This window comes from Triturus cristatus, chromosome 5_1 (genome assembly GCF_964204655.1).
Source record: "Triturus cristatus chromosome 5_1, aTriCri1.1, whole genome shotgun sequence".
Lineage (NCBI taxonomy): Eukaryota > Metazoa > Chordata > Amphibia > Caudata > Salamandridae > Triturus > Triturus cristatus.
This window is the reverse complement of record NC_140587.1, coordinates 862,052,655-862,124,743: the sequence shown is the minus strand read 5'-3', so window position 1 is coordinate 862,124,743 and position 72,089 is coordinate 862,052,655.

Here is a 72,089-nt window from a genome sequence, read left to right as displayed (position 1 = left end):
CGGTGCTGACATACGGGGGTACGGTGCTGACATGTGCGGGGTGAGGGGGGCTGTACGACTCGTATCCGGGCACAAGTTTACCCGTGTACATGTAGGCTACAGCGTTCACTCCGTACGGGACCTGTTACATGCGGTTGTGTATTCGGACGGGCGGTACGGATCGTACTTGCGCGCTCGGACTTCTGTTTCACGATTTGCACGTAAAAATGTCCGGCTCCCTATCGGACCCTTTTCCCGACGCTATTCGGACGTAAATATTTACGGCTCCGTCTCGGACCATTTTCCCGACGCAATTCGTATGTATTTTTCACGTACCAATCATACTTCACAGTTTGTACGGTACTTGTTCGATTCGGACGTGAAAATATACGGATACGATTCGTACGCAATTTTTTTTTCCCGGGTCGGAATCGGCACCAAAATATTGAAATTGCCTGCTGCTATATTCTGCTACGGTCTGACATGTGCATTACTAAAGGCAAGTATAAAGTGGGGCTATTGTCACACTAATAGTTGTTATATTAGCTATTATAAACTTTTTACTTGGTATGCGTTTTACACCAGAGATAGAAATACTTAGGTCTACATCTGCATTTACAACGCCTGCACAAACAATAGATGACATGAAATTTAAGGCTTCATTTTTAGATTACTCAAAAGAAGATTTTTCAGCTAATGTTTATTTAAAGTTAGTTAAGGAATACACTCAAGCGTTATACACTAAGGACTGCAGGATCACTGCCGAAATATCGAGGAGGAGAATATCGAATTGCCAAAATATCTATGTAAAAATATAGAATGCCAAAATATCGAAGCCCTATCTCCAAACAGATAAGTACAAAAATATAGAATCCAAAATATCGTTGTAAAAAATATAGTTAGTCAAAATATCGAATTTTTTAAATGTCTTAAAATTAATGTAAAATTAATGAAATAAAACATATAATTAACTGAAACATACTTAAAAATACTTAAATAACTTTAAAATTAATAAATAATTAATGTAAGTAAAAAAAAAATACATATATATTAATTTAAAATATGCAATATTTTTTGCGTAGGATAGCGGGCGGATAAAATTTACTATTACCACTCCAGTAAGTGCAATAGTAGGGAAAGCGTTGGATAGCGGGAGGGTAAAAATTACTATTCCCACTCCAGAGAGTGCAACAGTAGGGAAAGCGTTGGATAGCGGGAGGGTAAAAATTAGTATTCCCACTCCAGACAGTGCAATAATAGGGAAAGCATTGGATAGCGTAGGGGTAAAAATTAATATTCACTCTCCAGAGAGTGCAACAGTAGGGAAAGCGTTGGATAGCAGGAGGGTAAAATTTACTATTCCCACTCCAGTGAGTGCAACAGTAGGGACAGCGTTGGATAGCGTAGGGGTAAAAATCACTATTCCCACTCCAAAGAGTGCAACAGTAGGGAAAGCATTGGATAGAGTAGGGCTAAAAATTACTATTTCCACTCCAGAGAGTGCAACAGTAGGGAAAGCGTTGGAGAGCGTAGGGGTAAAAATTACTATTCCCACTCCAGAGAGTGCAACAGTAGGGAAAGCGTTGGATAGCGTAGGGGTAAAAATTACTATTCCCACTCCAGAGAGTGCAACAGTAGGGAAAGCGTTGGATAGCGGGAGGGTAAAATTTACCATTCCCACTCCAGTGAGTGCAACTGTAGGGTAAGCGTTGGATACCGTAACGGTAAAAATTATTATTCCCACTCCAGTGAGTGCAATAGTAGGGAAAATAATGATTTAATATTTTATTAAAAATAAATAAATTATTAATACCCAAAAAAGTATTACAATTAATTACCAAACACAGAATATTTAATAATTAATTAATTATAAATACTAATATTTGTTTAATGTATTACCTATTAATAATCAATTAACAACCAATTAATTTTCAATACCAAAAATGTATAAATAAAATTAATACCAATTAATAATTAGTAAAGAATAAATTAATTAGCAATATACAAAAATTATTTCAATAATTAATTATTTACAATTAAATTAATTCCCACCATATTCCCCTATAAACCCACAACCCGCTACAAATAATAAATTAATACAATTAACATAATTATCAATTAAACAATTAATACAAATTGATTACCAATTAATACAAATTATTTACAAATTAATAATTAATCAACAACCAATTAATTTCCAAAACCAATTAATAATTACCTAATAACAATTAAATTACTTCCCACCCTATTCCCCTATAAACCCACAACCCGCTACAGAAGTAAAACGCAAAATTAAATTAAAAATAATTAATAATTCCTAAAAATTATTATTTAAAGTACTATAATTAAATTACTTCACACCCTTATCCCCTATAAACTCACAACCCACTACAGAATTAAATTACACAAAAATAAATAATATAAAATTCAATACTTTAAAAATATTCAAACATACATTCCAAAATTAATACATACTTTTAACACATATACTAACACTTAAAACACTATAAAAAATTCAAAATTTTTAACAACTATATTATGACTGTCGATATTACTTACTTCTATATTATTTAAATCGATATTTCTTACCTGATTTTCGATATTCTTCACCACTATATTTTGGCAATTCGATATTCTGTCCATTCTATATTAAAAACTCGATATTCTGTCATGGCGATATTTTTTATTCGATATTATGTCTGTTTACCAGGACTGCTATGTCTGTACACACTTATCTTCTTTACCTGCAGCAGAAGTGACATATCATCATACCCCTTTGTTTCATGCAATCAAATGTAGTATGTTACTTAGTTTATTCTATAGTAAGGAATATTTTGCATATTATTTTTCCAATTACGACATGATTCTTTCCAAAGTTCCCCTTCAGAAAATAAGTATTCCTCACCCACAAGCAAAAGACATGAAAAACGCATGGTAATTCTTAGATCACCCACAGTAATACACACTGTTAAAGCATATGAGAAGAAGCTAACCTGTTTAATGAGACCATTGGAAAAGACTTTCATGTTAGCATTAACAGAAAGAAGAGCCCACATTTTTCATAGTGCAAATAAAGGGGAAGATGTTTTGAGAAATGTTTGGAAGAAGGAGGACGATAAATACAAAAAGAAAATGGTTTATCCAAAATTAAAGTTAGATAGATGAAAAAAAGGGGAAATGATATGTCTACAAAAGGAGAAACCAATTTAGAAAGAGGCACATTGGGATTAGTAATTGTGAACACACATTCAAAGTTTTGGGAGGACCAGTTCAGGGGGAGAGGCCATTATTTCTGGGGTTTGTTTTGTGTTTCAACACAATGCCTATTTCCAGTTACCAGCTGATTGGGAGGGTGTTTGCTATTTAGCTTTATTGTTTCCTAAAGTGTATCATGTGAATAGCATAGATGCTTTACACTGGCACCACCCCATAGACAACCACGTAGTACCAATGATGGGAGACAATTAATGGAAGATGTTTTTGGCACAATCCCACCACCTGTAGGAGTAGTCTTAAACAATGAGAAAATTAGATGCTTTCAACAGTAGGAGATAAACTGACAACTAGCACATCTGGTACCTTGTTGGCGGTTAAAATTGAATTAGTGGCTATTAGCTCTTGCAAGATTGATTAACTTTAGATATTTTGTTGGCAGAGAAAGGCAGAGTCTGCAAAATGCTGTAAACTCATCATTGCTGCTCCTACATCCCCAATGAAAGTTGAAAGATAGAAGAATTTGCAAAGAACATTTCTGACCTGAAACCTGAATTAGAACTTTTGGAATCCACTAGCGTATTAGGGAGACCTACACTAATAATTGCTATTAGCTTGATATGCATATACAGTTTATGTAAAGTATTTGGATTTTTTTTAACAAAGAAGAAGAATAAAGAAGGAAAAATAAATCAGAGAAGAATTAGAAATATGGAGAAAGAAAGATTAGAGAATATAGGAAGCTGAAGGAAATAGAAACTTTAAAAAATTAAAAGAATGACAACAGAAAATGAGAGTGCACTCTAAAGATCCATTTATGATGAAATTGTGAAGGTTTGCAAACCATTAGATGGGAGAAAGTGTTGGGGAAAATGTTATTAGGTGACAAAATGCTTTTATTAATAATGTGCAAAAGCTTACGTTTAAGTAAAACCTATGCCTAATGCAACATTAGCATTAGGTAGTCAAATATAAATGATTTATGCCTGTTAATAAGTTAGCCTAATTGTTGTTGCCATGTTAGCTGAAAAATAATGCATGAACACTGAAAGACCTGTTTTTCACATTGAATAGTTGTTTGAGAACAGTGTTGTTTCATTCATAATAAAAAAAATTCCAGAAGCCTTCTGTTAGCTAGTTAAAAACACATGTTTTGTATTATACAACTGATAGTGAGTTCTCACCAGGAGGAGAGGAAGCGACTGGAGTCATGACGCATGAAATGAAATGTCTGGACCACAGATTATCAATGCTATAACTTTTCAAGGTTTAATGTCTGAAAGCTTATTGTGCTCCTATGATAACATGGTAAGTTTGCTTATTATTCCCAGGAGTTTGCTGATATTCTACTAAAGGACTCAGAAGAAAGAAAAATAATGTTGCAACATAGAATTTGTGTGCTTATATTAGTGTGTGTTCTAAGAGTGGTGCGGATTCCTCCCTCAACATTCTGGCCAGAGATTCATCTCTGAGTTCCTTAGATTTCTCTACATGAGAAGTTATTTAGCCGATACTTTATGTCTGCTAATTTATGACTGTGAATATTTCCCATCCTGATATGCAAAGGCTTTATGCATGTGCATTGATTCTCTCATCAGGACTCTTTATTTGGTATCTGAACTGACACCTTTTTTCTCTCTGATCCCAAATTAATTTAGATTCAGTAGTTTCCTTTATGGATCATGCTTGCTCTATTATTACAGTATTAAAAGTTGATGGATGATATTAACTTTTAATACATTTATCTAATGATTAATATCTAAGAATAAAATGGTGAAAGACTAAGGGGTATATTCACAACAACGTGTGCTAAACCTCACCAAAAAATGCTAACTCAACTTTACACATCGCAGCCTATCACAGGAAAATAACCCAGTGTCAATGTGGAATTTACAACACGGCGGTACCATGCGGTACAATGCGATAGTCCACCAAAAACGCGGCTAATGTCCGCGATACAACCACCTCGGCGGAGACAACAACACAAACCTCACCGCGAAAAAACATGCGATGGGCCAAAGCGCGATGAAGAAATCCTCGATAAGCAGCGCCAGGCCTGCTATACACACATGGCTGGTGGGAAAAATCACTATAAAAGTAGAAAAACACTCAAACACAAACTGACCAACACCCAAGCACCATGGAGACAGCTGGAGCATGCGCAGAGGAAGAGCGCAACCCGACGAGCACTCCGGACGACCAGCCTGGGACCTCAGGGACAGCGAAGGGCAAGGACAAGGAGAAGGGGAAGACGAAGTTCAGTCCACAGGAAAACAGGATCCTAGTAACGGAGGTGATGGAACACCATCAACAACTGTTCGTCACCTCCAAAGTGTCATTGGGCACCAAAAATGGAATATGGCGGGACATTGTGGACAAGGTGAATGCCGTCAGAGAGCACAAGAGGTCAATGGACGAGATCAAGAGGTGATGGACTGACATTAAGCTGAAGACCAAGGAGAAACTCGTAGCCAACCAGAAGGCAGCAATGCAGACTGGAGCTGGGAGCCCAGCGCCACAGCTTGTGCTGGATAACATGGAGGAGCTGGTTTCGGAGTCGGGGGACCGTATACTGCTCGACAGGACACAACACAACTGCAAACAGGGTGAGTGACCACCAGGTACTGGGGGGACGGGTGGAGATTACCACAATGGCACACATGCACAATCAAGCAGAGCATAGTGCACACCCACAATGACTCTGGGTCATGCCTCTGATCTACAGACTGTCACAATGTACAATGCCATACTGTTTGAATGTCAACATGTACCATGCGGCTACATACATGTGGACACATTGTAATACACCATTTCCCCTTCACATTGCAGGGACACCATCAACACGTCCTGCAGAGCAGTCCCAGCCACTCTTCACTGATGACGAGGAGGACACCCCCAGCATCGACACCCAAGCCCTCCAAGACATCATTGACATCATCCGCAACTCACCTCCAGGATCAGGGCAGCCCAGCTGCATCGAGGAGACCCCAACCAGTGCCCAAACCACCCAGCAGGAGGCACCCACAGCCCTGGCAGTCTCCCAAGACCCACAGGAACAACACATGGCCTTAAAAAAGCCGTTTGCTGGAGGGCCAGAGGGAGACAGCTGAGCAGGTGCAGGTGGGGTTTGACATCATGGCTACCAAACTGGACGCCATCCATAGGTGTATAGACCCGCTCCATGGTCTCCAATGAGCCCTGACTGACATCGCTGGAGTCATGACGCAGAGAGAAGAACACCTGTTCGCTCAGAGTGGCTCCAGGGATGCCAGTCGTGAGCTGGCACACATGTGGAGGCTCATGGAGGACATGGTGCGGATGGAGGCGGAAAGGATGGCAGCCACCACTGCATATCAGTGAAATGTAGCTGGGATCAACCATGCCCTGCAGATTCTCATCATTGCATTGCTGCCACAAGGCATAGCGCTGATGAATGCTGCTGCCCCCACACCTTCCACTTCTCCGCCCCCTGGTGTGTCAGTGCCTCACAGTGCAGCAGGCTTATCCACTCCGACACCTGATGTGTCACTGCCACACAGTGCAGCCGACAATCCTCTTCCGGCCCCTGATGTGTCAGTGGCGCACAGTGCAGCAGCCGGTACTGCAACACCCACAGGTGGGGCACAGCACACGTCCGAGGACGTGGATGGGTTTGAGTTCAGAAGGAGGCACTAGCATTCATTTCCACCACCTGGCCTGTTTCTGCTTGGTGCCGCGCATGGCCCCATGACCTTCCATTGACCCCCAATACACTCTGCTGCATTCACCTTGGACCGCAACATTGGACTGCCATTTCCTGTTCAATGACCAATGACACGGCCACCAGACTGCGGACTGTACCCTTCCTCTTCCGCAGTACATGTCATCCCCGGATGAACTCTGGCTGGCCCTCCATGGGCCCATATTGTGTGGTGTGCTTGGCATGGCCCTGTACTGCTCCAGCTGCAAAACTCCACTGGATGTGCAATAAACATCCAGTAACACACTGCTGTGTCATGTCTTTCATCATTCATGTATGAATGCGTGGATGGATTTTGGGACAGTGATTTCCCTTACGTCAATGATGCTCATCTAGTGGGATGCCAGCCACAGTGTGCTACATTGCCTATTGTGTTCCAGGTGCTGTGGTCACTACACACGCATTAGTCCCTTCCTTGTCTGGACCAGGACTGAACCACGCCCAGAGCCCCCGAGTCATTGTTGCAAGCCCTGCGCTGGTCCGGCGTATGCCAGGCCAGCCCAGCCCACTCCGCTTACGCTCCGAGGGGGGGCCCACATAGCCACCTGTCGCAGGCAAACTCGCTGGTGGTGTGCAGGTCACTGGTCTAGTTGTCAGTATGTCACGACCACTCCCTGAGGGCAGGTTTGCACACACACTACACCCATCTGGCACAGCCATCACAGGCCATGTGACCCCACAAATATAAGGGGCCGACAACGTCACATTCCCCTCTACCAGTGGCGACTGGATGACAGACGATCCACGGTTCTCAATCATAATGGGCCAATGAGTTGTTGCGCACAGGGTCAGTGGCACCCAAAGCCTTGGGCTATCACGGGCCTACCACCACGTGGCACTGACTGGGGTTGCACAGGGTTAGTGGCACAAAAATAGCGGGCATGCAGCCTGCGATGATGACGTGTGCTCTGATGTGGTCTCTGCCATTGATGACTCAGGACTCAGCGTCATGTGTGCAACCTGCTGGGCCGCGGGGCAGGTCCGCATGATGTGGACCATGCCTTGGTGGCCGGACCGGGGCCTGGAGCTTGCACGGGCACGTGGTGTGCCCACTGATGGACACACCGGTGGCAGCAGGTGAGCAGTGGGGCCTAGCTGCGCAGGGGCGGCGGTGTCTCTCTCTCTCTCTCTCTCTCTCTCTCTCTCTCTCCCTTCCTTTCCTTCCCTCTCTTTCTCTCTCTGGCTTTCTTTCCTTCTCTGTTTCTCTGTGTCTCTCTCCTTTGATGTGTGCATGACACACGTCCTGATTTTGTGCTTTATTTTCCAGGCTGTGACGTCGAGTTGTCCCTTATGTACCCATCAGGAGTCTTCCACATTGGTGTTTTGTGTTGTATTTCAATAAAGTTTTTGGTTGTTACTTCAGTGCTGTGTGACTGTTTCTCATTCTTCCGGCCACACATGTGTGTTTATTTTTGGCAATGTGCGTCATCATGCGATTTTTGTGGCTCTTGTGTCGTGCACGGTATGTGTATGTCTGGGGGGGTAGGGGGGTGTGGGGGTGGTTGCGGTGGGTGTTTTGGCCCTCATGGGTTTCCGGGTTGCAAGACCATTGTCTCCATGGCATCTGTGGGTCTTCTGGTGTGGCTCTTGGCTGGGCTCCCTTTTATGCTGCATGTAGTTGTCCTGCTTAACACCAGCAAAAGGCAGGTGTTAATTCCCTGCTGCTACCGCGGCTTATCTTCTGCTTTTGATGCGCATTGCAGATCTGGCAGGTCGTTGTGAAAGTGGTGTTGTGATTTTTTTGTGTGTTTTTGCACGGGAACACCTACTCTGCATCTCATTAGGTTTAATTGGTGGTGTCCACCGTGGAGATACATTTTGGGGCAGTCATCGTGGGAATAGTGGCAATGTCTGCAGTTTGCACCGGCTTGTGAATGGGGTGTTAAATCTATCTCCACTTTTGATGTGTTAAGGTGGAGATAAATCGGAGATAAGTCCTTGTGAATATACCCCTAAAAGAATTGAGAATAAAACCCTTCTAACTCACACTAAATTTTCATTCTTGAATAAATTGAAAGTCAATAAGGATTTATTGTTATATAGATGAACGTTCCTTATTTCTGCTTGTTGATGAACAAAGGTTCATACGACCAGTGGCAGGAGTTATTTAATGATTTCACCCGGAGATTGAGGTACAGAAAACCCTGCTCCCTCAGACTGAATTTCATTACTTCATATTTTTACATGTTTTGTAGTACAAACTATGAAATAACTGCTAGAACATTTGACAAGAAGCTATGCAATACAATTTAGCAATAACAATAAAGACAATTTTTACATTTTCTTTACATACACAAAGTGAACAAGTACTGGCAAAGTCAGTAGATCTCTGCATTTAAATTCCAAACTAATGACTTTGTCAGTGCTTTTTGGCAGTTCCATGTCAACGCATGTGTCCAGGCTCAGGCAAATACATGTCTGCCAATGGTGGAATGGTTTTCTATTAAAGAAAGCCCATTTCAAGATGGCTGCTAATGTACATACATGCTTTGTAAAGCATGCACATGAATGCATCATGACACAAGTACATATGTGCGTCATGCCACAGGTGCATATGGGCATGTGTTATGACAAATGGTGGTCAGCTTTAACTTACTGCTGGATGGGCTTGATAGAACAGTAAATTCGAATGTGACAAATAGAAAACTATAGAAGTTTAGTCTTTCTGTGCAACTGTGTTCTAATGCTTTACTTCTCTCATGAAATGTTCTACATTCCAGAACCTTTTGATGTGTAACCTATGTAGCGTGGAATGATGGGTTTTGAACTGAAGTTTGGCTGTTGATCTGTGAAGCTGGTCAAGCAACTGCTTGACCATGTAGCCTATATGCATTAAAGCCCGCAAAGCAAACCTGAAGCATCTCCATCACTTACTTCACAATTGTGGGGACGGCTGGCAACACGGTGGAACTGGTGTGCCTCATCCTCCGAGATGATTTGTTGAGTATGTTCTCCATCCTTAACGGAGCCTGCTCTTGATCCTGTTCGCTTCTGTGCTGTTGAGCATGCAGTAGCCATTTCAAGTCTTTCCTTGTTACGGACGGAGCTGGGCTGTCCAGGCTGGATACGTCTGCAGTAAGTAATCGGTGCAGCTGCTATGCGACCCACATGCTCTAATTGTTCTTTAACGTACAGCACCACCATCTTGGGTGTAATCGTACCTATGCTCAGCCTCACCTCCAATGTCACAGCAGACCGTTTGGATGTCTATGCTCATTTCTCTCACACAATATTACACAGATCTGTCTTCCTCTATGTGTTCTGCTTAAACCCGCTTAAAAGATTTTATCTATTTAGCAATTTGACTGCAAGGAGTCTCAACAGTTTTAACTCTGCCGGTTCATGCATTTCAAGTACTTTGTGCAATCAGTGATTTGCACACCTACGGTAAAATTTCATCGCACATCATGTGTTTTAAACGTTGTGTTTGTGCACTCATGGTGATGCGCACACCTTAGATGGGTTATTATTGTTGACGTTCTGCACATAATTCATCTGGTACTTTTCTTTGCACACCTCAGTTTGGTTTATTTCTTCATTTTGTCCCTTACTTTTTCTTCTTTCCCCATTTCTCTACCTGGAAGATCTGTTGAGATAGTAGTTCTCCTAACTCTGATCAGCAATAATAGAGTGTTTTATCCGGTTCTCTCTTGCCATTTGTATTTAAACTCAGATTTGTGATACCTTTGTTCTATGCAATGTGTACCACCATGCAAGGGGCAAATCCTCCACCAGTTTTTTTAACATCCAGGAGAACCGCCAGTAAGGTGGGAATTTTTGGCCTAACGCTTTTGAGACCTACTTAGGAGCTATTGGATCCCTCAGATTTGGGGCTGAAAGGAAAAAGTGTCACTTCTTCATTCCCTTGGGTTCGAAGGTTGCTGCATCTTTAAACATCTACCAGACCTACCACCACAAGAAGTTGGCAATATTGATGAATATAAGTTTTTTAAAGAGAAACAAACTGACAGTGAAGAAGTAGATGCTTACATATCCGCTCTATGTAGATTAGTGGCTGATTGTGGTTTTGAGGCATTTATGGAACAGTTGATCGGCGACCAGTTTGTCTGTCACTGCAAGGACATAGAAATCATTAAAAAAATATTGAGTTTGTGCAATCCCACTCTGGATGAGACTATCAAGGTTGCAAATAGCATTGAGACTTTGTTAGTTTCCCTAAAAGACCTAGATGATAAACCCATACAAAATGTGAATGTGGTCAATGGGGGCAAGACTAAACAGAGAACAGTACGCAACTTCATTGCTTATGGTTATAAACCTGGCAAATTTGCTAAAACGGGTCATGTGATTGGAAACATGTCTCTGCACATCAAGGGTGGAAGATGTCCTGCAGTTAACGTTACTTGCAACTACTGTAAAAAAAGGATGCTTTGCCAAAGTTTGTATGAAAAATAAATCTGACAAAAGGAATGTCGCAGTTGTATGTGAGTCTGCTGAAGAGTTCGACTCTTTAGTGGTTTCTGTGGTGTTGGATGAGAATGGGTGTTCAGGGAACACACCTGCTCAGGGTGATCCATCCTGTTGTGTGGATCCTATTGGAAGTCATTGTTGGGAGCAAAACATTGAACCTATTGTTAGACTCAGGAGCCAGGATCAGCATGATAACCCTAAAGCTTTTTGGGGAAATGTGGGATGCAGGACAGCTGTTTTCCCCTGATCGCTCTCCTGTGTCATATGAAGGTCGCAGGATCGAATTGTTGGGATACCTTGAATATGAATTGGAGTTTGAGGGCAGGAAAATCAGAGAGAAAGTCTATGTAGCTGTGAAGGACCTAAACATTCGAGGGTGGTTTCACCAGGGTCTTTTTGGAATGATTCTTCGGCCAGGGGCTAGAGAAAAAGTCCTTGTAGTTGACTGTGATGTGGATGATGGTCAGAGATAGAGAAGTCAATTTCCCACTCAATTTGGCAAAGAACAAGGCAAAATTCTCAGTTTCAAGCACAAAATCGTCACTAAAGAGGGTGCTGTTCCCATCAAACACAAATTAGAGGAGTGCCCTATGGTGTGAGAGAGGATTTAGACAACGAGTTGAAGAGTTTGTGTACTAAAGGCATCATTGAGCCTGCAGAGTCTTCATTGTGGCTTTCCCCACTGGTAGTCTCATGCAAGAGGAGTGGGGAATTGTGTGTCTGTGTGAATTTAAGATCCCTCAAAAAAGAGATCTGAGAGGATGCACATCCGTTGCCTAAAATAGCTGATTTACTTGAAGGCATCAAAGGGGCTAAGTTTTTCAGTAAGTTGGAGTTAGCCAGTTCATACCACCAGGTGGGGTTTTATGTTGGAACAACGAGTTTCACAACCACGACTTCCCTAACAACGAGGTCGCAACAATGACCTCGTCTAAACCACAACTTTTTTTCCCACTCATTACTTTACCATGTTTTTCCGTGGTAAAGGAATGCGTGTTTAAAAAAATGCTTTACATCTAATACCCCGATCCGCCCACTCCTTAAAACCTAATTACACCCACCCTATAACTACCCACACACACCGTGGGCTAATCTTGAAGCTAAATTTTATTTTGACCTCCTCGAAAGGGCGCCTCGTGCTTCGAGCGCTATCTGGAGTCCTTCCCGTGAGGTGCAGTTCACGCAGGCTCCCTCCGAGGGCAAACCGCAGAATCACGTCTCTGCTCCTTTTTTTTGTGGGAGTGGGTCACTACTGTGGGATACACCAAACCCACCTAAATTGCATAGTCTCTCCTTTAAGAAACTGTGCTCCTCGAATATTCATACCGGGGGTCCCTGCTGGAGCCCGGACGCTGCTGCAGGGTTATCCGTTCCCTTGGTGGGCAGGGTGTGTGCTTCTGGGAGTGTGCGATAGCACCTCCTTCCTCCCCCGCCAGAGGACCATGACTGCTCGATATTCCGCCCTCGCCTTCCGACACCGCCCCCTGAACGAATGCTGGCGCATTTCTAATCCAGGACAACAGAGGGTGACACCAGCAGGCACGGCGCTGCCACGCTCACCCTCTCGGGCGAACCACGGCAGATGCTTTGAGTTCAAATTTCATATAATTAAAAGAAATAATAATAAACTGCACCTGTGTACAAACGCTGACTGCGGAGAAGCCAAGGAACGAATGGGCATTGAATTCCACTAAAGATGCCACAACAATGTGAGGCCTTTTCAGTTCTTGTCAGTCTGCCGTTTCCAAGTTTCGTAAAGGGGTGGGGGCGGAGAAGAGTGACGTTCCTTAACAGCAGTCCGCGGAGCAGAGATTAATGTCAAACCTTAGCAGCAGTGGGGGAGGGGGCGGAGAGGAGTGGCATTTCCAAGTTTGAAGAGTGACGTGCAGTCTGAATCATTGTTAAGAAAAGTCGTGTTTCAGGACTTCATTGTTAGGAACTTCGTTGTTCAGGTTTTTTCGTTGTTTGGACTTCATTGTTCAGGTAAGCCGTAACTAAACCTCCGTTGTTTAGGATGTTTCCCCCAGGTTGAGCTTCATCCCAAGTCACACCATCTGCGTTCACCTCTCCCCTAGGTACATTTCAGTACCGACGCATGCACATCGGGTTAGTGTCAGTAGCTTCGGTTTTCCAAAGAATAACGTTGAATCTGCTCAAGGATGTGGATGGGGTCCTGGTTTTCAAGGATGACGTCCTGGTCTTTGCTAAAGAGAGGACGTCACATGATCCAGTTTTGCAGAAAGTACTCACCATCTTCGAGAAGAAAGGAGTTTTTCTCAAATCTGAAAAGTGCAAGTTTTGCAGTCGTGAGGTGGAATATTTGGGTCACTTGTTGTCTCAAGATGGCATCAGCCCCACATAAGGATTGGTAGATGCTATTGTGAAAGCCCCACCTCCGACAGACAAAACTGGTGTGAAGTCTCTGTTAGGAAACTGCGAGTACTACTCTAGATTTATCCCTGACTTTGCCACCAAAGTACATCCCATTAGCAATCTGCTCAAGAAGGGGGTCAAATTTGAGTGGTGCATGGAGTGTTAGGAGGCATTGGAGGAAGTTAAGTCTACATTGGCAAGCAAGAAGGCTCTCAAACATTTTGATCCCAAATGTCCTTGTTGTATTACTGTTGATGCCAGTCAAGTGGGGTTAGGTGCAACTTTGACACAGAAGATTGATAACGTGGAGCATACTATTGTGTTTGCCTCAAGAGTGTTGAGAGATGCTGAACTGCAAAATTCTGTGATCGAGAAATACATTTTGGTGTGTTTGTGGGCCATTGGAAAATTTCTCCCATATATTTGGGCTAGTCATTTATTGTTGCAGACTGACCACAAGCCTCTCGTCAATATTCTGGGCAGGGGTGTGATTAAGTGCTACACTTTCAGGATACTAAGAGTGGTTAGTAGGCTCTCACAGTGCCAATTTGATGTGACTCACATTTTAGGGGGAAGGAATGGAAGGGCAGGTTTTCTGTCACATTTCCCACGTGAAATTGATGAGCATGATTATATTCACTTGTGTGATTTTCTGGATGAGGACAGCCAAAATTGTTTGGTTGCGACCTTAGAGATACCAGAACTCAAGTTAAGTTCAGAGAAGGATTGGGTTACTGCATTTAAGAACAACCAGGTTCTACAGGATGTGTGCAATTTAGTTAAGCCTGGTTGGCCCCGGGAAAAGATTTTGTCTACTTGAATGCAGCCGTATTGTAAAGTTAACAGTGAAATTTCTCTGGAAGATGGATTGCTATTACGTTCTGACAAACTTATACCACCTCATTGTTTCAGGAATGTAATTGTAAAAAAGGGACTTGGGGGCCACTTTAATTAGGCATTAGTGATGCTTTCTGGTGGCCTTGCATGGATTCTGAGTTTGATGAGGTGGTGACTAATTGTGGTGTATGTTATTATGCTGACAAAAGCCTCAAGGTCAACTCCACCTCTTATGCCAATCCGGTCCTGACAGACCTTGGGTTAAACTAGATTTGGATGTCATAGGGCCACATGACTCTCTGCCTGGTGGGTGCAGGTATATTCTTGTTCTCATGGATTACACCTCCAGATGGCCTGAGGTCATGATGGTGAAGGAACCCAATGCCAATGTAGTAATTAATGAGGTCTTCACGAGGGAAGAGTTTCCTGAGGTGATCATAACTGATAATAGGACACAGTTTGTAAGCAGTGAGATGTGTATGTTCCTAGAGTCATGTGGCATCACCCATCTAAAGAGCTCTTTTTACAATCCCCAAATAAATTGTTGGATTGAAGGGATGAGCAGAGTGGTGGGTGAGTGTTAAGTGGGCAAAGGTGTGCAATCAGGATGTGGGAAGTGCATTGAGAAGCATGGTTTGGTTCTACAGAACTATATCCCATTCCTCTACCAAGGACTCTTTTGAGTTGCTGAGGGGACGTGTAGCAAACACATCTTTTCGACCTGGGTGGATGTCGAAGTGGCTCAAAACGGAGTCTGATGTCAAACAGTTGATGTCCATTGTGAAGGAGAATATGACTCAGTCACAGGGAAAACAAAAAATGAGGTAAAACAAGAAAGTGGGTTCCAAGGTTGTTCCTTTGGTTCCTGGAGACATGGTCAGAATTAAGTCTTCTGTCCATGTCAAAAAGGGTGAATCCAAGTTTGGTAAACCGTCAGGACTTTGTACGTCAAAGGCAATGCTGTACAAGTGGAGGGAGGTTATTGGTGAAATCTTTCTAAGATTGTCAACGTTAAATCCAGTTCTGACCATATGCTGGATCAGAATTTGGTGGCACACGGTCATGTGTTTCCAAGCAGGAGTTCCAGGGCTACATTTATTCGAAGCAGTTTCAGAGATTAATTGGTTCCTTTATTTAGTGTTTGTTTAATCCTTTTTTATTTTTTGCTTTGAAGAAGAAGAGATATGAAGTAGTATAGCCTTTTCTGTTGAAGTCTGTGCTAATGCTTGCCTTCTCTAATGAAATGTTCTACATTCCAGAACATTTTGATGTGTAACCTAGGTAGCTTGAAATGGTGGATTTTAAACAGAGATTTGGCTGTTGATCTGTGAGGCTGGTCAAGCGGCTGCTTGACCGTGTAACCTATATGCATTAAACCTTGTGAAGTAAACCTGAAGCGTCTCCGCCACTTCCTTCAAAAACAAATTGCAGAAGAAAGAAACTGAGCAGCCTGGCACCACTTTGTAGCTGCTGGGTCCTAAAAAAAACACATAAAATCACATAGGCAGTGGGATGGGAATCAGACAAGATGCACCAGAGAGTGGGAAGAGATTCCCTGCTTAGATAAATTGGAAAAGGGGTTAAGAGGAAGGAATCACATGAGCTCCTAAAGACTACCAAAGAATAAAAGAGTCTGTTCAAGTATGCTGTGGAAGAATACTTTGAGATCAAAATACTCCTTGGTTGGACAAGCAAACATAATTGGGAGGAAAGCCATTGAATCAAGAGCTGACAGCAGAGTTTGACAAGAAACTCATTCATTCAGGAGTTAGAGGCTGACCCAAGGCCCACTCCAAGTATTCGGTAAGAACTGAAACAATAGGTATGCCTTTAGATAACTATAGTTGTCTGTAACCAAGAACTACAAATTAGTTTCTAGGGAGCAGATTTACAACTTCTGGCGCATCTCTGCAAATCAGCAGGGATGCACCAGAACAGATGCATCACGCAATCCCCCCTTGTGCCACCACGGTGCAAGGAGGGGCAGATGCGTGACGCATCTTGTGGCGTACGGGCGGCGCATTGCTGGAGTCGCATCGCAAACACGACACAACTCCTGCAATGCACAGGGGCTGCCCATACTTAATGTGGTGTGTCACTCCTTACGCCTGCTTCAAGCAGGCGTAAGGATTTGACGCAGCAGCATCGTTAAACTGACTCAGTGAAATCTTGTAGATTTCACTGCGTCAGTTTTAAGGGGCTTTCCTGCGAGGGAACGCCCACCCTGCGACAGAACGCACACATGAAACCTGATGCAGGTTTCATGTGGCGCAGGGCTTTACAACGTGACGCATCTGCCTAGCTGCGTCACATTGTATATAAGTCGCAACGTGGCGCATGGTTTATGCCACCGCTGTGTCACAAAAGTGATGCAACGGCGGGGTAAAAGTGTCGCAAGGGACTTGTAAATTTGCCCCTTGGTCTTTAACAAATGTACTAATTCAGTTCGAAGCAGCTATGCTTGAGAAAAACAATTTATAAAATGTGGCTGAATTACTATAAATGCAGGTTGATCTTTGGTGTTTGAAAGGAGAGTAGCTTCAGTGGAGAATAGACTTGTGAGGAGAAAATCCATAGCCACCATTAATCATAAGTCTCTGGGCCAATGAGGAATGTTTCCCTAGATGAAATGATTGCCAAAACGGGAATGTAGCCTGTTTAACCAAGAACTGACCTTAACATGCATCTTGTGGAGCAAGAGTGTAGCATAACATTTATTAGAGACTTAAAGTTTTTTACATTTCCACACCCAAGATATGAGAGCATAAGTAGTTTGCTGAGATATAATATCTCAGCACCTCAGCAAGTTGAGGTACTTGTGAGTTTATACACACTACAAGGATTACTCCGGAAATGTTTAGTTTTAAGAAGTATTATTGACTGGGAATTTTAAACTCATTAATTATATCTCAAAGTAGTACTTGCTACACCTGTCAGCATAAACATTTTTAAAGCACACCTAAATTGTAAAGAAATGGACAAAACCCTCCACAAAAAAATAATAATTGCAAAATGTTTCATCTATGCTAATACAATCAGAGTAAGACATACACAAATTAGCTAAAACAAAACATATGTAACAAGCTATAGACATACATTAAGAGACTGTTACACAGAAATAAATAAATAACTCCTCTTATACAGTACAAATGGTTCACCAAAACACATTTCAAAATAAATGGCCCAAGCAGTCTATAAGTGTTGACATGATGGCCATTCAAATCACTTAAATCATCAGCAGGAAAAGTGCTCATTCCATTTAATTATTATCTCATTGATCTAAAAATATAATATATATATGAACATAATTACAGAACCAATGACTACAACCACATATTCTTAACAGTATGTACAATACATTTCTATATATGTAAAAAACGTTAGCAATATTTTTCTACTTTTTAATCATTTAATGGAGAAGATTTATCACAAACATTGATATAATTAGAAATAAACAATGCATTTTAGGCCTAGCCTTATTCTACAGATAAATACTGTGATTGAGAAATATTCATTTGGCTACATCTGATCCAACACATTCTACTTACATCATGTAAACAGAACTGCAATTCTACCCTAATGCATCAGAAAATATTCATATTAGTAAACATAAAAATCACAATAATGTAATTAGACATAACTCAACAGGATCTATTTTGCACAATGTCCTATTATTACAGATTGCAATAGGCTGGTTCACAAAATATCGAATCACAATCATCCGCAATTCAACCAACCTTATGAATAGTAATGAGGTACATTGCAAAATGTGACCAACTATGATAAGTGGCCCTCACACCTACTGGGGTCATCCGACCACAATCTATGTGATTGCTTTTAAATAAAGCATTTTTCAATGCAGCCTGTTTTGGTTAAAGTAAATTGGAATAAAACATTTTTTAAAGTGTATAAAACGTTCGGACCACTGCCTACTCTTAAAAAACAGTTTTTAGGTGTGAACAAACAGGAAAGAGGTGTCTTGGGGACCCCTTCTTATTTCACATATGTTACCACTTACTCAACTCCACAACCATGCAACTCACAAGTCTGGCAATACACATGTTACAAAATCCCAAACAACATGCAAAACAACATGCCCACCCACCAGACACGACAGAACAACTTACAATGTTAACCTGGGCAAGCTGTGAACATGAGCCATCAATGGATGGCACCTCAGCCACACAATAGCGGAATGTGGGGAGAGGTGGGAACCAGGCATGTGTGAAGGAGGCAGGAGAACCATGAATGAGAAAAGTACACAATGCCAAGAGTGGTGGCGATGTGCTGGACAGATCGCAGTATGCAGAACACACCCATATCCATGGCGACATACACCGCTGGTGTATGGAGTGTAGTGGACAGTGGACGCAACCATGTCACCCCAGCCAGTAGGGGAGTACGTGGAAATGTTGCCTGTTACGTCCCCCCCCCGTAAGCATGAGCGGAGTGGGATGGCCCGGCGTATTCCAGGCTAGCGTAGGGGTGTGAATAAAAAGCACATAGCCCTGGGCGTGTTCCTCTTCCAGAATGCCCAACGTCTCTGCCAGGGCGGCACCTCTCACCCCGCCACAAGGCCGATGTCGTCTTTGTGAGCAGAGTTGCCTGCGATCCTGTGCGCCTGCTGTACCCCGGCCCGCTGGACCCCAAACCCGTCAGGCCTGCTCCTGCACAGCCAGCCACACTGATCACCTGCCAACACCGGCGTGTGTCACGGAGGGCCCACCACGTACAGGTGCAAACTCCAAGCCCGAGGTCCGCGACCCTGGCAGCCTCTCAGACCATCATGTCCTCCACGACACAGGCCCACATTACTCCTTTCTCGTTGACATACTCTACTGCTGCACCCGGCCTACACTACAGTCAAGTAGGTCACACATTTGGAATTGAGTGTTGATCACACGATGGCAGTGAACATTATTTAAGGCAGAGTTTATATCACTATACTCCCTTCGATGTGGTGCCACCAAGTCTGTGCATAGCATTACAACCACACGTGTCTGTGGGCCTACGTGGACTACTGCCCTCGGCCTACGCTGCGCAGGTGTAGGTCACAGAATTGGAACTGAACATCGATTATTCAAAGGCAGAATACATATCATTGCACGCAAGGAGAGGCATAAGGGGATGACCCGTTGCAGTCCAGAGGGAATAGGATCATCGTTACAAAGGTGTTCGAACATTACCGACAACTGCCCTGGTGTCACTAACTCTGTGAATCGCAAGCCAACGACATGTGGCTGTGGGCCACTGTTGACCACTGGCTCCGGCCTACACTGCGGTCCAGTAGGTCACAGAGTCTTGATTTAGTGATGGCGGAGTTCATATCAGTGCACCGGCATCATCACAGACTGCATCCCCTCTCAGCCCCGGTGCCACTAAGTCTGTTTCCCGACATTCATGGACACTCCCCGGTTGTACATTGGTGGCGTCTGAGCCTATGGACTAGGGGGTAGTTTTCATTCTCATGTAGCTGTTACAGAATTGGGGGGTGAAAACGAGGCTGTCGCTTTCCACTCCACCATTTGCTACTTCCGGATAACATCAGACCTTCTGCATCATGCCCTGGAGGACACCTTCCTCTGTCCCCCCAAGCCTTCACCACATTCACCTTCGACATCGATGAGGACCCGCTCACTGCACCAGGCCCTACCTCAGTGCACCGTAAGTCACCCTCCCGTGGCAGGGTGACTGTCCCGGCCACTGTGCATCGGGGGCCACTAACTCTGTGCTGGTCAGGTCTGGGACCCCTTCTTCTGAGATATTTAATGGCCTCTGAGGCGATAGCCCTGTGCTGTCCGTCGCCTCAGGAATCAACTGCGGCCACCAGGGCTCGAACATCTGCCAGAGTCGAAACAGTGTTCCTGACAGACTTACGGAGTTGCTCACACCTGTCGTGGATGCCATCATCGGCCTGATACCCTGCTCAGCACTCCAGGTGCCACTAACTCAGTGCACCGCAAGCCATCGTTTGGTACTGATTGAGTTTTGTGCTGTGGAGAGGTTGGGCAGCGATGTCGTCTCAAGCAGTGTGGGAGACCTGGGACAATGATGAGGAAGATGATGCAGGTCTAACACACCCCACTGCATCTGCATCAGGAATATCTCTAAGGGACACAATCCCATGCTTTTTCTTCACATGAGCTCAATCATATCTAGTGCCCCAACCACAGTGCACTGCAACTCATGAACACTTCTGTTTGCATGTTGGGTGTCCTCTGGACTGTCTCCGGCTCCCTCCATGTTGCTCAGCAGTTGACTCTGTGATGCAGGTGTTTTCAGTTTCCGTTGCACAGGTGTCCACTGTTCAAGAGGTTGCCAGCACCAAGCATTCCGTGCATGCTGGCTTACACTCACCCCACACCCATCCAGCACAGGCATTACTGTACATGTGGCCCTGCCAATAAAGGGGCCAGGCGTACGTGCCCGTAGCCAGTTCAACATGATATATGCGTGTGTCCCTGTGGTCTTGTTGTATGCATGAGGGCCCTACAGCATTGCATTGCGCTGTGTACAGCGGACGCAGACATATCACCGCAGGCAGAGGGTTACAGCTTGGACATGTAGCTTTGTTGTCACCCACTCAATAAGTAAGGGGAGTGGCGAGGGCCGTCGTACGCAGAGCCAACGTGGGTGTGTGACTGCTATTTGCGTGACCCTGGGCGTGGTTTCGTACTGTGAATGTGCATCTGCATGTGTCTGTGGCAGTGTGGGTCTCCTTTGTGAGGTGTAGGTGGTCCCTGAAGGGTAATAGACACCAGCGTATGTGATCTAGTTTGCCTTCCATGGGTTTGGACCCCACCCACACCTGTTTGGCCACCTCTTTTTGGCATGCTGACACATGGCTTTGGGGTGCCATGAGTGGGTGGGTGAAGTGTCGTGATCCAGCTGTGCTTGCGAATGCTCCCTGCTGTGTGGTTCGTTGCAGGCTCTGTGTTCTCCTCTAAGTTACTTGGCTGCCCGGGTGCTGATGGTGGGTTGCGTGGGATGTCCATGGGCTATTGTAGGGCATCGGTGTTGAAGGTGTGGTGGTCCTCTCCAGGATCACAGAAGTGTTGTCTTCTGTGCTCTACTGGAAGTGTTTTGTGCCCCTCTGCAATGTGATGGGGAGATGCATGTTGACATTGTGTTGACATGTATGTTGGCGCATTGCTCTGGTTTACATGCAGACTGTTTGACAATGTACATTGTGACTGTTTGGGTGGTACTGAGTACTGCTGCGGGACAGTGTACATTTGGACTACATGATGAAAGTGAGGTCGTACGCGTACTTTTTCATTGCACAGTTTCCTGCTCTGTCAGATGTAGTAGGCATGTTTCTGTGCTTGTGCGGAGCCAGTTGTGTCCTCTGCTCTGCAGTGTCGGCTTTGCACATTGTACCATGTTGACGTCAATGTGGGTGTGCTGTTCTTGCTATGTGTGTGTGCTGCAGTGTGCCAAGGAGATCAGGAACATGATCCAGAGTAATTGTGGGTGTGCAGTGTGCTACACCTCGTTGGGCATGTGTGCCATTGTGCCCATCTCTCCCCGTCCCCCCAGTCCCTGGTCGTTACTCATCCTCTTGATGATGTGTCCGGTCCTCTCGGGCTGTGTCTGTACTCCCTACTCCTTGCACCATCTCCACACTGATGACTGTGGCCTAGCTTTCCTCCAGCTCCTCCTGTGGTACAAGACTGCCACCTCCTGTCGCCGTTGTAGCCTTCCTTTTTGCGGCGGGTTTGTGCCTGATTTAGGTTGTCACATCATGCGAGCGCCTCTTGGCCTCCTCGATTGGCCTACTCGACACTCCAACTGCATTACAGGTGGTCTACTTGTGGGTCAGTTGATAGTAGTGTTCTGTCACCTCCGTGACGCTGATCTGGTTTTGTTGTGGACTGCACCCAGTCTTCCTCTCCCTCTTCTCCCCGGCCGTCCCCGTCGCCGTTGTTCCTTGCTGGTGGTATGTGGGGGTTGTGACGTTCGCGTTGGCCTCTGCGTTGGGTCAGGGTGCATCCATGGTGCTGCGCACTTTGGATTGTTTCTGGTGTGTTTTTCTTGTTCTGCTTTTATAGTGCATTTTCCCGCCAGACGCGTGGGATTTGCAGACCTGTGGCTGGTTTTCGCAGCTTTTTGTATCGCGCTTGGCCTCATTGCAGCTTTTTAGGCGTTCGTGTTTTGCATTTTTGCTGCGTGGCGTTAATTTTAACGTGGCCATTTGGCGTGTTATCTGGTGACTATCGTATGGTACCGCCGTGTTGTGAATACTTGGCTAACACAGCATAAATTTCCAGTGATAGATTGCGATGTTGTAGGTTGCGTTAAGTAACTCTTGTGATGGTTATCACACATTCTTGAGAATATGCCCCACATTTTCTTATAGCAAACCATGCGATTTACCAAATCGCTGGGTTTGCGACAAGAAAATGTGTTAGTAGATCTGGCCCATTGTTTTTATAACCAGCCTATGTCCATTAAAGGGACTGGTGACGCTTCTTAAAACAAAAAAACAAAAGTTTACAGTTTGGAAAAACATTCTGTATAGTAAGACTTGGGGGGATATTCTCAAGAACATGGTATAACTACCGCAAAAGTAGCTTAACGCAACTCTTCACATCGCAGTCTATCGCAGGAAAATAACACTGTGTTGACGTGGTATTCTCAACACGGCGGTACCATGCGATAGACCTACCACAACGCGGCAAATGAACGCGTTAACATCAACGTGACGCTGCAAAAATTAGAAACCCCAAAGTGAAAAAAGCGGCGATGACGCAAATCGCGATACACAAATCAGCAAAAATCAGCCACAGGCCTGCAATCCCCACGCGACATGTGGGAAAATGCACTACAAAAGTTGGAGAAAAAAAACCATACAAAAGCCAAACAACAGCGAAGCACAATGGAGTCAGCCGGAGCAAGTGCAGAGGACAACCAGAACCCCACCAGCCCCACGGAGGACCAGCCTGGGACCTCGGGGTCAGGCAAGGTCAAGGACAAGAAGAGTAGGAAGAAAAGATTCAGTCCACAGGAAAGCAGGAACCTGATAACAAAGGTGATAGAACAACATCAACTACTGTTTGTCACCTCCACTGTGTCACTGGGAACTAAAAATGGAATATGGCAGATCATCATGGACAAGATGAATGCAGTTGGAGGGCTGAAGAGGACAATGGAAGAGGTCAAGAGGCCCTGGAATGATGTTGAGCTCAAAACCAAGCAGAAACTTGCAAACAACCGGAAGGCAGCAATGCAGACTGGAGGTGGGAGCCCAGTGCCACAGGAGGAGCTGGACGAGATGGAGGAAATGGTGTCCAAAGTCATCAGTGGGGAGACGGTGGCAGGAGTTGGGTGACCAGACACTGCTCAATATGACTGGACACAACAGCAACAGGGTGAGTACGGTACTGGGACTGGGGGACAGGGGGACGGGGGAGATGGGCATAATGGCACACATGCACAAGTAAGCATAGCACATCTGCTGACAAACCATGCCCCAGACCCCCAACTCCCACCAAGAGAACAATGCACCCAAGTATGCAACATCAGAGCACTGTATGAGCCCAGAAGTCAGAAGCACACCGCATATGAGGGATAAGCGGCAGCCAAATCAGAGTTGCAGGGGTGACTCCCCCAAAATACGGCACACACACATCACATGCTGAGCACATCAACATTGACAACGATGTGGCACAATCCGCAACATGTCCACAACAGAACAGAGGACACAACTGGTGCCGCTTGCGGGCAGAAACTGGCCAATCACATATAGCATCACAGGGAAATGTGGGTTGACAATATACAAATACAAACACACATCTGTGATGTTGTCAGAATGTCCACTGTCCCGCATCAAATAGGCAGCCCCTCCAAAACAGTCACAATGTACAATGTCAAGCAGTCTGAATGTAATCATGTACAATGTGTCAACATATATGTGAACACAATGTTAAACTTCATCTCCCCTTCACATTGCAGAGGGAGAAATAACACCTCCTGCAGAGCAGTCCCAACCTCTCCTCTCTGATGACGAAGAGGACCACCACCACTTCGACTCTGACACCCTCCAAAAGCTTGTGGACAGCCTCCGGAGCCCACTTCCAGGAGCAGGACTGCCCAGCTGCTATGAGGAGAACCCACCCCCTGCACAGGACACACAGCTGGCAGCACCCACCACCACAGCTGCCTCCCAGGAGCCCGACGACGCACACATGGCCTTCCAACTCCGTGTGTTGGGGTGCCAGGATAAGCTGGCTGAACAGGTGCAGGTGGGGTTCAACCGCATGGCAGACAAACTAGATGCCATACGTGGGTGTCTAAGTCCCATCAGGGACCACTCACAGTCCCTAATGGACACCCACAGTCTGTTCCATGCCCTCCAACAAACCATGGCTGACATCGCCAGAGTCCTGACTCAGAGACAAGAATGACTGTCCGGTCAGAGTGGCTTCAGTGAACTTGCCCGGGAATTGGGACTCATGCGGAGGCTCGTGGAGGACAGGGAGCGGACACAGGCGGAAAGGGTGGCTGCCATGGCTGCACACCAGCGAGAGATAGCTGGGTCCCTCAATGCCCTGAAGACCATTTTTAATGGCATTGCTGCCACGAAGCCTGGCGCTGATGCAATGCATGCTGCTGCTACCACTCCATCCACATCTCCGGCCCCTGAAGTGTCAGTGCCACACAGTGCGGCACACATTCCACCTCCGGCCCCTGAGGTGTCATTGCCAGACAGTGCTGGAGACAGAACACCACCACCCACATGTGAGGCACCTGAAACAGCAGAGGACGAAGATATGGATGAATCTGCACTCATGGTCAGAAGGAAGCGGTAGCATTCATCACCGCCATATGGCCTGTCTCTGCTTGGTTCTGCCCTCTGCATCATCACCTTCCACTGTCCCCCGATGCACTCTGCAACACTCACCTTGGACCTCGACATGGACTGCTATATTCTGTTTGGTCACCAATGACACAGCTATCAGACTGCGGACTGAGCCTCCTCTTCTCATGTAATGTAATGTATGTAATGTAATGTAATTTATATTTATAGAGCGCGTTATCACCAACCGGTCTCTAAGCGCTTTCAGAGGGCGTATCAATCAATGTTAGTGGAGGAATGGCAGAAGTTATATGATGCCCCAAGATTCTGAGAAGAGAACTGTCTTCAGCTTTTTCCTAAAAGGGAGGAGGTTTTCTTCCTTACGTAGGTTTACCGGCAGACTATTCCACACCTGAGGGATAGATGTAGAGAAAGCTCTTCCTCCAGCGAAGGACAGGTTGAAGCGGGGACAGACTAAGAGGCTGGCCTCTGCTGACTGGAGCACCCTCCTAGGGACATAATTGGCTAGGCGGTCTTTGATATAGCTTGGTGCTTGGCCATACATAGATTTATGTACAATGCAGAGACCTTTAAACTTGATCCTCTGTCTGACTGGGAGCCAATGTAGCTTGCATAGCAAGGGGGTGGCGTGGGCTCGTCTCTGCATTCTGTAGATGAGTCTGGCCGCGTCGTTCATGACAACCTGCAGTCTGGCCAAAAGTTGCTGTGGGAGGCCAGTATAAAGGGCATTGCCATAGTCCAGACGCGACAGTATCATTGCCGAGATCACCAGTCTTATGGTTGGAGGAGTGAGAAGGGGGGCCAGTTTATGCAATTGTGTCAACAGGCCCACACAGGTACCCACTACTGCCGACACCTGTTGTACCATGGATAGCTTGGCATCAATTTTCACGGCACCTGCTGGTTCCTGGAAAGGGCCAAGTTCTGGTGGCCAGAAAAGATCATTCCAGGGATTAGACTCTGTGGTGACGGCCAGTACCTCAGTCTTGTCTGGATTAATCTTAAGAGAGTTGGCCGACATCCAATTAACAGTACATTTTACAATGTTTTGCATCCTTAAGTGGGCCATTGGTGAACTGTCAATCTGGATGATAATCTGGGTATCATCAGCATAATTGTAGGCACTCCATCTGGTTTAGAGCAGATATTAAGGGCTGAAGGTAGGCGTTAAAAAGGAGGGGTGATAGTACCGAGCCCCGGGGTATCCACATAAGAGAGAACCTGGCTCAGACACCAGATCCGCTAACTGTATTCTTTGTGGGCGATCTTAAAGGAAGGAAGTAATCCAGGCCAGGGATAGGTCCAGCAAAACCAGGGCACATGGCTTCTTCTTGTCTGCCCTCAGCCTTAGCTCATCCAGCACGGATAGCATGACCAGTTCCGTGCTGTGGTGAGCCCTAAACCTTGCCTGATTAGATTCTAAAAGGTGATTGTCTTCAAGGTGGGGTGAGAGGGAAAGCAGTACATGCTGTTCTAGTACTTTAGCGAGAAAAGGCAGCTGAGAGATTGGCCTAAAATGTTTTAGATTCTTGACATCTGCCCCTGGTTTTTTTAGGAGTGGGATAAGCCGGGCCTCCTTAAAGTTAGCTGGGACAAGCCCAGTTGCCAGGGACCGATTGAGAAGTGGAAGCACCTCGCCATCAATTCCATCTTAAAGATCTTTGGCGGACATGGGTCAGCCGGTGATCCAGATTTCTCTCGCCCGATTAAGAGTGACAAGGACACCTTTGTGAGTAGTGGCAAAGTACTAAGAGGGTTGGCAAACGAGGGGGATGTAAAGGTCAGTCCTGTGAAGCAGGGTAGAGTCGGGGTACCATGGATTTCCGTCAGGAGGTCCTCTATTTTCTTAGTAAAAAAGGCCTGGAATTTGAGACAGTCTTCTTGACAGAAGAAGGGCTTCTGACCCTTATTCTTTCTTAACTCGTTCAAGATCTGAAAGGTCTCCTTCTGAGGATTGGTTTCTGCAGCAATCTTGCATTCATAAAATTCTGCCTTCCTAGACAGAAAAGCCTTTTTGTAAGATGTGAACAGAGAGCGCTGGGTTCATACTCTTTCCGCCAGGCTCTCTCACACTGGCGAAGAGTCTGTTTCATTTTTCTAAGTGCATCATTGAACCAGGAGGCCCCTTTGCCTTTGTCCTTAGTTATTTTCCTGCGTGCAGGAGCAACCCTGTCAATGGCGTTCCTGAGCCTTTTCGATAGAGTGGAACTATCGGCATCAAGGTCTCCCTGAGGGGTTGTTGATGAGGCAGAGTGTAGAAGGGTAGATACCAGATCGTCATCTTTGATCGAGTTCCAACTCCGCAGTACTTTCCACTCTGGAGGTGGAGTTACTATTAGGTTGGTAAGGGAGAGTCGGCCGCAGATGAAATAATTATCTGATCAGGAGCATGGGGTAATAACTATGGGGCTGATCAGCGGGTGAGATGACCAGACCAGATCCAATGTATGGCCCTTCACATGCGTGGGCCCTACCACTAATTGGCGCCGTTCTAGGGAGATCAGCGCCTCTTCTAGCTGTTTAGCCTGGCTATCTTTAGGTGTGAGCTCCCAATGGAAGTTAAAGTCCCCCATCACCACCAGCCCTAGTTATCGTGGACTAGTTCCAGAAAGATTTCCACGAACCTGGGCGGCGTATGTGGTGGGCGATATACTCACAAAATTACCAAACAGTCCATGGGGGAGCTGAATTTATGCCCCAGTACATCAGCACCGTCTATGCTTTCTGTACAGAGGGTTTCTGTCAGTTGTAGAGGATTGCAACCCCGCCCTCTGGAGCTGCCGGACCTGTTATGATATAGAGCCACATAGTTCGGTGGAAGCGTGGCTACCAGATCCGGGGTTGAAGATTCTTCCAGCCAGGTTTCTGTGACACCTAGAATGTCAAGGTTATCCTCTTGGAGTAGCGAGAAAACCTCAAGGGAGTGTTTCTGCACAGAGCGAGTGTTAAGAGTGGCAAAACTAAGTCCACGCGGGTTGAGAGGTCGGGTGGCCTGGGGAGGGGTATGGTATGGCTTAGCCTCCTCGTATTTAATTGAGGCTTCAGCAGCCCTTCCAACCTAAGGGTATCTGTCACTCTATTATGCAGTGGTAGCGTACCTTGATTTAAGGACTGACGTTCCTTCATGGAGTACATGAGGCGGGGGCCAGGGGTCCTGGCCCCTGGTCCTGGTCGGGCGCGGACGGGCGCAGACGGGCTTGCCTTAGCTGTGCCTTCGGCACGCCCACTGCGCGCTTGCTCCAGCATTGGTTTTATGGCCAGGGACTCCTCCCACCCACCACTCAGCCCTGATGTGCAGCGGCTGCCTGTTCCGAGCACTAAACCGTGACAAATACCAGGAAGTGCAAAAGCAGAAGTGAGGGGGCGCTGGGAGCGAGATTCAGCAAATTACGTGTGCAAAGTACAAGTCACAAATTACACAGTAAAATAGTTAAAACTTTAAAAGACTGTTAGCAATTCAAACTTAGCAGCGTTTTTAGCAGCGATTATCTGGTCAGGCAAAGCGGCATTTCTGAGCAGCCCACCACGAGTATAGGCGCTGCCCTCTGATGTACTTGTCATTACCTGAAGGACTCTGGCTGGCCCTCCACGGGCTATCAATGTAACGTGGGGTTTGCATGGCCCTGTACTGCTCCAGCTACGACACTCCATTGAATGTGCATTAAACATTCATTGTCACACTGATGTGTCTTGTCTATGATCTTGCAAGTGTGGAGGTATGGATGAATGTAGGGTCAATGATTCCCCCTTACGTCCATGTTTCTCATGTTGTGGGACTTGTGTCAAAGGGTGACACACTGCAGATTGCGTTCCGGGTGGCGCCGACACTAGGACAGAGACACACGTATTAGTCACTTCCCTATCCAGCCCAGAACGGAAGCACAGCCAGAGCCTCGGGGTCATTGTTCACACCCTTACGCTGGACTGGCATACACCAGGCCAACCCACTCTGCTTACGCTCACAGGGGGGGACAACAACGCTGCTTATCCCAGGTCTTCCCTGTAGGGATCTGCTGCTCACAGGTCTAGCTGTCAGCATGCCACAGCCACTCCCTCACAGCTGGTACACACCCACACTACACCCATTCAGCACCGGTGTCACAGGACATGTGACCTTGCCAATAAAAAGGGCCTGGCACACGTGGACACCCTTTCCACTCTTTAACTGGGTTTCTCATTGTGGGTATCATTTCTGCCCCGGCACAGCACGTTGCCCGGTGCCGGGGTGACATGATGGCGTCCGCACCACGAGACTCAATCATAAAGGGTCCATGGCTTGTGGTGCACAGACTTGGTGGCACTGGATACACTGCGGCAGGCACAGGCACTGCCATGGGATGGTGTCTTTTGGTGCACTGAGGTAGGGGCACCTAAAGTGCTGAGCGGGTGTGCCGCCTGTGATGATGCGCCGTCCAGGCAGTCCGGAATGGTGGCATTAGTGTGAGCCCTGCTGGACCGCAGTTTAGGCATGAGCCAGCAGGCAGTGCAGGCCTACCGACACATGGCGTAGACCTGCAGTTCATAGACTTAGTGGCACCTCTAGTGCTGAGCGGGTGTGCAGCCTGCGATGAGGCCATGTGCACTGATATGTTCTCTGCCATAGCGAAATCAAGACCCAGAATAAAGTGTGTGACCTGGTGGCCTGCGGTGCGGGGCTGCATGATGTGGCGGGTGCCATGGTCGCAGTCCCCGGGCTTGGTGCTCCCAGCGGCAAGTGGTGGGCCCTCTTGGAGACACCCCGGTGGCGGAAGGTGAGCAGGGAGGCCTGGTTGCACAGGGGCGGGCAATCACCGCTGGGCGGCGGGAGGGACTGGGGTGCAGCAGCCTGTGTGCACAGGGGCGGGCAAGCGCAGATGGCGTGTGCTACTGTATGGACTCTGCCATTCATGTCTCTGGCAACTGTTTCAGATGAGGGACCTGGGGGAGTGCAGTGTGTACCGGCACGTGGTTGGAGACACACCGGTGGCTGCAGGTGAGCACTGAGGCTTGGGTCTGCAGTGTCGGAACTCTCTCTCTCTCTTTCTCTCGCTCTCTCTCTCTCTCTCTTTCCCTCTCTCTCTTTCTCTCTCCCTCTCTTCTACTCCCTCTCTTTCTCTCCCCCTCTCTTTCTCTCTCCCTTTCTCTCTCTCTCTCTTTCTCTCTCTCTCTCGCTCTCTCTCTCGCCCTCTCTTTCTCTACCCCCCTCTCTCTCTCTCTCTTTCACTCTCTCTCTGTGTACTTTGATGGGTCAATGACACCTTCTTATCTGTTTTTCTGTCTTGCAGGCTGTGACTTACAGAATGCCCAGAGAGGACCCGCCGTGCCTCTTCAAGATTGTTGCTTTTTGTTTGATCTGTAATAAAGTTTTTATTTGGATTATATGATTTAAATGTATGATTTCCATTTTTCTGGCCGCACCTGTATGTTAAGTGTTGTGATTGTGCGACTTCCGGTGATTTGTTTGGTTCATGGTTCTGTGGTGTTGATGTGCATTCTCTTTGTCCGAAGGGAGGGGGGATGGGTGTATGGGGTCCTGGGTTGGTGGTGGTGGGTGTTGTTGCCCTTTTGGGGCTCCAGACTGCATGTTCAGTTGCTCGTAAGCATCTGTTGTTCCTCATGTTTGGCTATGGGCTGTGCTCCCTTGGCTGCTGCCGGTTGTTGTCCGACTTTACACCAGGTCATACCAGGTGTTATTTTCCTGCTGCTAACGTGCCTTATTGCCTGTTTTGTGATATTATCACCGATCTGGCTTGACGTTGAGAATGTTGTGGAGTGGTGTTGTCGGGGCTTTTTGCTAGGAAATGCGTACTCCACATCTCATTAGCGGTAGTTGCAGGGGTCATCCGTGGCGATGTTTTTTGAGGATGCTATTGCCGGAAAACTTTTGATATGGGCTGTTAGCCCCGGCTTGTGAATGGGGCGGTAAATTTATCATGACTTTGGCTGCAAAAGTGCTGATAACTCAGCGATATCTCCTTGAGCATATGCCCCTTGGTCTACTAGACAACTGCCTGCTTCCCAAAGGTCACTATCATGATTTTAAAAGGGAAGGATGTCCTACAGGGGGCAGCTTCCCATGTGTGGGTCACATACCACACCTTTGAGGTCTCAGTATCTGGTCAATGGTTTGCAACTGCAGTCAAAAACATTGATACATTTCTCTCTGAATTATAAATAGAAAGGCGAGGTACCAGTTTCACATCACTCCTGTTTGCAATTCTTTTTTTTTTTTTTTGAAAAAGCTTTATTGAGATAATATTATACAGAAAAATATCAGCAAGAGAGAACATAAAATAGTAAACAAGTAACACAAGATATGACCATAGCTGATATTATTTTAAAAACCGAAAAAGCTTTTTTTATAAATTTTTAAGGGGAAAAAGAGGGAAGAGGGAGGGAGGAAAAAGAAAGAAAGTGGGAAAGGGGAAAGAAGAGGAAGGGAAAATAATATTTAATGCTAAAACATGTCAACAATAATCATTAAGGAATGCAAAACAGGAGTGATCCATGGTCAGTACATAAAATATAAGATATAATACATTATAGATAATAAACCAGAGGAGTAAGCAAAAGGTGATAGAAAAGAAGAGAGTCAAAAAATATTTCAAGGTGGTTTAAAGTTCTCCGAATTAGTTTGTGAAACCTTCTTCGTGGTCAAAAGATCTAAATATGAAGTGAGAGGTAACCAGAAAAGTTCCACATTGCGAGGTGGCTTACAGGAAGAAACAAAAGAAACATCAAGTCTATGAGTGTGACATAGTGCGTTCCACCAAGCTTGAATGGAGATGCTGGTAAGGGATTTCCAGTTCGAGCAAATGTGCTGGAAGGCAAGAGCAATCATGAGGTCGTAGAGACCATGAGAGTGTGGAGGAATATCAAGCAAGTCAGAAAGACTGCCAAGAAAAAGGAGGGGGATAGAATACGGAAAGGAAAGATCAAAAATATGGGTGATATATGACCAAACTTTATCCCAAAATTTTAAAACAGAAGGACATAAAAAAAAAGAGATGAAGAGTATCAGCCATAGGTGAAGCACAGGTCCAGCAGTTAGCATTAGAGATAGAGGGAGAAAAGCGAGATAAAGAGAGCGGAGAGCGGTAAAGGCGATGATAAAAATAAAACAGGGATTGAGTAAGAGAAGCAGAACGAGAAATCTTTAAAGATATGGCCCAAATTTTATCCCAAAGAGCAACAGACCAGGAAGTACCCAAATCCAATTCCCAAGAGAGTTCTAATTTAGTTTTATTACGAGACGGATTGGGGGAAGAAAAGAATTTGTAGATAAGAGAAGCTTTGGGCAAATTGAGAAGAATTGGAAGTAGAGGGGAAGGGGTAGAAGTGGATATGGAAGAGGGGAGAGAATAGAAACGGTCAAGAATAATTGCCATAAGGATAGAAAACTTTCGTAAAAAGGAATGGGGACAATGAAATAGAAGTTGAAATTTAGGGAAAGAGCAAGGTACTAAGCCATCAAAAAGCTGATTGACCCAAATGATACCTTTTGAATGCCAAGATTTCCAACAGATAGGTCTGTTTTTGAGAAGAATGAGTGAATTATACCAAAGAGGTGAATTTAAAAAAGACTCACGCGTCGTGTTGGAAAGGAGAAATAGGGGACGCAAAAGAGAAGAAGTATGTTTAAATAAGGGTGGAAGAGTATATGGTGAGTTGGCGGAAAAACGTAAGATTTCGGCGAAAGAGAAAGGTAACAACAACGATTGTTCGATGAGGAGCCAAAGAGGAGTAAAAGGAGAGGAGCCTGATGTAAGCCATCTGGATGCCTGGCGGAGAGAGAAAGATTTATGATATAGACGGAAATCTGGAAATTGACTCCTCCATTAGACTTAGGCTTCCGAAGGTTAAGTAAAGAGATTCTAGATTTTTTGCCCTTCCAGAGAAATTTTGAGAGACATGAGTCAATTCGTTTAAAATAGAGAAGAGGAATGTGAACAGGTAAGATAGAGAAAGTGTAAATCAACACAGGAGCTATCATCATTTTTATGGTATCTAAACGACCCCACCAGGAGAGAAAAAGAGGGTTCCAAGTAGTAAACAGTTTTTCAATACAAGACTGAACGGCAGACATATTTAATTTAACGAAAGTGGCAATAGAAGAAGAGAACCAAATTCCTAAATATTTAATTTTTGATTTATTCCATGCAAAACATGTAGAAGAGAAGAAGTGAGGAAGACAAACAGACATAAGGGGGAGGATCTCAGTCTTGTCAGCATTGATTTTATACCCCGAGACTAAAGAAAAAGAGGTGAATTCAGATAGTAAAGAAGGAATAGAAGAGGTTGGATCAGATATGAATAAGAGAATGTCATCAGCATAAGCAGATAACTTTAACTGGTTATCACCATATGGGAAACCGGATATAGAATCATTATTGCGAATAGAGGATAAAAAGGGCTCAAGAGCAAGAACAAAAAGAAGCGGAGATAAGGGACATCCCTGACGAACCCCTCGATGAAGCATAAAAGAAGAAGAGATCTGACCATTGACAAGAACAGAAGCTTTAGGAGCAGAATAAAGTAAGGAAATAAGAGAAATAAAATTGGGTCCAAAACCATGCCAACGTAAAGAAGCAAACAGAAAAGACCAGTCAACTCTATCGAAAGCCTTCTCTGCATCAACAGAGATGGCTGCTAAGGGGATAGAAAGAGAGGAAGCTTTATTTAAAACGTTTAGAAAAAGACGAGAGTTATCAGAAGTGAGCCTACCTTTGACAAAGCCACATTGCTCTCTGCCAATGAGGTGCGGCATAAAGGATTCCAGACGCAGAGCAAGTACTTTAGCCAGTAACTTATAATCCACGTTAACTAGCAAGATCGGGCGATAATTTTTGCAAAATTGAGGATCCCGACGTTCCTTAGGAATAAGGCAAATAGTAGCGTCCTGGAATGTGCCATCTGACTTACCAGAAGCATAGAAGGATTGGAAAAGGACAAGAATTTTAGGAAGCAAAAGGTCAGAAAAATGCAAATAAAACTCAACCGAAAAACCATCTGGACCAGGAGTCTTCCCCTTAGTGAGAGTATTCAAGGCGGTGGAGAGTTCATGTAATGAGAGGTCAGTTTCCAGATCTGGAAAATTGAGGTGAGAAGTAATGGGTTTAGGGATTGCCTCCAAATAAGCCTGGATAAGAGTGGGGGTAGGAGGGGATTCCGGAGTATAGAGTTGCTGATAAAAGGAGCGAAATTGGTCGAGAATATCACTATTCTTATGTAAAAGAGTATTATCTGAAGAAAAAATAGAGTCTATAGTAGTACGATCCTTCTGTGCCTTAAGATAATTCGCTAAAAGTTTCACTGATTTATTGCGACCACCATAGAAACGGGCACTACTACGGAGAAGTATAGATGAGGCATTGTCCGTGGTACATTTATTGAACTCCAATTTAGCACGTAAAAGGTCCGGAGGAATCATTTTGTCCGAAGAAGTATATAATTTATGTTCTAACGCCTTGATAGTAACTAATGTAGACTTTTTTTATTTGGAGACGTTGTTTCTTTTTCTTGGACACAAAATCAATTATAAAACCTCTAGCAGTAGCTTTAAAGGAATCCCATAAAATATGAGGGGAGACGCTAGGGTCACAATTAATTAAAAAGAAATCGCGAGTAAAGGCACGGAATGAAGAGGAAAAAAGAGGGTCAGTAAGAAGGGAAGCATTAAAACGCCACCGAGAAGATTTAGGAGAAGGAGAGAGTAGTTCAAGATCTGTCACAACAGGTGCATGATCCGAGATAACTATGGGCTCAATAGAAGAAGATAGTAAGAATTGAGATAAAGGTTGAGAAAGAAAAATGTAATCAAGACGGGAGAAAGAGAAGTGAGGCGGAGAGAAAAAGGAATAGTCTAGAGTGTCAGGGTGGGATAGCCGCCAAGAGTCCACAAAGTGAGATTGGAAAAGAGTGTCAAGGAACTGTTCATGAGATTTGTGGGGAAGAAAGCGTACTGTAGATTTACGGTCAAGAAACGGGTCAACAATCTGATTACAATCTCCACCTAAAATAAAAAATTCATTTTGATATTGAATACATTTTTCTGTAATAGAGGGCCAAAAAAGGAAATCAGGTTGCGTGGGGCCATAAACATTGAAAACAGTCAAAGAAACAGAATTAATCAATAACTTAGCAAGGATCCATCGACCATCAGTATCCTTTTCTTGAGACAGAATTTTACATTTCAACCGCTTGTGACATAATATAGCAACCCCGTTTTTTTGTGAGCAGCAGGGGAAAACAAGACCGTACCCACCCAACTCCTTTTAAGTTTAAGTGACCCAGCTTCTGTAAGGTGAGTTTCTTGCAAAAGAACTAAATCAGGGTTATAAGATGCTAAGTGAGATAGGACTCTCTGTCGCTTAATTGGGCTAACAAACCCTTTTACGTTCCAGGAAATAACTCTGAAATTGCAAACAGCATAAATCAATAAGTACAAGGATCACATTAACAATCAAAAATATAAATATACCAAAAATCGTATGAAAAGTACAAAGGATAAGAAATAAGGGCATGCAATAAAGAAAAAGAGCATAGTTACAAAAATCAACAAGGCATGAAGAGGAAGAAAATAAATAAGATCGTATAAGAAGGATGATAGAAGAAGAATAAAAACAATACGGAAAGGTAGGAGAACCAGAAGAGAAAGGGAGGGAAAGGAAAATGGAAAAGAGGAAGAGGAAAAAAAGAAGATAGAAAAACAAGAAGAGACAGTACATGTCCAGCGGGACGACTGAGGGAAACATACCTGAGGGGAACAAAATGAAGAACGATGGGGCAATGACGACACGCAACAAGACGAGCCAACCGAAGACCGGGGAATCCAGCCACCCCAGGACGGGAGACGTAAGGAAATAGAGCCAAATATAACGGAGGGAAATACAACGAGTTGATCTACATAAATGAGAAAAGAAAGTACAGAAAGAAATTAACAACAAGAAATGGAGAACCAGCAAAGACAAAAGCTTCAAAAGAGATAAAAATACTATGACGCACTTATCATAGAACCTGTGAGGAGAAAAAGTTAGGCATAAAGCAGTAAACAGTAAAAGAGATAAAAAACACTATGACGCACTTATCATAAAACCTGTGAGGAGAAAAATTTAGGCATAAAGCAGTAAACAGTCAACCATTAGGAGTAGCTGAGGTATCCATGCCGCTATTAGTCTGGATATGAATAAAGTTTTTAAGTTCAGCAGGATCATGAAAGGACCAGGTGCGATTTTGATGAGTAACTTTAAACAGGCAAGGGTGAAACAAGCCATATCTCGCCCCAAGAGCTCGAAGAGGCGCACGAAGATTTAAGAATTCTTTCCGTCTAGAGGCCGTAGCATTGGAAACATCCTGTGAAAGAAATACTCTCTGACCCTGCCATGTTATTTGACGCTTAGATCATGCTGCTGAAAGAACAGATAAAAGATCAGTGAACTTCAGAAACAGAATAATGACACCTCTTGGTTTAACAGCTGCATCAGAGCGGGGACCCAACCGATGAGCCCTTTGAATGGTAAGGGACGTAGAAGGTGACATATCCAAAAGCTTCGGAAGGAAGGAAGTAAAGAAAGTCACAGGGTAATCTCCTTCAAGGGACTCCGGCAAGCCATAAATACGAAGGTTATTCCTCCTATTTCTATTTTCCAAATCTTCAGTGTGCTGTTGAAGGGCAAGAACAGATTGTTCCAAACAGGAAATAAGTTGAGAATGAGTACTTGTTTCCGAGACTTGCTGCTCAACTGATGACAATCTACTATCCAAAGCCAGCCATTTCTCCTCAAACTGTTGCATCTTGGTATTGGTCTCCTCAACAAAAGGACGCAAAGCGCAAATCTCCTCTAACAATAACTCCATTGAAATAGAGGACGGAGGGGTAGATGGCGGCGGTGAGTCCTGCTTTTGTCGTTTCGTAGATGAAGAAGAAGAAGCAAGTTTAGTCGAAGCCGACTGTGTAGAAGGGGGACGATGAGGAGCAGCCCCAGCCATGTGACCTGCAAGTGAAGAGGGAATAGATTGTGAAGAAGAGGCTGATGGAGCCGTAGCAGAGGTGCCCCTCGACAGAACAAAAATAAATTTGGGTTTGCGCAATTTGCCCATAAACTCTCTTCCAGAGAAATGAACTATGCGAAAACCACTTGACGTGAAGAGATGGAGGTCCAACCAAGGTAATACCGTTACTAGTGAGACCTCAAGGGTAGTATTGAGGTAAACATCGATGACTTGACAGAAAAAACAGCTCCCAATATGTATCTCGCTAGTAATGAATATATTTCAAGTCATTAAAAACTGGGATTGGTGGAAAACAGCGCCATCAAAAAACTGACATTTGGAGGAAATTGTCAAAATAAATACATGCCAAACACCATGGCAATTGAAATGTTATAAAAAACCTTCAGTCTCACAGGTAAAAGGATGAAAATAGCCAATGAGAATGCCACACGACGCTAGAAACATCATAGAGATTAATTGCGGCCATGTCAGTTTAGAACAAAAGGTTTAATGAAGGAAAAGTTCTCCATAAAGGGCGCAGTTGCATGAAGAGGCCAATAGATGGCACCAGCGTATCACACCATGTTGAAGGAGAAAGCTTCGTGAGGAGATTGTAACCTTGACGAAAAAAGGTCCAAAAACCGCTCAAATCATGCCGAAAAAGCACTCACCGGCGTCGCTCTGTGTTCCGGTTAACGGAACTAATCAAATTAGGGAGATTAAATGACCCAAGTCAGGAGCGGTGAAGAGAAAGCCGTCCCGTTGCGGCGGAGCTTCCGTCTCAGGCGGCCATCTTGATCGGCGCCGAGACCACGCCCCCCCCTGTTTGCAATTCTAACAAAGTCAGAAACGCCCTATTACAAGTTAGAAAGACTATTCTAGCTGTGAAAAGTGCTGTATCAAAAAGATATTTTACAGTTGTAAACCCTGCAATTTTATGAAATGCAGACTTCACAAAAGCAAAATTATTTTGTGCTTCAAAGGAAGAAATACGTTTAGCTAAAGGGGATAATCATAGATTGAAAAGGATGGTATGCAAAGAGAATCCCTGATGAGCCCAAATTTAAGGAGATTTGGAAGAGTTCCAAAAAAGAGGAAGACGAATAGCTTGATCAATGATGCCATGAATTTCCCAATTATAGGTGCCATTGGGCTATGGCAAACCTTTTTCCATAAGGTGATTCAGATGCCCATACTAATAATGGAGAGCTTTAGGCTAGGAAAGGTTCCCATCTTGACAAATATGTAATTAGTATGCTCAAGTTAACAGACATGTTGTTAGAGATGTGGGGATCTAGTTTCAGCCAAAGCTGTCTAACAGTGCCTTGGGATACCCTCCCAAAAAATACACAGCATCTCTATATGTGTGATGTGCCATTTAGGCTCATGCACTTGCAGAGTTTGTATGTCAACTTTGCTGTCACTCACAATCTGCTCTGTGTGTCACCGCCTTCTGCTTTTTGCACGTGGTGGCACCATTCAGTGTAAAACCATCATAGTGATGGCCAGAGTTTCTGGTGGGGTGCCATCCTAATCTCCCTAAGGGTAGGCAACAACTATTTGTGAATATTAACTAAAACTCAGTTTGCATTTCCGACAATGGCATTAATTTACCTATCTGGCTTTCTGCCATAACTCTGGGTAGGGCCACGGGTATAGCAAGCTGAAAAATGTGAGTCCTTGATTTTACCTTTGGTAAAGAAGGTCCTAAAGTTGTGACCAAAGTTCAGCCTCAATCCAAGTGGGAGGCACTGACATTGTAGAGAAATTTAGGTCATGCCAATCATATGGTGGGATCAGTGGTTCCAAACCTACGAGACGTCTGCCACATGCCAGCTTTGTTATGACCTAAGAGATACTGGAGTGGAGAAAGGATGGTAATGGGGCCTGCAAGTTGTGAGCTGGCAGTAAACCCTATCTACTTTGTCTATGAGAATCAGAAAACCCTAGAAGATGCTTCCCACATTGGCATGAATAATATGCAAAGGAGAAAATGATAGAGCATTCCTCCAGGAGTTGGAGACTATTCTCATTCCGTGTTGTGCCACCAAGACACTGGGCTGAACAGAGACATTACCATGGAGGTACCTACACTGTATGTTGAGGTTTCCCACCATCCTATCATTGTCCTCAGTAGTATCACTGCTGGCCTTGGCAGGAAACGTGGAGGGGAACAGCGGTGTTGCCTGTGTGGAGATGGTGCTTCTGCCCAGGCCTAAATATGGGCTTACTCTATGCATGAGCGTGTAGACTACATACTCAAACCTACTTCTTGCTGTAAATAGTAAATTTTGCATGCATGAAGTTGAATTTTCTAGGCACAAGCTATGATGAAAAGAATTTGTAAGAATTTGATACAATATTATATTTGAGGTGGGCAATTCAATTGGAAGTTTTAACTATAGTCTTTACAGATAATTCTGTCGAAAGCTGGCCACAGGATGAAGGTAGTGGTGTATTCCAACACATGCAATAAAAGGCAAATGATGTCACAAAGGGTCACAAAAACATTTTCAAATAAAGGAATATTTTGTAATGTCTATCATTGCTGATAGAGATGCATAACTAGGTAAGCAGAACTGTGTTTTCTCTATAATGGACGGTTCCCTTAAGATTGCTGTCACTAAGGGGCTGATTACAAGCCTGGTGGTCCGAGGACCTCCAGATTTGTGGGGGTGTGGTGGTGATGGTCCCCCCACCCCCCTATTACCAGATGGGTGGTGGGACTGACACCTTCCCGTTGAAGCCGCCAGGGAATTTCCTTTCCCTGGTGGTGTTGCAGCCATGTAGAGGCTTCCATATGCTTGGTGGGACTGCCATAGTCGAGCCAAGCATATTAGGAGCTTCATCTCTGCCAGGGTTTTCATGACGGTTGCTCCTCCATGAAAACCCTGGCGGAGAGGAGACAAAGGTGGCCATTCTCAGTCCATGACATGCAGGAACTGTTGTTAGCGTTCCCATTGTGGTGCCTGTGTTAAGAGGCACCACGGTGGGAACGCCCAAAAAAGCCTGCCATGCAGGAGGAAACTCATTTTCTGGTGAGTGGCCTCACCACAGGTTTGGTGGTGCAGCGGCAGGGTAGTACCGGTGCTGCACCGCCAAACTCGGAATTGGGCACCTAGCCAGATTTCAAATCTAAACACTCAGGTGCATATTTGCTTATATTTCAGGCAACACAGGGCAGCAAGCAAAGTTGATGTGCTGTATTGCGTGATAGGGAGACAGCAGAAATGCATCATATCTACTAAGTTATAGCACATTTCTGCTATCTCAAAACTCTGACGAACACTGCGCAGCCTAGCGTCAGCGCAGGCTCCCATGCACTATGTATGTGTTACAAGCAGGATTGTTTTTGTACAGTATGGCATACCTGCCTACACAAAAACAAAACCTTAGAGGCACACTGCAGCACACATAAAAAGAGGAAGTAGTGAGGAAAAATAAATATATTTCTCCTTGTTATGCCTGCTTAAGGGAGGCATAGCTTTCTGACCCATTCCCAGGTTTACTAGTTTTAGTAAATATGGTAATTTGCCAAAATCCATTGGTGGATGCATCGGAACGGCAATGCTCCACCAATGGTCTACCACCCCAGTGCAAAGTAACGCAAGGCAGCCCTATGCACTGCCTTGTGTTCCTTTGCATTTACTAAACCTCACAAAGTTGCTTTGCAGGACTTTTTAAATGGCAAAAAGGATTTTGCATCAGGGCTACACCATAAAATCTGCCCCAGAATATTTATCCATGATAATGTTTGCCAAGGAAAAAAAGAGAAATAGGAAGCTTTAGGAGGGTTCAGAGGACTAAGAGCCTGGCTTAGATCTTGGCACACGGGTAACTCCATCAGCCGAAATATAAATCCTAGTATATCCTATGGGATTTATATTTCGGCGGACAGGATATCCGTCGCCGTTGTGAAGGGGTAACCCATCTGCCAAGATCGAATTCAGTACTTTATTTATTTTAATTTTCTGGTTTAAGATATCGTGGACCAAAACACTCCAAACGTCAGAGCTATTTACGTGTTGCATATACAAAAATAAGTTTAAAATGTAACTATACAACCCAAGAGTTTGACAGGATGGGTCAAAGTTAGCTTGTATTCATTAAAATGTTCGTGGCCATGTTTCTCAAATGGGGAGACACACTGATTACACTCTAGATTGGGGTATGAGGTCGAATTAAAGTAGTAGGAAAAGTTGGAGGACCGAGAGACAGGACTGGTCTGGGAACAGCAACCAGCTCTGGCAGATTGCTGCTCGACCAGCCCTGGGAGTTCGTGGGGGCTCTAGTAAGAAGTACAGCTCCCACTTTTGTTAAAGGGGACCATTATTGCAGCACTGCTGCAAAATTGGTCCCCAGTGACAAAACCGGCCCGGTGCCTCCTACGGCCAGTCCTATTGAAAAAAAGTGTTTTAAAATTCTTAAGTTCATGGTCTCCCTGTTAAAGCTGCTTGCAGGGATCTTTTGGGGGGTGATTATGATGGCGGACGGACTTCAGTCCGTCCGCCATCGTATCAGGAAGTGGGACCACCCACCTACAAGGGGGCGGTCCCTCAGGGGGAATTACGATGCGACCGGCACCACATCGGTCGCACTCCCCATATTTTACATTGCAGTGGGTTCTGCTGGCAGCAACACCCACGCAATGTAAAAACGGAATGTATTACATTTCCCGGCACTACGTGGCAGGCACCATGCGGTCCCTGCCACATGGTTCCAAGTGCAAATACCAACTGCCCCTGCACAAGGGGGGCCCGTAACAGGCCTCCAAAGGCCATCCCACCAACCTTTCCATGGCGGGTGAACCGCCATGGAAAGGCAGTTGGGGAGCCAGCATCGTTATCTGACCTGCTAGGCACCGTCGGCTTGTATTACTTGCTGAGGGCCTCCGCCGCACCGGCGGGTCAAGGAGCCCTTTAGATGTTTGGCAGTCGGAGTTTCCGGCTGCTATGGTACCGCCCGCTATAATAATATGGCGGGCGGTAAATGGCCTCACGATGGCAGTAAACCTGCACACCGACAGCCTGTCGGTGTCGGATTCACCCCATCCTAATCATCCCTTAAGTCCGTTTGTTAAATAATTAATTCCACCCTCTCGCACAAGAAGTGGGTAAGGGAGCTGCCACATACACTGAAGTGTTTTTTTTCCCAGCATTCTGCATTCGCTGCTGCCCAGGGAAGGAACTGAAAAGTCTGTTGAATTTCTGTCTTTTTTAGTACATTTGTTTCTGCGGTAGGTAAGTCGGGATGTTATGAATTGCAATGCTCTACTTTTAGACTGCTGCAAACATAACACCGGAATTATAATGAGGTATTTGTTCTCAAATTGACGTATTTTAGAAACCAACGGTTTAAAACTAATTAAGTGGACGACCTTCGAGTTGTGAGTGACTGACAACCACAGAGCAGACTTTGTCTGGAATTCACCACATCCCACGTGCACATATTTGACATATTAGTGAATCTCAACACATGTTGACTTTACTTGAGCGGAAGCTTCTGTTGAGATCAATATTTGTGAGAGAAGCAAAATCTCTGTAATACCCGCCGCGTCTAACCTCAAAAGCTCCGCGGAGTCGCAAGAAATATGTACTTTGCCACTATTTACACCCCTTTGGCAACAGCATTAAGGCTAGGATCCCGCAGGGCTTACAATAAGTAATGCTGTTCCTGCATGCTAGTGACAAGGTGTATTTCAGGCCATCCATCTTACCGAGTTAAATAAATATTATTCATATAAATGATGAATTGCATATTTTGATGCAATCTAAACATGTGTTCTCTATTTTTTGCAAATGTATTGCTTCGGAAAAAATGCCAATGCAGCATATTTTGGGCCTAAAATATGGAAGGCTGAGGAAAATGAGGGCCACTCCCATCTATCCAACAAGGTGTTTTTTTAAGCATAGTTAAGGGTTTATAATCAGTATTCAGTACATATTCAGCATTTAAAAGATAGAGTTAATTCAAAAAAAGATGTTAGGGATCTTTACACTCTAAATGATGAAAGAATGGAAACATTCAATTAAAACAAAGCTATAATATATATAATAACAAATTAACAATTGTGGTATACAAAATTATTCGTTGTAGATGTGGTTATTTAGGTTCAACCTGAACCACTACTCTCTTCATCAGACTTTCACCCAGCGCAAGAAATTGAAAGATTGAAAAGGAAGAAAAAGGAGTAAGAGAAAGAAAAGACATTAGTGACGAAGCGAGAAAATGTGGATGAAAGAGAACCTTCAAGAGCTATCTAAACAGATAAGAAGTATAGGGAGGTAGAAGAAAGAGGCATAACGTGAAATCAAGATTAGCCAGTACTGGGGGCATATCAACAACAACCGGCGATAATTATCGCTCAGCGCTCTTAGCGTGAGAATAATTATCGCCGGCTAGCGTGAATTTTTATCGCTGAGATAGCGTGCTATTAGCAACGCTTATCTCAATAGCGATAAAAATCTACACGCTAACAGGCTAACGTGAGATTATCGCTGGAAACCCAGCGATAATCACACGTTACCTTGTTGATAGGGACAGACAAACTTAGCCATGATATCCTCCTTCCATAGGATATCATGGCTAAGTCTGAAAATTAGCAGACGTAAAAAAGCAGCGTTAACCGCGGTTAGCGCTGCTTTTTTTGTCTCTAACAGGGCTAGCGACATTCTTGATAATAGGAGAAATGTCGCTTAGCGACATTTCTCCTATTATTTTACTCTGGAACGCCCCCTTTGCATCTCATTAGAGATGCAAGGGGAAGCGTAGAGTAAAAGGGTGCTAACATGCAAATTTGCGTGTTAGCACCCTGTTGTTGATAGGGCGCTAATTTTATCTCTGCTTTTTTGGCTTTAAAAGCCAAAAAAGCAGAGATAAAGCCCTTGTTGATATGCCCCTTAGTATTCAAAAATCGTGGGCTACTCAAAAACAAAATAATATGGATGAACTTTCAGGAGGTTGGGCCTGAAAAACATGGCCTAACAATGTTATAGAAAAAGGAAATATAGCATCTTTAGTTATATTCGTAAATGATGATAAGCAACAACTTCAAATTTGGATTTTATTATATAAGCTTAGTTAATAAAAACCATTGTATAAAAATCATACGCCCCCGATGTGGTAGGCATCCTCCCCACTGCTTGGGCACACAGGACCCTTAATAACAAAACCCGCTGTGTTCCACTCCAATATGGTGAACAGCTAGGGCTGCTTTACTCACGGGTCTAGTTGATGGGTGGAAGCCGTGCCCTTTTCCTGTTATTGCCATGCTTGTCATTGTATCTATGTATGCTCCTTGTACTTTATTGCCCACACTGTGCTTTGAGAGATGGCCGGTTAACGGGCCTCCAGCAAATGCCACTGATTCAGTAGGCATGCTCCCTTCTGTCGGCAAAACTGACGGCGCTAAACGCTAAGATGGTGGAGACTGTTTCAGTGTTCTAGTTGTTGGGCAGGAGCCTCTTCCCTAACATGGCTCCCTGCTAACCCACATGTCCATGATGAGCACTGCATCCCTCAACCGCCTGCACTCGAGATGCCAGTGGCTAAACTCGCACTCCTGCGGCAATACCTACCTCAAGGGTTGCAGAACAGGTAGGTCGCTGGATGTTAAGTGCACAGGATGACGTGAGCACTGGGTCTGATTTGCAACTCAATCTCTAACTTATGGATTTCATTGTTACTAATATGACGACTTGTACCTGCCTCCCATTAGTCTCTTTCGGTAGGTAGAATGGTCCTCTACCAACATGTGAGGGACAGATATCTTACTAGAATAGGGTATGAACACTCACCATAGCCAGATGTTATTTCATTTTTATCTTTACTTGACAACTAGATATTGATCCTTTTGCCACATACATTTACATGTGCAACGTTGGCTTTGTGTATGTTTTGTCACATATGTACCACTTGCCTGATTGTTTGTTTTTACATGTTTGAATGGAAATGTTTCGCCTACAGCATGATTTTGGATTCTGTTGTCAGATGCATTTATACATCACTGATGGGTGCCAATACCTGTTCACCTATTTCAGTGATATGCTTTACCTACTGCCTCTCTTTATAGGTTGGATTGCATACATTTACCACCACAAAGTATACCCTATACCAGTAGCGGCCCGTGGAGAGAATGCTGCCGGGCGGTGGGGTGTGGGAGGAGCAAGATGGGGGCTAGTAAACTACAGAATGCGGCAGAACGGAGGTAAGTAAACAAATAAATAAATAAAATAAATTTTGATGCGCACGCTGCATCGCATTTGGCAATGCAGTGCGCGCAATGACATTTGTTTTATTTATTTATTTGTTTACTTACCCCCGTTCGGCCGTATTCTGTAGTTTACTACCCCCACCCTGTTCCACCCCCGCCTTGCTCACCGCCCCACAGAACTCTTTCCACGGGCCGCTACTGCCCTATACCATGTGGGTGATGTCATGATTGGGTACTGTACAATCACTATACCCTCAACCACAATCAGTTTTAGATTAGGTTAATTTATGGTCCTGATGAGTTGCCAAGATCAATTGTGACTAATTAAAGGCAAGAAACATGTTGACCTCATTTTTCACTCTCAGTTCAAAAGAGTCATCATTTAAGCCAAAAGGGGAAGGGTAGGTAAAATCGATGAAAAAAAACAATTTCCCTTTTGTGCGCCACTAAATATTCATAAATGTTCTACTTAAGCTTAGACAATAAAAATCATTGCATAAACATCACAAAAGAGTTGGGCATGCAAGGTTTATGTTCATATACTAATAGAGCCCATTATTTTTTATTTATTGTTTATTAATATTTATATGGTGTGCGGGACCACTGTTTCCATTTCCCCAAAACTACTAGTAACTTTACAGAGCCTTAAACTTGCTCATATCCATTATGGGTTTTCTGAGTGCCAACATATGCCAAACTTTATATATATTTTCCATTTGATGGTTCCCCCTGTTGAAAGGTGGGGGATTGACTCCAAGAACCACCAAAATGCTGCGTCGACAAAATGTTTATGAAAAAGGATTTATGTAGGATGCATAAAGTGTGTCTACAAAACCGAAGGGTTTGGTCAAGAAATATTGTATATTTGGGATAACGTATAGACAATGTCTGGTATGTATTTATTGAATGTTAATTGAATTGTATATTGTAAACCTTTCTGAATAATTTAATACACATACATATATTGTTTATAAAAAGGGGACAGTCGTAATTGGTGCTATAGACAAGCAATGCACATGTAGTATTTTATTCAGTGCATTCTAATTGGACTACAAATTGACACAGGAGATTTAGGAATATTTGGTGGAGCACTAAAGAGAAATTCTTTTTTTCGTCAGTTTTACTGACCCCTGTTTTCACCACATTTTGAGATGTAAAAGATCATTGTACCCAGCACTGCCAAGCACTGTTTTTACTCATGACAAGGGCACCTTCTTAATAAAGACATTATAAGTTTCTCTTACTCATTTTTAAACCACTTAATCTCCGATCTACACACACTGCACATCCGCACACACTTCACTATGGCTTATAAGATCTTTAAAATATCTCCGGCACAGAGCCCCCTCAAGAGGCCCATTGGGCATTGCAGCACCAGCCCAATGAGGAGCTGCCGGGTGGAGAAGAATGACACCCAGCTGGGTGTGGAAGGACTGTTGCTTCTGATCAATCAGATACCTTTCATCTGTCTGATTCATCTCTACCAACCTGTTTTCTGGCTTTCTCTTTCTGGATAATTAAAAATCACAATGAAAATCATCTTAAAATTTGCAATCAAATCCATCTGAAAGTCTTGTGATTAAATGCAATCCTGGTGCTGATGTCAACAAGCAGTTTTACACAGAGGGCAAGAAGTTCATTAACTGACTTTTTTGTTGCATTTAATTCACAGCTTGTGTCAGAAATCGAATTGTCTGCACATTTCATCTCATATATCCCCTATTTAAACAGGCTAGTACTGCTTACCGTCATGTTCGCATTCCCAATGTATGAAAAAGATGGCGCAGAAATTGTCGTTGGTGAATCCAAAGTACTGGCCAGATACACACGATGTGTAATGGTTTTGGGGGGTAGATTACAACCGTTTGCAGGGTTTGTAGGTTCCTTTTACAAGCCATTTCGGGCATAGATCCAAAGTTTAAAGTCTCGCAGATGCATTAATTCCATTTTCATTTGAAGAGAATGACATGAACCTAGGCATGCCTCTGGCACTAGGGCGTCATAGGAGAGCATGGTAATCCATGAGTGAGCTCTCTTTGAGAAGACATTTTTATCCTCCAGTGATGAATGCTCATGTGACATTTTGCTGACGGTTTTCCTTAACGTGAGGAATGACATTAGAAGCTCTCACAGCCCATTTATTTGTAGGCACCCTATACTTGGCCATAAGTAATCTCTGTAGGGGCAGTGTCCTGTGATAGTGGATGGTTCCGTCCAGAGCATTTGATCTAGTGAGTCAACCATGAAAGCTCTAAATTTGTGACAAAATGTGATAAAAGCACATTGTTTTGCATACTTTCACCTTACCAGCCCAAACCCCAGCCTTATTTGAGCTGAAGAAGCATTACGGGGTAAGCGAAAGAGCTGCCAGTGTGTATTAAGATTTGAAGTTTCTAACCATTCAGGTTCACAACCACAGAGTGCTTCACTACTATAGGCTATGGTAAGCAGCAGGTGCTTTGTTCTGATTTCCTCTAATATGAGGAGTAGCGAGTGATCTCCTATCTTTTTCTGAAGGAATAAAAAAACAGCTAGGAGGGACCCTGCTTTCAATGTAATTTCTTCTCTGTGTTGTAGAACGTACCTTTTGTGTCAGTTATGACTCCTAGATTCTTAGGGGCATATTTACAAGCCTCTATTGCCATCACAACATCACTTTCAGTGAGGTTGTGATGGCTATAGGGACCCTGCCCATTTAGCATGAAAGGGGAGGGCAATGGGTGTTGCGGTGGGCGTTCCACCGCAACACCCATTGATTTTGACGCTGCCTCCTATTTACATTTGTTTTTCTTTTGTTCATCAACTTATCTATCTCTATAGGGTCATAGACTTTTATGTCAAAGTCATCCAAGTCCTGCCATGGTAAGGATGGGGAGAAATTAGTGTGTGGGTTTGTGTTCACAGACTCTTTTAGGTGGATGGCATAGTGGGCTGCGAGGAACTGCATCCAGACTGGCTCACTGATGTTAACATTGTGAGTAGCATGGGGGTCTCTTTCCAGATTGTTGACAGCCCTCCGAAATTGTCTTTTCTGGTTGTTCTTACAGTCATAGATGATTCCTATCAACAGGACTTCATTATACTCCTTCTTTGCTGCACATAATGCTGTTTTTGCATCCTTGTCTGGTTTGTCTACATTTTTCAACCAGACAGCTTTTAGCCAGATACATCCTGCTCTTTTTTGGTGGTTCATGAAGTTTTTGCTGTCCTTAGAACTTGCGTGAAACATTCTGACTTTTGCTTCTTTGGGCCAAGTTGATGACCTTTCTGGCCCACAGAGTTCAGAAATGTGTTTAACAACTCGGCCACATTTTACTCCCAGTCTTGCACAGGGTTACTATTCAGAGATGACTTCTGGAAAATGAGAGCGGCACACTGCTCAAATGTGTTGTTTGAGATGTAACCTTTCCATTGCAGCCTTTTTAGTTTTTCAGATGCTACTGGGGTAGGTAGCACTGTGGCTTTAGAATGCAAGCTTGTTGTTGTGCTTATGCCTATTAACTGGCGGCGGAGACTAGTTGGTGGTCATAGATCAATCCTGAAAGAAGTTATCCGATTGAATAAACTAAGGGAAGCCAAGGTGTAGTCAATTGTACAGCTCGTATTAGTGGTAATTCCCATTTTTGTGTGCGACTGTTCCTCTCTGAATCGCCCAGTTAGTACTCTGAGGACATACTGGTGCATGCCATGAGGATAGAGGCACCAATGTCACTATGTCTGTTTTGCATTGGTGACACATATTCCAGCATCTACTATAAAAAGTCTTGTTAGGTGATGAACTCATTGATGTCATGATAATAGAACATATTTAGATTGAAATCACCTGTTATTATAAATTCAGCTGCACTGGGATCGTGCTCAGGCCCATGAACATCCATTGCAGATTCGCTTTAACTTTCCATTTTTTCAATGCTGCCAGGTGACTATATATATTAGGAATGATTAAAGGATGAACTGTGTCCTGAAACCAGTCATCTAGCTTTACCGCCAAGATCCAGGGTTGGATTCGATCCAGCTATGTTGCCTGGACTTGAGATCATCTGAAATGTAGGTTGACAGGCTGTTTTTTGGATGACCCCTTAAAGTGTGTTTAACTGCAAGCTTGCTGAACTCAATCAATCCAAACAATGGCACACTTTCCTGGGCCCATGCCTCTTGCAGTAAGATGATATGAAGCCTATTTCAAAAAGTGATTACTGTGGCAGTTTCTAGTAGGTTTTTAAGGCCTCCCACATTCCAAAAACAGATTTGGAAAACTAGTAAGTGTTCTCTACATCTGATCCTATGGAATTGTTTTTTTTTTAGTCACCTTGTGGCTTTGTTGGAAAGAGCTGATGACCGTCAGCTCCACTCGGTACCTGGGTACTCCTGAATGGTATATGCCTTATTTTGTCATGTCTAGTTGGGTCAATCTTGCAGTAGTACATGACCAGATTTTACCAATAAGGTTCCTCAAAATCGAAGAAGCTGGAGGTTGGATCTCTATTCGTGGAGATATTGCGCTCAACTTGTTCAAGGGCACCCTTGACAGAATATATGGGTAGGCTTCCTCTACATGCCCTGTAATGAGAATGCCCCACTTCTAGAAGTATGATTTGCTCACCGGTACTGTATTGACTATTTCCTTTGAACGCCAGGAGACCATCAGTGTTTCAGACTTATGTTTGCTTGGGGGGGGTCCTAAATTTCTATTAAATTGGTACGCTGAAGCGCTAAGATGCTCTTAACTAACCAAAGAATATTCCATTAATTTAATATAATGTGTTGTCCCCTTGATAAGTGTGTTGATGTATAATATAACAGTGTTTTAGCTTCCTTGCATTTTGCTTTTTTTGGCTGCGGGAAGGCCTTCATCATCACAAGCATTCTTTCTGGGAACTCTGTGTCATACTGGGTCCTGACGATATGGAGATTTTGTGCTGTTTTGGGGTACCTGTGAGTAGGGACTGGACTTGTATCACATATGGCTTTAAATTGAGCTCTGTTGTCAGATCTATCTGCACCCGTCATATTATACCTGTTGGGTAACTTCTTTGATATTTAATATGATCTTCAGATCCTATGTTTGTTAGCACCTGCTTGTTGGGCCCATTTTCATGGGTTTCCTCATCATTTGATGGTTCAACCCTTGTTCTGGTAGTAACCATTTTTGGGCATTTCTCTTTAAACATCCAGGGTAAGATCGTGCTCTTCTGGGTCTTGGCAGTTGGCTGCAAAGGTGAGTCTGAGCTGTTTATCTCTTTACCGCTGTCAATATTGGGATCTTCACTAGTGGATGTTTCCTAGATAAGATTTACCAAACCCTGCAAAGCCACAATGCATGGCCCTGCTGTGCTTTGTAAATCAGTAGTAACACAAGGCAGCGCAAGCCGCTGACTTGCGTTACTCTGACCCAGGGATTCGTTCCGTGGGACGTGGGTGTTCCCACACAATCCCTCATGGATTTTAGTGCATTCCCATATTTACCAAGACTGGTATTCCTGGAAATGCATCAAAATAGGAATGCATTGCTACCTTGTGTTACTCTGCCCCAGGGATTCAACCCAAGGTTGGCAATGGGTGTTCCCACGCATCTACTCATAGTTTTTGGTGCAATCCCAGATTTACCAACACTGGTAAACCTGGGAATGCATCAAAATACTACACCTTTGTCACCCTAAGTGGGAAGGGTATGTCCAGACGTTGGTCCAATGCTCGCTATGCCACCAGATTCAAGGTAGCCTGGCTGAAGAGGGGTGATACACTGAAACCAGTCCCAGGTTTGTAATAAAGGGCATCTCCCAATGTCAGTGTATTAAAGTCACCAGTTGTATTGACCATGTGCCAGTAAGATTCTGACTTACTAGTAACTGTGCTGTTTTCTCACTGAGCCAAACTGGACACCTGGTTTTGAAGGAAGGTACCCCTGAGATGCGGTGTCTTTTGGTGAGGTGACCAGGAGGTTTGGCCATGTAACCACTGAGCCAAACTGGACACCTGGTTTTGAAGGAAGGTACCCCTGAGATGCGGTGTCTTTTGGTGAGGTGACCAGGAGGTTTGGCCATGTAACCGTTTGTTACCCGTGTTATGAGGGGGGATTTATCTTCTATATCGTTCTTCCTATGTACAACCATAGCCGTAACTGTTATTAACTTTTGTGAATTATCAAACATGAAAGGTGTTGACTTTTCAGCCTCCTGCTTAGCGATGTCTGATTTCCGAATTACAGCCTCTGTAGGCACTCTTGTTGTTTTATCCTGGGGAATAAATTGCACGGATGTCTGATTCCTGGCTGTTAATATTGTTCATTGTACTAAGTATTTTAAGGAGTATTTTTAAGTATTCTATTAAGGATTGCAGGAGACTGTGCAGGGAACTAAGCCCGTCTACAAGAGGAAAACATGAACAGGCCACGGGGTCAACCCCAGTAAGCCTCGTTGACAGGGTGGAGGATATATGAATGTTTCTAACTTGACATAAATTCTGGTAGAATAAAGTGGCAACACGTTTAACACTTCCACCTGAATCTCAAGATTTTCAGAGTGAAAGTTTAAGGCCTCCACCGTGTCTTGGGGCAGTGCTAAGAGGCATGACCAGGGGCCCTCCTTGACTGTCTCATCAGTGTGGGTATTGCTGAGAACCCCACTAGCACAATACCTGTTGGTGGAACATCATTTTTACCATTTTTCCTCAAGAGTGTTGTGGTATGTTTCCTGAGGAGTCTAAGTCATCTGAACTCCATCTGTCCTTTATTGGGCTATGTTGCATCCTGTCTTTGTTTAGCCCACAGGTGTTATAAGGAATTTGAGTTCTTGGCTAGAGTTCCGATTTTTCCATCAATGTTGTGAGGTTCCGTGACCTTAGGTTATAAAGATGATTCAAATTTAGTTTTGTCCCCTCTACTGCTCCTCTATCTTTAACAGAGGTCTAGGAATTAAAGGGTCCATAGCCTCTAAAGGCTTAGCTTGTGATGACTGTGCGACACCTTCTGTGTTCTTTTTTACAGCACCTTTACAGTTCAATAGTGGAGAGCTCTGGGTTGATGAGCCAAATTAAATGTTGTTTAAAGGGGAAAGCATTGGTAGTATCTGGAGCCCTGTTAGTGGGTGGGATAATGGATACTCCATCTCGTTCACTGGTTGCTGAATTTTATCCCAAGTTTCTCCTAGCAGGGTAGAGGAACACGATTTTTGAGATTCCTCTTTGGTCAAATCATTCAGTGTAGATTTAAGATGAAGTTCCCTTTGGAAAGTTTTTAATAGATACTTTAGAATTTTGCTTTGATTTGCTCTCAGCAAACACTTTCTTTTATTTACACCCGGAGAACTTGCCTTTTTGTTGTGTATCACGTCATAATAAACTTCAAGTACCCAATTGCTGCTGCCCACTTTTGAAACCTCCAGTACTTTAGTACTCTGGGAGGCACATAAGTTTCACTGTGTGGTTAAAAGCAACTGCATATGGTTTTCCTTGTGGAGCTTGTTAGCACGTTACGTCCTTGCCACTTGTTTTTGTCTTAAGACTGTAGAGCAAATCTGAAAGCTTGCAGGAATGTTAGCTCATGAATTCTCTCTTAATTTCACCTGATGGTGACTGATTTCTCTTGGTCTTCTATGGTTATGTCGGCCATTGGTCCTTCAATGAGAGAGGGACCTGACCTTGTGCATCTTGGTCAACTTACACTGTTCTGGTGATTCTCTGGTGGAGGGAAGACGTATTGAGTGAGGAGATGATTCCAGAGGGGCTGATACTCCAAGTATTAGGCCAGTCACTGGCCATCCTGCAGCCCTTGGTGGCCTCCAAGCCCACCCTCCTGCTGGGGTGGACATTGCAGAAGACACAAACTATTGGTCATAGTTGATCAACCTGTTGGAATGGGCAATGAGGCCAAGAGTGACGCAGGATCTGAACAGGGCACAACACAACAAGCGCAGCATGACTTGGAGATTTTATTGAGCAAGCGAGGAGCGTGGAGGCTATCAGAGTGGACTCTGTAACATGCAGGGAGGTGGGTGAGTGTGGTAAAGCGCAAGCTGCACCAGCTGCTAAGCCGGCTGCTTCAGTGCTAAAAAGCTCAACCCTATTGTCACCCTATCACCACTCTATTGCCACCACAACACCAAGCATAGTGGGGCTCACCTCACCCCAACTCTGGTGGTGTCTATAGTTGTCTGCTTCCCGTTCCGATTCTAGTCTGATTCCCAGTCAATGAGATCCAATATATTGGCTTCTTTCCGGTGATGCTCCCTGGTCCCAGCCTCCAGCGTCCCTCAGTGCTTGGATGCTGCGGTGCTGCAGTGGAGGGTGATGCTGGGAAAAATCGTAGGACAGCCAGTGAGAAAGCCATGGAACACCCAAGCTCCACCCATGGAACGCCTCCCTGCGGCACATTAGAGCAAGGCAGCAACTTGCACTGCCTTGTGTTACTTATGATTTACCAAGCACCGTGTGGCCATGCAAGGTGGCCTTGCGCAATTTGGTAAATCTTAACTAGGTTTTGCAGCCTTTGCGCTACCTTGCATGTATGCCCCTCGGTTACTAAAGTGTGCACCAGTTTAGTCATTCAATCATAAGAAGTGCATACTGGATGAGCCACATTCCTATACAATGGGGTCTGTAATGATCTTTCTCATTGCAAACACTCAAATGGTATTGTCCTATGGGAAGAAATTTGAATACCTATATTGTTGTCACAGCTGATTGCCCTAGCATAAGTGCTCTCAACCATTAACCTGTAATGGTTACTTTTGAATTTTCAGCCTTGACAACATAATTAAGGCAACCTATAAAATTACTTTGACATGCCTTATGACATTTTCATCTCAGTTTTGAGTCTTCACTTTAGATCTGGATGATATGTTTTTTATTCTGGTTTTTGGGTTAGGATTATCCTTAACTTCAATGGTCAGATATCTCATGGCCCCAAGCTTCTAGCAATGCCTGGGTGACATTTCAGACTAAATGAATGACAAGTATTTTCTATGCAAGCTACAGGTGTGTCTTTGACGGTTGAGGCAATGGTTTGTGAGCCAGCAAGAGACAAGGACTCCACACAAGTATATTTATGCACTCTGTCGGTCTATCAGGTAAAGAAGCTCAATGCTAGAACTGTGCAGAATCAGAAATGGTCAAATAACCCACACCGTGGATTTGAGGCCCTTCATCTGGCATCCAGGGCAACAGGGTGGCAATGGTGTCATGCTCATTTCACTCTGGATAGACACTAGTGTGTACCAGAATAGCAGGGAACTCCCTCTAAGGTGAGAATGGGTTTACTGATATAGTAAAGTGTAACCTCCAGGCAGAAGGAACTACTCCCTGAGACTCACCTCCACTTGAAGAATACTTTCCTGACCTCTGCCGAAGGGAGGCAAGATCTTTGAGGTAGCCTGATGAAATAGAACCCTTTTACCTGAGTTCATGGGACTTACTTTACATGGTGGAACAGTAGGCTTCTCCTCTGTATGAAGCTACTGTATCCCAAAACTATAAATATAGTGCCATCAACCTGGAATAGAAACCTAGAACAAAAGACCCTCAAATCTAGTCAAAGAAAAAAAATATTAAGGTAACATTTGGGTCAATTGGTAATTACAGCTGAGTCTTTGCCACCACAGACCACATTGCTATTTAAGTGTATAGTCTACATTGGTTGTAACCTTTCATCTAAGAGTTAACATCTTGTAAAATTATCCTTGCAAATTGGTTTTGCAAGGATAAGAAAACTAAATGAAAGGTAAATTTGGCCCATGTCAATGGAGTGAAACATAGATTTGTGTTTTCACATCAAGTCATAACATCATTCAGATAGAGAGTACTGTCATGCTGTTTTTCTATGTGGTCCTCAGGTATGGTCAAGTCTAAAAGCTAAAACTGATTTAGAGAATTCTGCTTGACCTGTGTGACTTCCTCTTGCTTCAGCTCTTCGGTGTGACTCAGTATAAAACCACAATAAGTATGGACTACTAGGTATGGCACTGAGACTGACGAACAGGAGGCAGCAATATCACTTTGGGCTGTAGCTTATCAGCCCACAGGCCAGCTAACCTCAGCACCTCACCTGTATTCCTGTAGTACTTTGTAATTTCTCCATAGTTGAGGTACTAGGACCCATAAGTTCGAGAGTACCATTTCCAACCAACACCTGGATTTTTTTCTTTCTTCAATTTTTCCTGGGACATCAAGATTCAGGAATTGGTTAGTCAGTTACAAAATCAGTTAGCATCTTTCATGCACATTTTGCAGTATCACACCTAAACACTGCATTTGAGACTGGCACTCTAATTTGAAGGCCTGATTCACAAGAGACCTCTACACTCGTGCAGGGAATCTCCGCAATGAGAAGAGTGTGGAGACTCCCCCACAACTGTGGGGCCTCCACCACAAGTGCGGAGGCCCTTTGTGAATCAAGCCCTATGACTTTTACCTCGTGTTGCACTGATATGGACTTAGCTCTGTGGCAAAGAATTCAAGACTCACTCGGTTCCATGAAGGCTGCCAGTTGTCTAGGTGGTAGATGCTTCATTTGATTCTTTGGCCCTCAGTATGAGTTCTGCAGTTTTTGATGCCGGGATGCTACAGGGTTGAAGTTCCTGACTGCAGTCAGCCATCCTGCACCAAAATCCACTTTCTGTTTTCCTTGATTAAGTGGAGAGCACTGCTGACATGTTCTGCCTGCTCTAAGCCGGAGTAAAGTTTCAGCTGTAGGGCCGGTGGAGGGTGCAGGCCGGTGGGGCCTCACGGCACCAGGGAATGTGTTATGCCTCTTTTGGGGAGCATTGTCTGGTGCTCTATGCAGCTTCAAAGAGTGATTCGGTGTCGGAAAGTTTGGAGTCACTTGATACAGAGTTTTCAGACCCAATCATTCCAGGACTAGATGCAGTCAAAATTGAAGGTGGCCGAATTTCACCCAGCGTTATGATGCCTTTCGTTTTTGTAGAACTCTAGAGCTCTCAGTATTAATCTCAATGCATTTATAATGCATATAGGCAAGGAGAATTCCAAAAGCATGCACCATGAGTATACACTAGAATAGGGGAATGTTTCTGTAAACAGTTTTGTTAATATTATTTCAGTGGTAGCTTTAAAAGATCTATATTACCTTCACTTATATTATGTTCTTAGCTCATTCGAATATCCAAAGAAAACACATACTATACACTGTGTTTTACGGACAGCTCAAGACAGACCTCTGTAGCAGGTATATAACTGAATAGAACATTCCAAGGTTGTTTTTGTACATGTAGACCAATCCTTAGTGTAGTAATGATTGCTTTATTGCCTGTTGGCTATTTCACCATAATGATCTTATGCCACATTCTGCACACAGTACATGACCGCACTGTGGATGAGTACCAACACAATGGGGTCGACCAAGCAACACAAGATGCATGTTTTCTCTGAGACTCTCTCATTCCTCATTGCCATACTCATGTGTGTTGCACATATCTTGTATCAGTAATCACTAGTGAGTGAGGAAGTGTGGGATCCACGTCACTCTTGCAGGAGCGACAACAGCAACTTACAGGTCAGTGCATGTGGTCTCTTGACAAGTACAGGCTCCAGCAGCAGAGAGTGGAGGAACAATAAGGCAGGACAAGAATGAGGTTGTTAATATCCATGACTTCAATGTCATTACACACCATGATGTATGCAGGCCTGACCTCAACATTACCAATAAATGAAATGCCGATGCACACCAGAAAATGTGCTAGCATAACAATATCAATACCAATAGAATGTCAATGTATGCCATAATCTATTTACGCATAACAATGTCAATGCCAGTAGAAACAATGTCAATGCATGCCATAATCTATGCATGCATAACAATGTCAATGTCAGTAAAGACAAATTCAATGTACATTATAACAACTGTACGCACAATACTGAGGATGTTGGTAAAATTGATACCAATGACCCCCATGTTAAAAGTTCACATATTAGCAACTCATATCATTGCTGTCGGATTCACCCAAGGTGACTACCCCCTCAACCCCGAGTCAGAGATACGTGGTCAGACTGGCCCTGTGACCCAAACCCGAGCCTACCGATTGCCAAGTCCCAGGTGGGGTTACACTTAGCCCAAAGACAAGCACGCACCCATCGAAAATCCTTATCTCCGACAGATAGGCTGTTACACTACAAACAGGTCTGAAGAAATTGGTCACAATAAAAGACATTTGGCCAAAGGAGTCCATTCCCAAAATACCACTATTAAAAATGGGAGTATCTCGTTGGCAGTGGTTTGCACCTTTGTCCAAGTAGGGACCCTTCTTCCTAGTCAAGTTTAGGGGATGCACTTCTAAAATAACCCCTGCTCACCCACTTGGTAGCTTGGCACAAGCAGACAGGCTTATTATCAGAGGCAGTGTGTAAAGCATTTGTGCACACATACACTAATGCAGTGAAAATACTACAAATGGACACCACACCAGTGTAGAAAAATATGTAATATTTATCTAAACCAAACAAGACCAAAATGACAAAAATCCAGCATTCAATAACTATAGATGCGACACTTTCATCACAAAGTACCTTGGATGCGTCAAAACCATAAACAAAAACATCTGCAGGGAAGGCAATGCATCGGTTCCTTACTGCGACCCGGTGCTCTTGTAGACTTGGCGGAAACAGCCACTGCAGGTGAACCCAAGGCAGCACACCGCAAAGGGGCAGTACTTCTCCCAGCTTTTCTCTTGAGTTCAGAAGTAATCTAATGTTCTGGGGTCTGGGCCCCAATATTTATATTCCATTTCTCTTTGTTCTCTTGTGGCAGAGAGGCTCTGTGCTCAGTCAAAACCAGTTCTGTCTTCTGTATGCAGCTTCCCGACAAGAGGTGGAGACAGCATTGTGTAATTCAGACCAGGCCAATTCAGGTGAAAGTAAATCTCCACCCCCTACTCTAAATGCAGCCCAGGTCTATTCAGCCCAGCCCTGACTCATCCAGGAGAAGCAGGACACACCTCAACCCCCCAGTGACTGTCTACAGTGAATGCACCTCCCCAGCCCCTATCACTTCAAAGCCAGACAGTCAATTCACAAACCAGCTGAGGCAAACAGGATGGCTAAGCGAGTAAATACCTACTTTCTAAAAGTGGTATTTTCAAACCCATAATTTAATAATCATCTTTACTAAAAGATGCATTTTTCTATTCTGAGATCAGGCATACTAAACTCCAACTTTATATCCTGTCCCAATGGAAAGTTATATTTATAAAATGCTATAAATACACTCCAATTCTATCCTATGAGACAGATAGCCTTTCAATGGTGAAAAACGAAACTACACTGTTGTTCACTATCAGGACATGTCATACACATCAGGACATGTCCTATCTTTCACATACACCTCACCCTGCCCACAGGGGTACCATGTGACTACCTTAGGGGTCACTCACATGTAAGATAAGGGTGGGTTAGGACCAGGTGGTTGCACTTGCCAGGTCAACATGGTAGTACCAAACTGCGCACAGACACTGCAGTGACAGGTCTGAGAACCTTTTGCAAGGCTGCTTGTGTGGGTAGCACAATCAGTGCTGCAGGCCCACTAGCAGCATTTGACTTACATGCCCTAGGCACACACTGTGCACTGTACTAGGGACTTAGTAGTAAGTCAAACAAGCCAATCATGGAAACACCAATCCATACTAACAATTTACACTGTGAGCATATGCACTTTAGCACTGATCAGCAGTAGTAAAGTGCCCAGAGTCATAAAACCAACCAAACCATGGTCAAAACCAGAAGACCAAAAGCAAAATATCTGGGGATAAACCCGCTGAAAAAGCCAGGTCTAACAACCACAAAGATAGATGCCACATAAAGTTAGGAACACTCAACCAATCAGGATACGCATACACACTACAAGTAGTGATAGAGCGCATACTTATGGCCCACACTACCTCTCCCAGAGGTTGAGAGCCTCCTGCGTGTCCCATTTATCAAATGGTTGGTATTGTTGTTTGGGACAAGGCCAAGAATGCCTGATTGGTTTGTTGTACCTCACAAATGGTATAAATGGTCGGCTAAAACTTCTGCACAATGAGAGACTTTCTTCAGATGCTACTCTGTTTATACTCTCCCGGCCACTGTGTTTAATTAAACCAACTTGTTCCTGTTTTGTCAACCTCCTCATGTCTTTTCAATTTTTAGGGTAAATGCATATCTGAGCAACAGTGTGTGGGTGACAATTTTGTAATTGAGAGAAAGAGTGAAGACACAGTATGAATGAAACAAGAATCAGACCTGGTGCCAAATAAAATAGCAATCCTACAGCAACTATGTGGACTAAGGAAGATCCAGTGTGGCTTGCAGATAGCAATACTGCAAGTGCTCTCATTCTGTGTGGGTGCACATATTGTTGGACATTTGACCACTTCATAACACATCATAGCCTGGGGTTTTGTATGAGGATGGAATGTGAAATGGTTATGGTTCAGCAAAAAATGTAAGTTGGGGGACCATTACTGTTATGTAGCTCACCAAAATGCATGCTCTATTGTCAGTCCCCTTGGCTTTCTGTGATGATTAAAGGCTACTTGTCCAGGCCAATGAGCCTGGATAAATAGAAACATCCAAAAAACATCAACTTTGGGCAGTGTTTGACTTTCTCCTTTAAAAAACGCATTTCTAGACAGTTCTCACACAAACTGCAAACCACTAAGCTTCACTATGAAAACTGTTAAGACAAATTGAAAAAACGTGTATAGCATGCAGCAGAACAACACAGTCTCACAAAGAAATGAAAAGAATTGGAACAAACCAGATAAACAGGCATAGAGAATACCGATAAAGAGCCCAATACAAAGTATGAAGACGTTATATATTGTTTTGGTTAGAAACTGTATGAATCTTAAACTGAGCCATAGAGGCAGCATGATGTGCATTGTTATTTTTTGTTGTTAGTCAGGACTGGCTAGGTTAGGGTGTAGCAATCAGGGCAGTTTGAACCGCAGCGCGGGGAGACACTGGCCGAGTGTAACCATGGGCTTTATAAATGTGCCTATTATTATTATTATTATTATTATTATTATTATTATTATTATTATTCATTTAATTTGTTTCTGTGATTGTTGGAATTTTAGGGTCATAGGGTAGGACATAGTTTACAGATATTTCACATGTTTTAATTGATTTGATTTTTTAATATTATTTTAAGCAGATTTGCATATGTTAATCTCACCTTTGTAGTTTTAAAAAATGTATGCTAATTATACAATGCTAAAAATATGTTTTTACTTTTTCTAAGACAATATATTCTTTGTTTATTATGTATGCAATCTATTTTGTATTAATTTAGGGAAGGGATAATGAAATGAGAGGTTTCTAAAGTTCCATATTTTCACTACCGTTGCTTACATTGGATTGGAAAGTGTCATTACCCCTTCAAAGTCCAACACTTTCCCTTTTATTGATTAAGTAGGAGAGGGAATAGTAAATATAACCCTTTTAATGGCCAACCCCTTCCCTAGAATAGCTCAGCTTGGAGTTCCCGTAGTTCCTGTAGTTCCTAGGACCCCCAGGACCTGCCCGTTTTCGATTACCTAAACTGAGGGCTTGGTGTGCAGTCAGACTCTGGACACCCCCACATGATGACTCAACCGTTAGACCAGCTAGCTCTACAGTGCCATTATCACCCCCTGTATTCTATAGTGCTGTAGGTAATTTCTGGCAACCACTGAACATGGCAACCCCGATTTTCTCAGGTATCGTGGAAAACAATGCGGTATCTTTTGCTCAGTTACTTAAGCTTACTTTTCATAGAATACACATAGAATGATGATTGGAACGGTTTCAATGATTATTTATTGGTCAAACATCAGTCAAGTATGAAACATATTCATAGCAACAATTAAAAGACAGAAGCAGACAAATGTGATCGCTAGCACCAATATCGTAAATAGCAGATACATTCTACCATGGTGCTAATAAGAATAATAAAAGCAGATTATATAAAACAATAGCATTGGCGTACTCCTGCGAGGTGTAGCCTACCTAAATGTACCTAGTCTTTATATGTAGGTGAAGCATGTGTATGTAAGTGCTAGTATATGTGTCTTAATGGAGACAAGAATCCCCCGGGGAAGTGCTAACCCCTCACCTGATGGTTCTAAATGAAGGACCCCGTCACTGCGTCGAGGATGGCACCCTGCAAGGGATGTCAGCTCTCTGCCTGTTGAAGGATCAGCCTGCAGAGCCTCGATCCAGTCTGGAAGGAATTCTCCTCTGTTTTGTAAGGAGGAGTGAGGGTCTTTTATACTAAAGTGGTCACTCCAGGGTTTCTTCCAGAATCGATATGTTTTGAAAACATTCACTAATCCTTTTCTAACCAAAAACACTTATGCACAGCTGGCTGTTGGCCATGGATGAAAAAAAGTGGTGACCCTTATACAGAATAAATCTGCCGTGCCTGGGGACATGTTTATGTACATCAGGTACAGGGATTAACCCCTTCAGCGCTGCGCGGATTCCCGCGCGGTGCTGAAGGTTCTGAGCGCGGGTGGGGCCATGACGGAACGGTTCCGTCATAAGCACAGCCCAACCGACGTGCACGACGGAACCGTTCCGTCACAAGCGTCGAAGGGGTTAAGATAGGGTACCGAGAGCCTGGTGTCAAATGATAGAAGTAAGCTACTAGGTAAAAGGTCACCTGTGTAGGACCGTTTTGTCGTGTGGATGGGACAAAATGTATGTAATTGGTATGTACATGATGGAACTATCTTAAAGGACATGACACTTTATCTACAGCAGCTTACTTTGGAGTGGGAATAGTAAATGTACCCCTCCTAAGTCCAGCACTTTGCCTACTGTTGCTTAAAAACACTTGACAGCATAATTTCCACCCTGAGCAGGCCACCAGAATGGTGACATGCCAAAGAGTCCGCTGTGAATTGAAGGCTTCTAGCTATTATATAGGGGCAGATTTTATTTGGTGATAAGAGGGTGCTACTCCCTATTGACAAATAAACATGGTGCTCAGCAATTTGTTTTTAACCTTGTCCTTCACCAGGAGCCATGGGAGACTTCTCTTTGCTTCTGATATGTGGTCTCCTTATTTCTAGCCAATTACCTGTCAAGCATCTGCATTCATGGCTTTGTGTGGCGTTGCATGATATCTGTTAGACCTTGCAGCCTTGGAGTGGGTTTCCGCTGTATTTTTGCCTTTGCCTCCTGTGTTTTTACTGTGTGCTGGCCTTCGTTTTTGCTGGTCTAGATGCTTTAGTCACTTTGCCACTGCTGTTCAGTGCCAAAGTGCAAGTGCTCCTGCTGTAAATTGTTCTCATGGATTAGTGAGCCCGATTCACAGAACTAACTTAAGATAAAATCCTAAACTTACTACGATTTTGGTATTCACAGAAGGCACTTACTCATTTTGGTATTCACAGACGGCACTTACTCATTTCGGTATTCACAGAAGTTAAGAGTCCTAACTTTAGGACTCGTAAATGCCTTCTGTGAATACCGAAAGTCTTAATGTTAGGATTTTTCTCAGTTTAGTTCTAACTGTACTACTCCTAAACTGAGAAAAATCCTAATTTTTAGACTTTCGGTATTCACAGAAGGCATTTAGGAGTCCTAAAGTTAGGACTCCTAACTTTACTACTCCCAAACTGAGAAAAATCCTAACTTTAAGACTATCGGTATTCACAGAAGGCATTTAGGAGTCCTAAAGTTAGGACTCCTAACTTCTGTGAATACCGAAATGAGTAAGTGCTTTCTGTGAATACCAAAATGAGTAAGTGCCTTCTGTGAATACCAAAATGGTAGTAAGTTTAGGATTTTGTCTTAAGATAGTTCTGTGAATCGGGCCCAGTGTGTCCACAATTGGCTTATTTGATTTACTTCTAAGTCCCTAGTACAGTAAATCCTACACACAGAACTGGGCCTGGCCTATATTTCAGATACAATCAGATTAGCCCCGATGCTAGTGTGGTTCTCCGTCTGGTGCAGGTATATAGTAAATTTAAAGCAAAACATAGTAATAAACAGTTTAAAATTGGAAAACTATAGTAAGATAAGATGGCTGAATTATGTGGAATCAGAGCTGACTGCTATTGGACATGTAGAGCTCTTTAAGGATTCAACTGCGTGCAGGAAGATTTTGAAACAGAAGTTGATTAACACCTTTATGCTGAGGGCACATTACAATCGAATGGAAAAGAACTATAATAAACAGGCAGTCCTCGCATACAATTCGAAATCCACCCCAGATAGAGGGAGAGTATTTCTACCTAGCAGGCATTAGTATAGCACAGCATAAATACATATCATTGAGATGCCATAGGAATCTGATTCCACTGAAGGTAGGTCATCCGGAGAGAAGATTTAAACATTAAAATCGGACATTATGTCCTTGCGACAACCACCCTCCCCAAACTGATTTGCATCTAGTTCTGTTTTGCGGGTTCTATAAAAAAGAAAGGAATGATTACACTGTCCCGATTTTAAAGCGTTATCATTTTAGACAATGTCGGGTTGCACTTTATTTTATTAAATCATTGCCTGACCCTTTGGTCTGTTTCTCGTTAGCTACATTTTTGTGGGCCTGCATAAAAAAGAGGAAGCAGTAGGGCTTATTAACGGCGTGGTGTTTCTATTTACTAATTAAAAGAAGATAATATGTAAACATATATTTAAAGTGGCCAAAATTGTATAAAAATTACCCCGGTTTCTCTCCTAGTGTATGTTTTTAGTTTCTTAAAAATAACACGATATGACATTTTAATATGGCTTTTATTTTACATGAATTGGCGATGCATGCTGATTATTGTATCCTTTTTATCTTTGCTTTTATGATCTGTATTTAATGGATCAAATAAAAAATGTATTGATTGATTGGTTGATTGATTGATTGATTTACTGCTAAGTCCCTAGTACAGTGCAACGTGTGTGCCCAGGGCCTGTAAACCAAATGCTGAGAGTGAGCTTGCAACGCAGATTGTGCCAACCACACAAGCAGCCCTGCAAAACGGTCTCAGGCCTGCCATTGCAGTGTCTTTATACAGTCTAGAACTGGCATGTCGACTTGGCAAGTGTACCCACTTGGCAGGCCCTAACCTTCCCTTTTCTTAAATTACACTCACCCCTAAGGTAGGCCCAAAGTACCCCTATGGGCAGGTTGCAGTGTATGTCAAAGGTAGGACAGGCCCTGATGTGTGTGGCATGCCCAGATAGTAAAATACTGCCAATTTCGTTTTCCACTTTTGAAAGGTAATCTGTCTCATAGGATAGAATGGGGAGTTTACTTATAACATGTTATAAGTACAACTGCCCATGGGTACACGATAGGAAAGTGGAGTTTGGTATGCCTGAATTCAAAATATAAAGATGCATCTTTTTTTTTTTAAACAGACTTTTATTGAGTTTCATAAAATAACACATTCAATCCCCCGCCCACTAACTGGCCACCAGAGGAAGCCAGGATGAAGTATGACGGCCAGCCCGCCAATCTGAGTACAAAGTCACACCTCTCTTCCCATAAGGCGTCTGTGATGCAACGCAGTCCGTCCGCAGGGTTGATCCAGGACAATGGCGTGATGCAATAAAAAGTCCCCCACCCCTCTCCCTTTCAAACTCCCCCAACAGAACCCCCCATCCCAACCACCCTCCCAAGCATGTCGCCAGCTTCTAAGTTATGCAAGAGGGCAATGAAGCCTCCCGTCCCACCTGTCAGACTTCCCATCCCGCAGGGCACAGCAGTAATATAAAGATGCATCTTTTAGTAAGGATTATTTTTATATCCTGGGTTTGAACTGTTTACTTTTAGAAAGTGGATATTTTCTTGCTTAGCCATCCAATATGCCTCTGCTAGGTTTGTGTATTGACTGTCTGGCTTTGGAGTGACAGGGGCTGGGGATGTGCATTCTGATCAGATAGCCACTTGGGGGGGTGAGGTGTGTCCTGCCTTTCCAGGGTGAGTTAGGGCTGGGCTGAATTGACCTGGGCTGCATTCAGAGTAGGGAGAGGAGATTTCTTTCACATCTGAATGGGCCTGGTCTACCTTGGACAGTGCTGTCTCCACCTCCTGCCGGAAAACTGCCCCAGAAAGGACAGAACTGGTTTTGGCTGGGCAAAGACCTTTGCTGCCACCAGAGAACAAAAGAATTTGTGTTATAAAAAGTGAGGCCCAGAACCCAGACTTTTAGCTTACTTCTGGTATTCAAGAGGAACCTCTGCCGAGCTGGGAAAATTGAAGGGTAAGTACTGCCCCTTTGCTGTGTGCTGTCTGGGGTTGGCCGGCAGTGGCTGTTTCTGCCAAGGAGAAGATAAATACTTTGCTGTGTGCTGTGTGCAGTGTCTCCTGCTTGAGGAAGATCTCCACAGGCTTGAAGTACAGCTTGTCTTCTGTTTTGAAGTCTCAGTGATACAAATACTTCAGCCCCAGCTCCCTTGAACTTCCTTGCAAGGAGGTTTGACCTGTCAAGGGGTGCCTTTGACTGTGTTGGACCTCTGGGGGTTGTTCCTGCTGCTGGGATCTGGAAAAGTGATGCAACTATTAGAAGCGTGACACATCCACACCTGTTTCCGACGCATTGCAAAAGAAACTGACACAGCGCCTGCCCGCGGCTCGGGAAATTGCCGCATGCCGCATCTAGTGCACCGATCTACAAAGTCCGAGATCACCGTACTGATTCCAAAGTCATATTTTGATTACTGTATTGTGGATTTTTGTCATTTTGGTCTAGTTTGGTTTAGGTAAAGATTACGTATTTTTCTGAACTGGTGTGGTGTCCGATTATAGTGTTTTCTCTGTGTTAATGTATGTGTACACAAATGCTTTACACACTGCCTCTGAGATAAGCCTGCCTGCTCGTGCCAAGCTACCATGGGGTGAGCAGGGGTTATTTTAGAAGTGCATCCCCCTTACCCTGACAAGGAAGAAGGGTCCTTACTTGGACAAAGGTGCAAACCATTGTCATCTAGAGACCCCCATTTATAACATTGGTGATCAGCAGTGAGGATTTGGACTTGCATTTGTGCCCTACATACAGTGATTGGTGTACACATCTAGAATAGTGCAGACCATTGCAGGTCCACATACAATTGGTGGAACTTTTTCATTTTGGACATTATATTTTTGCAACTTGACAACTGCCAATTTTCATCATGAGAAAACCAGCATCAATTGCATCGGTGGATGTTGAGTTTGAAGAGGATAGGGTTGAAACCTACACTGTGCCACAATTGAAAGCTATCTGCGAAAAGTTTAAAATCTCAGTAAGAGGTCTCACCAGAAAGGAGGAATCCCAAAAGGCTATGAGGGCCTGGTTGGAGTCAAGGAATGCCTGTGAGCATACTGACTAGCCTATGGTGGAGGTGGAGAATTTAGATGAGCAGCAGCATGGGCTATTGGGTTTGCCTGGGGAGATGTTACCTTCCAGAGAGGGCAGCACTGTATCTTCAAAGGGGCTGTATCCAGAGGAGCTGGAAGACAGAGGAAGAAGCAGAATGCATGATTTGGAGGTCAGAAAGCTCAGGCTGGGGAAGGAGGATAAGGAATTGGAGTTACAGAGTCAGAAATTGGTCCTGGAAGAGATGAAGATGCTCTTAGAGCATGAGAGGGATTTGAAGGAACTGGACATGAAGGCCAAGAGTGTGGAGTCGCTTTACCAAGTAAGGAGCAAATGTTTTATGCTCCTTTGAAGGAAGCCTTAATCAGGGGACATGGCTTAACCCCAGAACTGTACAGACATAATTTGAGGGCCTGTAGGAAGCTTGAGTCAAGCACTTGGGCGGAGTAGGTTTCCTATTTTTGCAGAGCACTGGATTGGGTGAAGGGTAGCCAGGTAAATGATTTTCAGGGGCTCTATGATTTGATGGCATGGGAGAACGTGTCTGGTAGTTGTTTTCCAGAGCTACACCAGAATTTGGTTGACAGTTAGTTGGCTGACCCCAGGAAGGTTGCTGTGGATGCGGACCACTGGGTCAGTACCAGGGTCCACGATTGTCCTATGGGAGACTCCGCCAAGGGTGGGCAGGGTCCCCAGCAGAAGAGTGGGGGGGACAAGGGTAAACAGAAGGAGTTCCAAAATGGGCCCCAAAGTAATTCCCCAAGGAACCAAGGGAAAGGTGCCCAGCCTCCCGGTGCTAAGAAACAGGAGGGCCCTTCAGGTAAGCCTGCAGTGAAGGGTCCCTGCATGTGTTATGCATGCAAACAAGTAAGTCACTAAAGAGGGGATCGTAGGTGTCCCAAGGTGACCCCTGCACCCACTAGTGCACCACCCTGTGTGTTGGCTAGTGTAGCTTTGAGGGAGGAGTTGGAGTCCCAGGGGGAGTGGGAGCCTGCAGAGTTGACCCTGGTCTCACTAGGAGGCTGTGAGATGGTCCCAAGGACCCACCTGGCCATTAACACTAAGAAATACGGGCAGTGGGTGACCATGAATTGCCATAGGGTGCAGGCTGTGAGAGACACTGGAGCCAGTATGACAGCTGTCAGTTGTCGGCTAGTGTCTGAAGAGCAGGTGGTCCCAACGTACTCTATTCAGTGTATGCAGCTGACAACTCAGAGTGCCTCTGCAAAGTGGCACAGGTTCCCTTTAAGGGTTGGGGTCTCAGGTACCTTGAACATAGTTGTGAAGCCAGTCATGCCTGTTGTTTGTCTGCTAATTAACGATCTGGAGAGTTTCCCTTGGGAGAAAGTGGAACGTAGATCTCATTTGAAGTTGTTGGGTCTTCCTGAGTGGGCGTGTGTGACCACCCAGTCTATGGCAGCCGGTAAGGGCAATCAAGATATGATATGTTTTTGTGGCCTCATCCAGGTCTGCAGTCAGACCTGGTGTGGTGAGGGTCAAATGGTGCATAAGGCTTTCCGGAGTAATTTTATGCCAAGTGCGTTTGTCAAGTTTGATTGGAGTGGGAGATCCCGCCTCTGCTCCTACTTGTCGACAAATACTAAACAACACAGCAAAATGATCAGACCAGGTTAGAGGGACAATTGAGAAGAGTTTAAGAAAAGGATTGTTTGAAAAAATACCATCTAATGAATGGCCAGCTTTATGGGTCGGGCTGTCTACTAGCTGGACCAAGCCACACTGCCCATAAGGTCGGTGAGGGCTGCTGCGTCTTTGGCTGTAGTGTTTTAGAGATAAAGGTTTGAGTCCCCTAAGATGGTGAAATCCGAAATGAGGACCTTGATGTCCAGAAGGTGAATGCTTTCGTGAAGAAAGGTGGCGCTGGGACCAGGGGGTCTGTAAAGTAGTACTGCATTAAATGAGTACTGGCTGGTCAGAGTGAGTTTAAAAACCAATGATTCACAGTTAGAGATGGTTTGAAGGGGCTCAAAGGAGATTTTTAGGTGTCCCTGTGAGATGCTAACTAAGCCGCACCCTTTTGGAAGGGGCGGGTCTAGTCTAGAGATGGTAAAGCCTGGGGGGGTGGCCATAATAAGATCTGGGTCTGACCCAGCATCTGCCCAGTTGTCTGTGACAAACACTAGGTCCAGTTTCTGGGCATCTATGAATTCGGCAAATGCTACTGCGTTTTTTATAAGTGACCTTGCATTGATGAGTGCTGCTCTAAAGCATCTAGCTGCTGTCTTTGGTTGTATTGAGTCCGAGGTTGGGGGGGATAGATCGGACTGGGCACCAGGGGTCGCACAGAGTGGTGTAACATTGATTTTGTGATTCATGAAGGTGAGAGGACAGGCTGGGCAAGACCTCAGGGACCGGGGGATGCAGGGGATTTAATAGTGGCCAGGACAATATAATTTTGTACCTCGTATCTGAGGCAGCTTATCACGCGAATAATAGTGAGGATCCAGAGTAAAACTGGCAGAGTGGCTGGCGCTGAGCGCGAGCGCTGTCCGAGAGCGGACGGGCGCAGATAGGCTTGCCTTTTATTATGGGTCTTGGTGAACCCATGAGGCGTAAGTGGGACGTCATCTTACTATGCCTGTTGTTTGCTTACAGGGAGGTACTGCAGAAGTTCTTAGGGTTCATCCCTTTGAACTCCTGTATGGGCATCCAGTAAAAGGACCTCTGAGTCTGGCTGGAAGAAAGCTCTCAGTAAAACTCCCCAGGATGTATATAGCTACATGCTGGCCTTAAGGAACCAGATTAAGTGCTTCAGGCAACTCGCTCAGGCAAATCTGGAAGCCAGCCAGGAAGAAATGAAAAGTGGTACAATCAGAATGCCACGCTGATTGAATTTTTGCCTGGCCAGAAAGCATGGGTCATGGCCACAGTGGAGCCTTCTGCACTCCAGGACAAGTGGACTGAGCTGTTTGTAGTGGTGGAGCGCAAGAGTAAAGTCACCTAACTGGTGGACTTGCAGTCTCCCAGGAACCCTTTGCAGGTCCTACATGTGAACTGCCTTAAGCCTCACTTGGAGCGGTCCGAAGTAGGCATGCTCCTAGCGACAGATGATATAATGGAAAAGGAGACTGAGCCTCTCCCTGATCCCCTGTCTGCTAAGGAGCATGATGGGTTAGTGGACGGTGTGAACCTTTCCCCACCTTGACTCCTGAACAGCAGTGTGACTGCCACCAACTGTTGGGACAGTTTACTGCTCTGTTCTGCCTGACTCCTGATGTCACTCAGTAGTGTGTCCATGATGTGGACACCGGTGACAGTCCTCCTGTAAAGCATAAAATGTACAGATTGACTGACAGGGTCTAAGCTAGCATCAAGGAGGAAGTCTCCAAGATGTTGGCTCTAGGGTTGATTGAGCCCTCCAACAGCCCATGGTCCAGTCCAGTGGTCTTGGTACCAAAGGCGCACCCGGATCCATGCCAGAGCTCCGGTTCTGTGTGGAATAGCAAGGGCTCAATTCAGTCACCAGGAATGACACGCACCCCATCCCCAGAGCTGATGAGCTCATAAATCGGTTGAGACCTGCCAAATACCTCAGTCCATTTGACTTAACGTCTGGGTAGTGGCAGATTGCCTTAACTCATGGGGCAAAGGAGAGAGGGGCACTACCAGTTCTGGGTGATGCCTTATGGATTGAATAATGCCCCTACCTCCTTTCAGAGGGCGGTCAAATCAGGTTTTGGCCGGGCTGGATGATTTCAGCGCCGCCTTCCTGGATGACATCGCAGTGTTCAGTGCCACTTTGGAGGAACATCTCTGTCACCACTAGGAAGTGTTGAAGGCTCTGCAGCTCTACTTTGACAAAGGTGCACACCAATACCAACTAGGGACCCCCAATTCTAACAATTTCTTTAAGCAAATACCAGATAAAAGGCACTGTCACAATTTATCGTAAAGTAAACACATTCCTTAATATCTCTACCTTCTCCATAACTTAGAACCACATTTATGACTTTCTTGACAAGGAATATACTGTATAAAATATTTTGACTACGAAGTCAGCCCGATAGGTCAAACATAAAGCTTGATTGAATAAACATGTTTATTCTTACTTTTCTTGGTCAATAAAACTTCATGTCTACAAAAAGGCAGTATTTATGGGTGAAAACCAAGGCAGAAGTGTGCCTTGGGGTTAGCCAAGGGTTCACTGACAGAATATCAACCTCAAAAATATAGATGAAAAATATATTGAGGTGAAAATATACTTACACAGGTAAGTAGAAAAATATCAATAAAAAATATTGATGTCAAAAATATAGTTGTACAAAATATTGATTTTAATATACATAAAATAAAATAAAATAATGAATATTAAATATTTATAATTAATAAAAAAAAATGATTTAATATACATTTTTATAACAAATAAACTTAATTTAAAAAGTTAAAGACAAATACATCATAATTTATATATAGATATATGTATATATATACACTTTAAAACACTTAATAAACTATTCTTTTCAATTTATTTTATAATTTTAAAATTATATAACTATATATATATATATATATATATATATATATATATATATATATACACCAATAACATAAAATCTAATAAAAACAAATCCTATAATAAATTAAAACATTAAACTATTTAAAAATCTGTTATCTTTAATTTCCCACTACAGTCAGTGTAACAGTAGGGAAAGTGTTGGATATCGGAGGGATAAAAATTACTATTCCCACTCCAGTGAATGCAACAGTAGGGAAAGTGTTGGATAGCGGAGAGGTAAAAATTACTATTCCCACTCCAATGAGTGTACCAGTAGGGAAAGTGTTGGATAGCAGAGGGGTAAAAAATTCTATTCCCACTCCAGTGAGTGCAACAGTAGGGAAAGTGTTGGATAGCAGAGGAATAAAATGTACTATTTCCACTCCACTCAGTGCAACAGTAGGGAAAGTGTTGGATAGCGAAGGGGTACAAATTACTATTCCTACTCCAGTAAGTGCAACACTAGGGAAAATGTTGGATTGCGGAGGGGTAACAATTACTATCCCCACTCGAGTCTATTCAAATTAAAAACAAACAAACTATTAACAACAGCAAAAAAAAATGTATAAACAAAATATATATATAAATAAATATGTTAGAATGTAAATACAAATATATTTAATATTAAAAATATAAAAACATTTTATACTGCTAAATACATATGGCAAATACCTCCAACTATTATATTAAATAAACTAAAAAAATATTTTCAAACAAATACATATTTT